This window comes from Capsicum annuum, chromosome 11 (assembly GCF_002878395.1).
Source record: "Capsicum annuum cultivar UCD-10X-F1 chromosome 11, UCD10Xv1.1, whole genome shotgun sequence".
Classification (NCBI taxonomy): Eukaryota; Viridiplantae; Streptophyta; class Magnoliopsida; order Solanales; family Solanaceae; genus Capsicum; species Capsicum annuum.
The window spans coordinates 232,626,982-232,699,070 of NC_061121.1; the positions used below are offsets into that span (position 1 = coordinate 232,626,982).

At 33.0% G+C, this 72,089-nt stretch overlaps 5 protein-coding genes across 12 annotated transcripts; 4 read left to right on the forward strand and 1 right to left on the reverse strand.

Annotated features, from left to right (window-relative positions):
• Nucleotides 1-6,459: 6,459 nt before the first annotated feature.
• LOC107847964 (lactoylglutathione lyase) lies at nucleotides 6,460-16,341 on the reverse strand. 6 transcript variants are annotated; one of them, XR_001667725.2, is made up of 10 exons: nucleotides 16,229-16,337; nucleotides 15,504-15,629; nucleotides 15,326-15,387; nucleotides 14,178-14,238; nucleotides 14,000-14,079; nucleotides 13,837-13,907; nucleotides 11,441-11,530; nucleotides 7,731-7,836; nucleotides 7,588-7,638; nucleotides 6,460-6,652 (listed from the first exon to the last, which is right to left on the reverse strand). XR_001667725.2 is itself a non-coding variant. In XM_047399940.1 (9 exons), exons 2-8 carry the CDS (start codon nucleotides 15,594-15,596, stop codon nucleotides 7,736-7,738), a joined length of 558 nt encoding a protein of 185 aa, XP_047255896.1. In that variant the 5' UTR covers nucleotides 15,597-15,629; nucleotides 16,229-16,341; the 3' UTR covers nucleotides 6,460-6,652; nucleotides 7,731-7,735. The 6 variants fall into 6 exon arrangements, 2 of the variants coding, with proteins under 2 accessions (XP_047255896.1, XP_016548073.1); XR_001667724.2 differs by having other exon boundaries at nucleotides 16,090-16,303; XR_001667726.2 differs by lacking the exon at nucleotides 16,229-16,337 and adding an exon at nucleotides 15,856-15,999.
• Nucleotides 16,342-19,712: 3,371 nt separating this feature from the next.
• Nucleotides 19,713-27,038, forward strand: LOC107847568 (probable CoA ligase CCL7). Its single transcript, XM_016691905.2, has 6 exons — nucleotides 19,713-21,510; nucleotides 22,970-23,159; nucleotides 24,052-24,197; nucleotides 25,000-25,067; nucleotides 25,213-25,315; nucleotides 26,681-27,038. The coding sequence occupies exons 1-6, from the start codon at nucleotides 20,503-20,505 to the stop codon at nucleotides 26,792-26,794; spliced, it is 1,629 nt and encodes a 542-aa protein (XP_016547391.1). The 5' UTR covers nucleotides 19,713-20,502; the 3' UTR covers nucleotides 26,795-27,038.
• An 11,071-nt stretch (nucleotides 27,039-38,109) lies between these two features.
• LOC124888743 (heavy metal-associated isoprenylated plant protein 3-like) lies at nucleotides 38,110-39,068 on the forward strand. Its single transcript, XM_047399941.1, has 2 exons — nucleotides 38,110-38,267; nucleotides 38,560-39,068. Exons 1-2 carry the CDS (start codon nucleotides 38,162-38,164, stop codon nucleotides 38,838-38,840), a joined length of 387 nt encoding a protein of 128 aa, XP_047255897.1. The 5' UTR covers nucleotides 38,110-38,161; the 3' UTR covers nucleotides 38,841-39,068.
• Nucleotides 39,069-42,653: 3,585 nt separating this feature from the next.
• On the forward strand, nucleotides 42,654-45,566 carry LOC107847239 (heavy metal-associated isoprenylated plant protein 1-like). Its single transcript, XM_047400294.1, has 3 exons — nucleotides 42,654-42,869; nucleotides 43,861-43,948; nucleotides 44,961-45,566. Exons 1-3 carry the CDS (start codon nucleotides 42,654-42,656, stop codon nucleotides 45,206-45,208), a joined length of 552 nt encoding a protein of 183 aa, XP_047256250.1. The 3' UTR covers nucleotides 45,209-45,566.
• Nucleotides 45,567-61,499: 15,933 nt separating this feature from the next.
• Nucleotides 61,500-66,211, forward strand: LOC107848392 (heavy metal-associated isoprenylated plant protein 3). Of its 3 annotated transcripts, none has more exons than XM_016693154.2 (5): nucleotides 61,500-61,623; nucleotides 62,366-62,513; nucleotides 63,351-63,616; nucleotides 64,985-65,072; nucleotides 65,404-66,211. In XM_016693154.2, the coding sequence occupies exons 1-5, from the start codon at nucleotides 61,615-61,617 to the stop codon at nucleotides 65,892-65,894; spliced, it is 1,002 nt and encodes a 333-aa protein (XP_016548640.2). In that variant the 5' UTR covers nucleotides 61,500-61,614; the 3' UTR covers nucleotides 65,895-66,211. The 3 variants fall into 3 exon arrangements, with proteins under 3 accessions (XP_016548640.2, XP_047255899.1, XP_047255898.1); XM_047399943.1 differs by having other exon boundaries at nucleotides 61,505-61,623; nucleotides 62,363-62,513; XM_047399942.1 differs by lacking the exon at nucleotides 61,500-61,623 and adding an exon at nucleotides 61,671-61,752 and having other exon boundaries at nucleotides 62,363-62,513.
• Nucleotides 66,212-72,089: the final 5,878 nt, after the last annotated feature.

The window sequence follows — 72,089 nt, forward strand, 5'->3', positions numbered from 1 at the left end:
ATAAAAATAACCAAAGTTATGGTAGAGTGGAAATATATTTAAAATTTTTAACTGTAACTTGCGGGTTTGAATTTTATTAGATAGGGAATCGCCTCTGTTAGAGAAGCGTTTTCCCCCAACTTTTAATGTGTCATACTGATTTGGTCGAACTCTAATACGGATATAGAAGATAGAAAATATATAATTAAAAAAATGCTAATTCATAAAGAATGGTTCATAATTATCAAATTGTAAATAATTTACTTGGTTTTTTTTGTCTTTATTCATGTGACCAATTCAAAAGAGATTAATATTATTTATTTTACCCCTTATTAAAGACCAAGAATAAGTACACAAATGTAAAACCAAAAAAAAAAATTAAAAATTACCATTTCTTATCTAATTATTCTTTACTTATTAATAAAGTATTTAATTACCTACTTGTTAGAGCTAATTTGACCAACAATGTAAAATTATTTGACAATATGCATCTACTTTTTTTCTTTCTTTATATTACTTCCAAGAGTGAAACTTTACGATGGCTTTTTTATAAACGTTTACTTGCATCGCATAATCTTCAACCATTCTCCGTTCGAGAAGCCAATAGGATCGGCTTTACGGATATCATCAAATCATTTGACTCAGTGCATCGAGCTGCTCTTTGAATTTTTATTATTTTATTATATTTGTATTTCTCATTCTTAGTTTTTATCACTGCTTATTGTCTTGTACGCCTCTATTTCTTTAAAACTATTTTGTTATTATTACTGCTTATTTCTCCGTAAACATAATGTCTTCGCTTTTCTTAAGCCGAGGGTCTATCGAAAGTAATATTTTTATATGTCAAAGTAGGAATAAGTTCCGCATACACCTTTATTTATTGGATAAATGTCTTTTTGATGCTAAAAAGTTTGACATTTCCATTAAATATATTACCAATCTTAAATCATTTTGATAAATTAAATTTCTTTCAAAATATATTTATTAAGTGTCTTAGGAAAACCACAAATATGCAAAATGAGATCTCAAGTTCTGGCTTTATTTGGTTTTAATTTTCATTCAGTGTTCGGTATTCAAGTTTGATTAAATTTGTATGCTGCATAGTCCATTTTTTTTCAGGTGACGTTCGTCAACGTGATCTTTTCATTCACAGAGACTCGAATTAGAAATCTCTGACTAAGTTGAAAACTATGACGTCTCATGTTCAACTCTCACCGCAAGCAAATACCCCAAGTGATTTTCTTTAACCGAGCTTTACTAGGTTATCCGATATCTGTGCTGACAGAAGTTAACAAGTACCTATAAAATCAGTCTAAATTGCATGCAAATTGACTCGAACAATTTAGAGAAAATGCATTGTTTTCACCCTAAATTAAACACGAAATTGTTGAGACGACACACCCGAAGTTTAGGAGGATCCTATTACCCCCAGACTAATTAAAACCGTATTTTTGGCAATCTTAGTACCTACGTGTGCCTACGTGGACCTTCAGTGTGTTGATTCACTAATGTGCCATATAGGCACTAAGGTCACCAAAAATACGATTTTAATTAGTACGGGGGTAATAGAACCCTTCTAAAGTTTGAGTGTGTCTCAGCAATTTCGTGTATAGTTCAGTATGGAAACACAACATTTTTCCAACAATTTATACCATTTATAAATATTCCTTTTCTTTAAAGGTGACAATTAATTGATGTACAACATGTGACGTACCATGACCTAATAGATATAAATGTTATAATAATAATTAAACATAGAAAGTTAAGAGGAAAAAAATACAAAGAATAATATGACAAGAATTTGTTTTTGTGGCTCGATGAATATTAATTAGTGTCAATAACAAATAAACAATGAGAAAAAAAGAGTAAAGAATATTGACAGATGAAGGAATCACCTTTTTAAAAATTAAAATAAATAAATAAAATTGAAGTTTGGATAAAACCTTATACATATTTCAACTATTTAATAAAAAACACACGTTGATTCTAGCTTGGATTCTGTCTTACAGACATTTAATCATAATTCAACGCAATGACTAATTATGCGAATTAAATAATTTCTTTCGTATTAGGTTGAATTACCATTACAAAATTATAGTAATCATTATGATAAAATTAATTAATCTCCAGGTATTAGATAACTTTATTCATTAAACTTTAATTGCTAATTAGGAAGAAATCACATTTAACATTTTTTTTTTTGTTTTTGCTCAAGTTAAATCATAATTTTCACATAATCACTAGCAAATATGATTATGCAGATAATAGAGTAAAGCATCTTCAATTTCACGGAGTTCCTATTACCCTCAAACTAAATTTTAATATATTTTTATCATCCTTTTTAGCTGACGCCTGACATGACATCTTTTGCCAATCTTTTTAGTCGACGTGACACTTTGATGTGAATCTCATTTATGTAATAAAGGTGTCACGCCAGCACAAAAGGGATAATAAAGATACACTAAAATTGAGTTCAGGGGTAATAGGATAACTGTGAAGTTGGAGTGTGTCGTAGCAACTTTGATCATAATTTGGGAGGGTATTGGATGTTTATCTCCAGATAATAGCTATCCTTTTTTTAAAGAACACGCGTTCGCGATGGTATGTTTGAGATTTCTTCATCTTTAATAAAATTTGGATTTCGAATAAAAAAAAAAAAAGACGGTCAGTTTACTAAAACTTCCTCTATATATGCAAGATCTCGGGAAGGACCGAATCACAAGGATTTATTATACGCAGTGGCCTTACCTCTCATTTCTGCGAGGGATTGTTTCCCCGACTCGAACCCGTGACCTCCCCGTCACATGAAAAAAACTTCATTCCAAAATCCCTCTTCGAAAAATGGAGAAAAGGATATTAAAAGCGTCGGGCTAAAAATTACGCCCTACAATGTACGTATTCGAATTTTATCACAAGAACTTATTACACGCAAGCGGTCTTACCTCTTATTTCTGCAAGAAACCATTTTTACGACTCAAACCCATGACCTCCCAACAATTTTACTAGTTCTATCAACGTCCCCCTTCGAAAAATGAAGGAAAGGATATTAAAATTAAAACGTCGCCCTAAAAATTACGTACATATCAAATTTTATCATCCTAATACAGATATCGAACGCCGAATGTAACACAATAAATTGTCATTCAAGAGAATGTCTTTTCTAAGTGTAAAAGGTCAATGTTTGTAGAAAAATTTGAACTGACAAAACTGACAGTACTTATATATATTGAATGAAATATATGTATAAAAATTAGTGAATTTTATGAATTTTATAAGTTTCTGATTGAATAGTATTATCTATCAATTTATGTTGTCAAACAATCAGAAATAATGACACATAAAACTTTGGGAAAATTTTTGCCAAACATAGAAGCATAAAATTCTATCATTCATTAAATTTAGCAAATCTATATTCAGAATTGAGATCTCATTTTTTACCATTTAATAAATTTATAATTATGAAAAAATAAAAAAAATATACAGCTTAACTTATTATATTTATATAAAATTTCCACTCTTATAAAGTAATTACAAAACTTTCAACTAATTATGTATCTTCATTGGATGTATCGGGGGCTGATTGATTATGTATCTCGACAGACCCAAAATCGGAAAAAACATATAGGGACCTAATTATGTATCTTTATAAAGAAAAAAAAATGTATCTTCGTTAGATGTAATATGTATCTCGACAGATCCAAAATCAAAAAATATATATATCAAGAACTAATTATGTATTTTTATAAAGAAAAAAACGTATCTTCGCTGGATGGTAATATATATCTCGACAGATCCAAAGTTAAAAAAAAAATATCGAGAACTAATTATGTATCTTTGCAAAGAAAAAAATGTATCTTTGTTGAATGTATCGAGAGCTAATTATGTATCTCGACAGACCCAAAATTGAAATTTTCAGTAATTATGCAAAATGTCAGATTTATGTTGTTTGCCCTATAATTATTGTATCACCAATCACATAGAGGTCTCAGAAATTACTTCTTCTTCTCAAAACACTTGTCATGTTTAATTTTCGCGAATTAATCTGATTAATCATCAAAATTAAATTAAATTAATTCAATAGTTACTAATAAAAATTTATCTATTTGAAAACAATGCAAAGAATTCTATAAATTACAACTCTTCTCATGTCGATATGACTGGTGAAAATATATATCTTAAAATATTAATTAAAATTACTATAATTTGACTCTCGAAAAAGTGAAACATAACGAGTATTATAGAACAGAAGTAAGTATATTTTATTTTACTAAATCCTCTATCTCAATTTATGAGGCGCTATTTGAATTTTAAAAACAAACTTTAAATTTCGATCGTAAACTCAAAACATAGGAACTTTAAGTATTTTAAAATAAAATTTATATAATTAAAAACTATATAAAAGACAAATAATAAAATTTAACTTTTAAAATTTGAAAGACGTCACATAAATTGAGACGATTGAAAGAATAAATATTTTTTTTCTTTTAAAAAAAGCCAAAGTGTCAAATCAAGTTATAAAGACTTGCAAAATTCTGAAAAAGTATCAAAGCACCACAAAACATGAAGGATAAGAACCTTTAGAAGAGAGATATAATATTTTTTTTTATGGCTCCAATTATTACGTTTGTTGGATGCATAAATAAAGTCTATATTAGTTAATAAAATAAAAGAAAGCTATATGTAAAATATACGAAAAAAAGTTAAAAATATCTTTGAACTATTTGAAATGAATAAAAAATACCCTTCATTTTTTGGCTCAAAAATACCATTCTGTTTGTTTTTTCGGTTCAAAAAACCCTTCATTAATTTTTTAGGCTCAAAAATACCATTCTTTCTAACGGAATGCCACCAAACATGCCATGTGAATAAAAAAATATCATTTGACCAGTCCACGTCAACATACACAAATGAAAAATCACTCCATTTAGTCCATCTAACCATCAACCATTTTGTTTTAATTTAAAAGACCCAACTCCACTTATATTTAAAAAAAAACTGACCCAAAAGGAAAAAGATTGAAGAATTTGATTGCATATTTTTCATGTGATGGGTTTAGATATTTCGGATTGATCAAGGCGAAAAATGAGGAAACATTTAGGTCCTTAAATTGTTGATCCAAAATAATCGAATTTTAATCGGGTCGACTCTAAATAATTGGATCCTCAAATAGTTGACCCAATTTTCAAGAGTTCGGATTTCTACTGGATGTCCTATCTGGATTTGTCTAATGAGAAACCTGATTGTAGTGAGAGAAATGGTAATTTAGAGACAATTGGAATTAGGAGAATGAAAGTTCAGTGGCAATACAGGACAACTACAAGTTGATAAGGTCAAGAATTGCTCGAGTGAGTCTCGTAACTTTGAAAATATAAAATGATGAAATATAAGGCGGCGAAAGGGATGACATGAGTAAAAAATTGAAGAATTGAATTTTGCCTCTTGGTTCCAGTTTTTTGAATATGGATCGGATTGGATTTTTAGAATAAAATAGGTTGATTGTTAGGTGGATTAAATGAAGTGATTTTCCACGTGTATGCTGACGTGGACTGATTAAGTGACTTTTTTTTATCTATGTGGTATTCTTGGTGACATTCCGTTAGAGAGAGGAGTATTTTTTAGCCAAAAAATTAACAGAGGGGTATTTTTAAGTCAAAAAATTAACGGAGAGATATTTTTAAGCCAAAAAACAAACAAAAGAGTACTTTTGAGCCAAAAACAAACGAAAGATATTTTTGATCCATATCGAATAGTTCAGGAGTATTTTTGACCCTTTTCCGTAAGATATATAATATAACATGTGAAGAATATTTTTGAATTAGCTTAGTCTGATAACTTCATATTCAAGTTAATGATTCGATAAGGCAAGTATGGAGTTCGGTGCATCAAAGGTGGCTTATGCGCAGAATTCGGGGAAAGACCCGACCACAAAGATCCATTGTACACAGTCTTACCTTGCATTTCTGTTAAAAGTTGTTTCGAAGGCCTGAACCAATGCCCTCCTGATCCCTATTTAAACCGAAGGAGAGCTTTGAAGTAACAAGTTCAAGCCCTGAAAACAGTCTCTAACAGAAATCCAAGGTAAGGACTACTACGTGCAATACACCTTTGTGTGAAACCCTTCTCGGAACCTTGCGCATAGCCGATTGCTTTAGTGCACCGAATTGTCCTTTAAGTATGCGTGCACGCGCTATTTATTCGTAGGACGGATTTTGCATCAAGTGTTAGGCGGTGACTCGACTCGCCAGGGCCACTACATTATCCGCGCATAAACTATGTTCGTCAACCAAGTTTGTTCAGTAGTCGTAAGTAGGAGTGGGCATAAAATACCGAATTCCGTACCGAACCAAAATTTAATTTACCGATTACCGATTACCGAACCGAAGTTTAATGGTATGGTATTTGATATCTACTTTTATTTACCGATTATCGAATTACCGAACCGAATACCGAACGCCACCCCTAGTCGTAACGCTAAGCAGCTACAAATATTTTCATCGATTCATTATTTCAAACACAGTATACATCTGCAGTATTCACATTACACAGAAAATTTTTTTTGCCTATAACATAAGCACCAATTCATGCACTAGCAAATCGAAAACACCGCGAAAATGTTAACTCTCCAACGATACCTCAGTTGATCAAGACTCGCGATAGAAGCTCTCACGCGCTCCTGCAGGAAGAACCAATCGTGTATCCGTGAATCATTAGTCAAAAACATTATACATGGTGGACAAGAACACCTTACATAGTCGATATGCAAGAACAAATCGACTAAAAGATGCATAATGAGAGACACTGGAATTTAACATAATCAAAATCATCGATTAAGCACATCGAGGGTGATTTTAGATCTAACGCAGGGTCTGCAAATGAGCGTAAGCATGAGCAAGAACTTGAGAAATGAAAAAAGTATACCAAAACTTGGACTGTGTCTTTGCGTCGAGCTCCTGATAACCTTAAGCGCTTTAACGCCATTTAGTTGTATATAACATGAACTCCGACAACATTTAAGCACAAGATAATTCACACACACACATTGTATGTCTGTATTGATCAGCGATATGGTTAACCACGTAGAATCACATGTCAGAAAAAGAAGCTAACAAGTTTGGTTACGATTCAGTTGCAACATCGTAGATTTTAGTTTTTACACAGTAATCCTCCTCGTGAACTACTGTATGAGCAGAACGGAATTCTTAATGTTCTCAACTGACCTCAGAAAAGAAGGGGAAAGCATAATCGAAAAAAAAGAGAGGAACTATCTAATGACTAACGCCTCAAAAATTGATTCTCCGCCAAAGACCAAACAAAAAGGTTCAGTCTCCCTTCAGTAAGGGTAGTACGTTACGTCATATCTACATTCAAGGGCCACTCCACATGAACCAATAACACCTATGTTGATCGGACTCTCCATAATTTTGCCGCGCCCATGTTGGATCCTCAAAAATGCACTTTTAGAGGATCCAACACACAACCAACTGCATTTTTAGAGAGTCCGAGCAACATAGAAGAAGACAGTCTCAGAGGTCTCACAAAAAAGTTGCACATGATCAAAAAGAAAGTGAGAGCTTTAACCTAGATTGTGTTACCGAAAAAACAACATACCCAGTGTAATCTCCAGTGGGGAGGGTGGGCGTGACGCAGCCTTACCCCTACCTTGTGTTACCAAAATGAAAAAAAAAAAGGGAAAAATTAAGGCTTCTTATAGTAATAAAATATAGCGATCAAAATAATGAGAAATGATTTACCAGAATTAAGAAGCAGGACCAGCAGCTTCTTTGATATTTTTTGTGTCAAAGATCTCGATCCAATAGCCATCGGGATCTTTAATAAATGCAATACCTTTCATTTTTCCTGCAAATATGTTACCTTATTTAGGAGATGGAACTAAAATATATGCTAAGATCAGCTGATGACATGATTTGAAAACTAAACGAGATCAAAGACTTCCAGTCAAGTATCTGCGAGGAAATCGACAGAATGAAAATCCAATATAGAACAATAGCAGACGACGTAAGGATAAATAAATTTAGAATGTGCTAAACATCGCGGCTGCACGCAAAAGGATTATTCTCGATCCCCTTCTGAACTATTGCTTATTCTCAATCTTTCCTATGTTCATCCAGGCTAAGAGGTCCCAAACGTTGATAATCAAAGTCCGTCGAGCTACTCCGTGTCCTTTTTTATTTTAAGCTCAGTTTTATATGTTCCAGTTATCCACAGTCTCATATCAATTTATCATTTCTTCAAAAAGGTGTAGTAGCCTTTAAGTAAGAACTTCGTTATAAATGACCATAGTACTAGAAGGATCATCTTATATGGCATGAGCCGCATAGGCTTTTACTATTTCAATCTAGTGAGACCACCACCATTTGTCCTATTAACGGCTCTTCTAGGTACTCCATAATGATGATACTTTTATTTAAATTTCAGAAATGGTATCTATTTAGTATCATAAGTATACCATAAAAAGTCAGTTCTCCGCATAAGCATATGTGTTCTTCCTCCCCACATGGACTTGATAATCAGCGTTGTCATTTCAGAATGGAAGTACGTTCTTCACATTCATGCAGAGACGAGTAGAAAATTGTCCTATGGATCCAAAGGTCAAGTTTCTATAAGTTGGGAAGAGCGCCTTAGTGATCACGAGAAACTGCCAAATATTGCATTTACTTTTGAGTATTACGATACATAGACTTTCATGTGATGATGGGATGTAGTAGTATGTATTCTTCAATATATAATCTACTCCTGAGGAAGAGATTATTCTATAAAAATAGAGGTCATAAGTGGATCATCGATTATACATTCATAGATTAGCCAGCAAGTATCACCACCTAATACAACCCCGATAGGCATCCTTAATGATGAAATCTTCCACGAAAATATCAAGTCAAAAGGGTGCTTCAAGAAATTAGAATTCAAGGAAGGAAGCCATTTGAAACAGCTGATTTCCGGGCTGGAGGTAACCTATCGCGACACTGAACCAAGTTGTAAACTTTTGCGTTCGTGTGGGAGACCACTATTGCTGAAAAGTGCCAGGTCGTCATGGATCGTGTTCGCAGTCAAGGACCATGATCACAGACGAGGACTACAGACAATGCAGCGCTATCATATGACACTCACCGTGGTCGTGGTACACAGCTTCTGGTGGACTGGCCATTCTGCAATTCCAACTAAGGCCATTGTAGCCATTTTTGTTATAGGGTAGTAACTACAATAAAAAGTAGTTCTTAGACTCATTGTAGGGAGATCTCGATGAATGATGAATCGATGCTTGCCGAAGGAGTTTGGATGAACCCCCTTGACAAAGGGTATCTCCGACCTTGATTAAAACACGAAATTAAGTGCTCGTTTGGTACCGCGGATAAGGAATACCTAATTTCAAGATTATTATAGGATGAACTTATCTCATATTTAGTTGGAATACAACGAATGGATTAGTTATTCGAAATTATAGTGTTATTTTATTTCATCTTAAGGGTGTGATAACTTATTCCGAAATAGCTTGTTTTCCAACCACACGACCGCTAAATATGAGTTTTCATTATTTATTCATTTTAGTTTAATAGCGTGGGTGCAGCTTTATTTCTTGATTAAGAGAGTGTTTGAATTGCCTTATTTTTAAGTATTTTTGACTTCTAAACACTTTTTAAATTTTTGAAGGTTTCTGACAAAGACAAAAGATATTTTTAAGCACTTTTTGTAGACTTAAAAAGTATATTATAAAAATAAATACTCCCTCCGTTTCGAAATAAGTGAATTGTTGGGGTATTTATTGGTGTTTCAAAATAAGTGAATCATTGAATTTTTTTTCAAATTTAACTCTTATGATTTGACAATCAATTAACTTTTGAAAAGGTATTACAAGGTCAGTTTTTTCTTTTTTGGGGTAAAAATAGAAAGTTGTGTTAAATTTATAACTTTAATGTTTTTTCCTTAATTTGTGTGCCAAAATTCAACAATTCATTTATTATAGCTTAAAAGTAGGATGCCACCTACTTTTTAATTTTGACTTTTAATTTTTAAGTCACTTAAAAAAAAAAAAGTCAATCCAAATACCCACTAAACTCAGTGAGCAAACTTTACGTTTGATTGAAGAGTTCTATCTTTATTTTAGCTTTGTGCTTTATTTTTATTAGTTTACCTTATACTTCTTTAGCAACCTCTCTTAAATTACACCATAGCTAGGTTATTCTCGCATGAGTTCTCGTTCTCTCTTAGATTTTTCTTGTCATCGAGTACAATCTTAATTATTGTCAAGTTATCTTCAATTGTTCTTGATGTTAACTGATTGTGCTCTAACTGTTTGCATTCTGCTTTCTTTCTAACAATCTTTGATTAGTGCTTATTATAGGAATTTCATGGGGTTAACTAATTCATAGTAACATTCTTGTTATTTCCCCTATCTAGACCCTAATATTCTATCCTTCAATTTCTTGTTGATTCGATACCGTGTTTTGCACCCAAGGGTGTGGCCTAGCGATCAATGAAGTGGTTAAGAACCATGAGGTCTCTGGTTCAAATCCCAGCGAAGACAAAAACACTAGGCGATTTCTTCTCATCTGTCCTAGTCTAGGTGGACAGAATTACCTGGTACCAGTTGCTTGTGGTAAGTGGCAGGTATCCCGTGGAATTAGTCGAGGTGCGCGTAAGCCGGCCCGGACACCACGGTTATAAAAAAAAATACCATGCTCTTGGGGTCCATTCTATATTACATTCTGATAAATGCTACACCTTTTGGATATGTTGGTGTTGGCTGAATGTAATTTTATATTTCCGAAAAGTAAGATAAAAATGTGGTTTCTCAATTGCCATGCAGCAACAACAACAACAAAAAGCCCAGTGTATTCCCACATAGTGGGGTCTGGGGAGGGTAAGGTGTACACAGTCCATACCACTACCTCCGGAGAAGTAGAAAGGTTGTTTCCGATCAAACAATGCCATGGTTTCTCAATAGCCATGGCAACTTGAAAATTATAACGATCAAACAACTATTTCAAGAACTGAAGTTAGACTTGTCAAATGGAACCTGTTATAATCAAATACACTTTATATTACATCCAATTAAGTATTTCATAAAAAGACCAAGCACCTAAGCTTGTCTCAGTTATCGAAAATACTTTCATGAGGCATTATCGTTAAGTTTGTCAAATCAAGTAAATGATCATCCTGCAAACATATTCACTAAGTCTATTGCTTGTCCACACCATCGTAAATATAACAGGTTATACACGATGCTTGCTTGACGGGATACTTTGAGTAAAAAGATGGTACAACTTATCAAGTATATGTTACTTTTCCAAGAAACTAACAGAATCAAAGCTCGAATAATCAAAGGTCAGCATAGCATTTCTTCAGTTATGCATAGACAAGTTCAATTCACTTGTTAAGCTTGCATTTTCATTTTAAAAAAAACAATCGTCTCAAAAAGGTCTATAAATTAAGGTTAAATTACCATCAAGAGGTTTCTTTACAAACTCCACTCCCAGACTTTCAAATCTCTCGCAAGCCTTGTAGACGTCATCAACAGTAACACCTATGTGTCCTGAAAGAGGAGGAAACAAGTCAGCCAACACCAAATAGGAATTTTAACATCGACAATGACATGCTCTAGATCCTTGTAGAATTGTCGTCAGATACAAATGAGTAGTGAGCATCAGAAGTTAACGACAATAGGCAGCCAAAAACTTTCCAAGCGCTTAACAATTAAAATTCATATAGCTACATAGCTTGTCACCTATTTGTCAAAAAAAAAATTGGGCTGGAAACTTGTAATTTACAATATCGTCTACATTCATAACCATTTTAGTGAAAATAATCAGTTAATTTAGAAACCAATGTCCATCTTCAGTTAGCGATCCCTTTCATCTATTTGACGAAGGCTTGAATTTTTTCCAACCCAATATATGACATACGTATCCTTCTTCTACCACGAAAAATCTCAATTGACTTGACACAATTTACCCCATTTTTCAAACATTGACGTTTTATTCTAAGCAAATTAAAACTTAACTAGTATAATATCCTTCAGCTTATCGTGTCCAATCTCCAGATTTTCCAGATGAGACTAGCTAAAACAGGACCGAGAAAGTATGCCTTCTCTAAAAATGGATTCCAGAAATCAATAATTGATATGTACTTGCGAAACACAACATTTTCTGTAAGAAGTATTTACTGTGTTTCAAATTGATAACTTGCGGTTGTTGTCCACTGGCCTTAAACAGAAACTTCACCTTTTCTCTTCTTCTTTTTTCCATGGATGTGTTGACGCAAAATATATAAGGCGAGGTGCCTTGGTGTATGCTTTCCGCGGATGATATAGTTCTGATTGATGAGTCGCGAAAAGGGGTTAATGATAAGCTGGAGGTTTGGAGACAAACCTGAAGTCTAAAAGGTTTCAGGTTGAGTAGGACCAAGACGGAATACTTGGAGTGCAAGTTTAGTGACTCGAGGCAAGAGGAGGAGATGGTAGTGAAGTTGGATTTTAGGCGGTTTGCAAGAAGGATAGTTTTAAGTATCTTGGATCTACGATTCAAGGAAATGGAGAGATAAATGAGGATGTCTCTCACCGTATTGGGGCAGGTTGGATGAAATGGAGGCTCGCTTCGAGAATTTTATGCGATAGGAAGGTGCCCCCAAGCTGAAAGGCAAATTCTATAGAGTTGCAGTCCGGCCTGCTATGTTGTATGGAGCGGAGTGTTGGCCGGTTAAGAATTCTCATATCCAAAAGTTGAAGGTGGCGGAAATGAGGATGTTGCGTTGGATGTGTGGATTCACAAGGGCTGACAAGGTTAGGAGTGAAATTATTCGCGAGAAGGTGGGAGTGGTGTCAGTGGAGGATAAAATGCGGGAAGTGAGGTTGAGATGATCTGGTCATGTGATAAGGAGAGGCACGGATGCCCCAGTTCGTAGGTGTGAGAGGTTGGCCTTAGGAGGTTTCAAACGGGGTAGGGGTAGGCCGAAGAAATATTGGAGAGAAGTGATTAAACGTGACATGGAGCAATTACAGCTGACTGAGAACATAACTTTGGATAGGAAGATATGGAGGAAAAGCATTAGGATAGAGGGATAAGGGTGTGGATGAGTCGTAGGCAGTATTAGGTGGACTTTGGTGTCCTTTGTTTGGCAATGTACAAATTTTTTGTGGATGTCATACCTATGTTATTTTATCGTGTTCTATGCTTTTGATGCTTTTGTATACTGCCTTTTATCTTGAACCGGGGGTCTATCGGAAACAACCTCTCAACTTCTTTAGAGGTAGTGGTATGGACTGCGTACACTCTACCCTCCCCAGACCCCACTATGTGGGAATATACCGGGTTTGTTGTTGTTGTTGTTGAAGTGAATCATCATGTTTTACCATAGGCAGGCCAAACTCCAACGGTTACCTGCTTTTGCTATTTACCTACCAACCATTTAAATAACCAGAAATTGACCTATTTCCCCATTCCTCTAGCTTGCAACTTGTTTTTTAAAGCTGAGGGACTATCGGAAACAGTCTCTCTCCACCTGCACAAGGTAGGGGTAAGGTTTGTATACACTCTACTCTACTCTCCCCAGACCCCATTTGTGGGATTACATTGGATATGTTGTTGTAGTTGTTTGTTGTGACATGTCAAAAGGAATCCACTAAGACATCTAATTAAGTCAAATGGAGAAACAAAGTATTGCCACGCTGCATTAAAATGACGAATAGCAAGCATTTCCTAAACTTTACACCTGACATAACAAGATTAACGTTTCACTGCAGAAGAAAATCAATGAGGTATAAAGGGACGGAAAATGAAGACAAACAAAGAAGAGCTCTCTAAAATCGAGCAAACAAAAATTTAAAATATGCAAATTACATACCAAAGCCACGTGGTTCCGAATTTCCATTGTGATAACCTGTAAAATTAGGGTCACTCTCAGTACCCCAGTTGCTGCAAATAAAAATATAGAAACAATGAGCCACCAAATAGCAAGAAGAGAGCAAATAATCGTAGAGGCGCTACAGACAAAATAGAGTTCTTACTGTGTAAGCTCTAATGTAGCTTTCTGACCAAAGGTCCAAGCCGTACGCTCGACTTGTTCACTGGGTGCTGATGATGTATCCTATACCACCCGTAAGCAAATGTAAATTGGAGAACGGAAGTATACCAAAAGGAAATATGATAAACAGCATTCTAGACACAAAGTTATCTGAAACTTACCTCATACCCCATGAAGTATAAGCTGAACTTCATCTCTGGAAAATCCAGTCTCTTGAGCAAGCTGTATCGGACAAGGCATAAATCATACTACTATATATTCAGCTTCACATTTAGCTTACGTCTACACTTTGATACACCTAAGACAAAATACATCTATATTCACGGATTTAAGGATTTGATCAAACTCGTAAAGTTCAAATTTGTATTCGTCAAACACTATACTATTTGGGGATCCAAAAAGAGCATTCCGAACTTAATCAAACACTATACCGTCAAACATTACACTATTTGGGAATCCAAACAAGAACTTTCAGAACTTAATCAAACACTAGACTGATCAGAATCCTAAAGTAACATGACACTGCATTCCATTGAATTGTAATTTACCAAAACAAGCATTAGCAAAACACAATATTAGGGAGAAAAACAAAGTAGATAACATTAGCTTAGTAGAAATAACGGTTGAACCGACATTTGAAGCAACATCTTTACACTCTATTTGGATGGCCGTTACAGTGTATTGTGCCGTTAGTTCAAATAAAATGTTTGTTTTTGTTGTAACTTAAATTTTATTATATCGTATTCGTTAAATTCATCGTTCTGTAACAAAGAAAATTCCTACTTTGTGTAACGACCAATTCGGTGTGACCGCGTCATTACCTTATTTTTTTTCTCATTTTGTTCTCACTTATTATCTAATAATCTTATTTTATCATTTATCCTACCTTTTTACAGTATCTCTACCTCGTATCCTATCTTACTCATAGGTTTAAAAAAGGGCAGCCCGGTGCACTAAAGCTACCGCTATGCGCGGTGTCCGGGGAAGGACCCCACCACAAGGGTGTACTGTACACAGCCTTATCTTGCATTTCTGCAAGAGGCTGTTTCCAAGGCTTGAACCCGTGACCTCCTGGTCACATGGCAGCAACTTTACCAGTTACTTCAAGGCTCCCCTATAGGTTTATCCTTCAAATTGATGATGTGCGACATCATACAACAACATCAAACGTTGTATTCATCGAAACAATACAACGCCATACAACACAACACGAAACAATATAGTACGATACATTATGAAACAATATGCAACAACCATCCAAACAAAGTTTTACAGGCAAACAAATACTCGAGATAGATCGAAGACTTACGACATGCCCATCACTTTTGAGTAGAATTCAAGACTCACTTTGGGGTCCTTAATTCTAAACATCTAAATACAAAAAACAAAACAAAAAAAGGCATTAAAAACACAATAAATAAAAACATTTACTCAATACCTACAATTCCACATATATAAACAAGAAAGATAACCATTTTAATGCTTACAGTTTGTTGCAAAAAGTAACCTTTAGTTGCTTCATCAGGAGTAGCATGAAGGCCTGGGTTGTTAATAGGCAAATCCTTTGAATCTGAAGCCATTGATGATGATATAAACCTACAAAAATTACTAACCTGCAAACATAATTTTGTACATAAATGACTATATGATAAAAAAAAATAAAAAAATTGAATAAGCTGAATCAAGAACTGATATGAGTATGTCATAAAGATTGGAACTTTTTATAAAAATTGAACCAAAAACATCAAAACAATTTTTCTTTTTATACTTTTGGAATAAGGTGAATCAAGAATTGCTAGGGGTATAGGATAAAGATTAGAAATTTTTCAAAAACTTAACCTTAGATTTTTTTTATTATTATTATTATTAATTTTTTTTTGCAATAAGGTGAATCAAGAATTGATATAGGTAGGTGATAAAGATTGATAATTTTAGAAAAGTGAACCCCCCCCCCCCCCCCCCCAAACCCAATTTTCTTTTTTTTTCTGCAATAAGGTGAATCAAGAATTGGAAATTTTTAGAAAAAAAAAATTAATATTATTTTTTTGAGAAGGTGAATCAAGAGTGGGACACCTTGGGTTTGATGGTGAAGAAAGAAGGTGATAAGGAAGGTTTATTAATGGTTGATTGAAGCAAAGATAGTAAAGAAAAGGTTGGTGTAGATAGTGAAGTAGCCATTTTAGGTGGTAAAAATTTACAAAGAAAAGCTCACCTTGGTGGATTTTTTACACTAAGATTTGGTGTATATGGATAATTAATTAAGTAGATGTTTTATTGGGAGAAAGTTTAGCTATTAAGCTTCTTTGAGTTTCCAATTAGGCAAATAGCCTGCTGTTTTCAAGTTTTCAATTAGCAAAATGATCTACTTTTATTTTTTTATTGGTCGAATTGATAATTGATTTGTTTAGTCGATAATCGATCTATTTATACATCTATCGGATTGATAATCGATCTGTCTATATATAAATCGAATCGATAATCAATCTATCGAGTTGATAATCAATCTTTTTATATATTTGTCAGACAAATAATAGATCTGTCGGATCGATAATCAATCTGCCAAGTTGATAATCAATATTTTTATACATGTGTCGGACAAATAATAGATCTATCGGATCGATAATCGATCTGTCGAGTTGATAATCAATATATTTATATGTCTGTCGGACAAATAATAAATTTGTTGGATTAATAATCGATCTGTCTATATAAAAATCGAATCGATAATCGATCTGTCGAGTTGATAATCAATCTGTCTATACATCTTTCGGACAAATAATAGATCTGTCGGATCGATAATCGATCTGTCAAGTTGATAATCAATCTGTTTATATATTTGTCGGACAAATAATAGATCTGTCGGATTAATAATCGATCTGTCTATATATAAATCGAATTGATAATTGATCTGTCGAGTTGATTATCGATTTGTTTATATATCTGTCGGACAAATAATAAATCTGTCGGATTGATAATCGATCTATCTATAAATCTGTCAGACAATCCGATAATAGATCTATCTCAAAAATAGGTCACATCCCTGAATAAAAAAACTTATAATCCATTTAATAAAAAAAAATAAAAATAAACTTAAAAGGTTTATTTAACAAAGAGTCCCTTTAATTTTGGTTGTTTTTGTTTTTCCAATTTTGTCTTTCAATTCCTCTATTTTGGCCATTTTTTGGGCAAACATCAAGGGTTCATTTGGTGAGTAAATTCCCTAAATGGTCACCTATGTTAAAAAAATTATCTACAAATATCATTTTTGTTTCATTTAGATTAAGAATATCACTAACTCTTTCTACTTTCTTTAAAATATACTTAACACCTCAAAAATCTTTTCTCTCCTACTTGAAATTCAATGTCATTAAAATTTCTTTCTTTTTATGATAAATAGATCTATTTAACTTATTAAACTTATTTAACTAAAATTTTATCCTAATTCTTATTTTTAAAAATAATACACATGATATACTAATCATTGAAGATTAATTTAATTACACCAAAAGCTTGAATTATTTTATTTGATATGTACTTTTCAAAGTTTCTTTTACTTACTTTTTTATTTCACTACTTAATAATATTTAAAACTCAAGTACTCATAAAAACTGGTACTCATTTAATTTTTTATTATTTATTTTATATATTAAAAATTCTTAAAATGTAAAAAAAATAAAACGATGGATTTCATATTTTAGACATTAAATTTGTTATTTATATAAGAATAAAAGAATAAATCTACTTTTTTGGATTATACAAAAGAATTTTTGGATTAATATAATCCAAAGATATTATATTTTCTTCAAATATAGAGTAATAGAGAATAAAAGAATATAAATTTTTATTTAAAAGTATTGATGACAAACCTACGGGTTTTTTGCTGCCAAACAAAATTTAATATCTTTTTTAATATGTATTATTACCTAGAAAAAATAATTTGGACGTAGATTACTTGCAATTTTTTATGCAAGATAATTTTTGATCAATATATAGTGAAATTTTTTTTTTTTTTCAGATTTTTTACAAGTAATTTCCTATAAACAAATCATTAAATCCGTAAGATAAGACATAAATTTAGAAAAAAAAATTATTTTTTTTGAATTTAGTTTCTTCACTTTTTCCTGTGACCATTATATTTAGATTTTATTTTATTATACAACTAAACACTAATTTATATCCGTACTTCATTCTAAATCCATCAAAAGCAAAGAAGAATTGATAGAGTAATATTTTAAAAATCCATTTGTAATATTACCGATGAAGGTATCATTTTGTTAATATTTCTTAAAAAATTTAATTTGTTTCAAGACTACATAATTTTTTCTTTCCTTCAAAAAAGGTGATTTTATTTTTTTGTTCTCACATAAATAACAAACTTAATGTCTAAAATATGAAATCCATCGTTTTATTTCTTTTACATTTTAAGATTTTTTAGTATATAAAATAAACAACAAAAATATTACTGTACCAATTCGTATAAGTACTTGTATTTTAAAACTATTATTAAGTGGTGAAATAAATAAGTAAATAAAAAAAACTTTGAAGATTACATATCAAATAAAATAACCTAAGATTTTGGTGTAATTAGATTAATTTTTTAATTATCAATTTATCATGTGTAATTTTTTTATAAAAAAAAATTAGGATAAAATTTTAATTAAATAAGTTTGATAAGTTATACATTTATCAAAAAAAGAAAAAAAAAATTAATGACATGACATTCTAAGTAGGAGAGAGAAAAATTTTGAGACGATAAGTATATTTTAAGAGAAAAAAGAAAAGTTGGATGATATTCTTGTCCTAAATAAAATAAATGTGATATTTGTAGGCAATTACCCAAATATGGGTGACCATTCAGGGAATTTACTCTCATTTGGTTGGTAATAAGTTATTCTGTAAGTTATTTCATTATGTATGTGAAATAACTTATTTTATTATTAGGAATCGTTTGAAAGGAGAAATAAGGATAATTAATCTCGGAATTAATTTAGAAGAGGAGCTTATTCCATGTTTGGTTGGAACAAAATGTATGGGATAACCCATTTCGGGATTAGTTATTCTGAAATTATAGTATTTTTTTTTACCCTTCCTTAAGGGTGGGAGAACTAATTTCGGGATAACTAATTCTAGGATTAGTAATCCCGAGATAACTTGTTTTCTAACCAAATGACACCTTCAGGTATAAATGATGGGACGAATAATCTCAAAATTAAGTAAGTGGACGTTTGGCGATAAAAACTAAACTTTTTAAAGTTAGAGTTGGGTGGATGAATAATAGGAGTCTAATTTAGTATGAAAATTGCAGTGCTTTTCAGAAGTACAGCTCGATGTACTAAAGATATCGTTATGTGCGGTGTTCGAGAAGAGCCCATCACAAAGGTATATCGAACGCAGCCTTATTTTACATTCTACTAGAGGCTGTTTTCAAGGTTTGAACCCGTGAACACATGACAACAACTTTTACGATTGTAACCATCGAATTGTTAATATCAATAATTGAGTTCATAAATTTTTAGATAATAATTTGATTGAATGTGTGGACTAAGTCAAAAAAATGTGGCTTGTTTTATTTATTGTTGGTGGTCCAATCTCATGCAACGTATACGCAAGTCACTTCCATTAGTCTGCCAACTTCTCACGTCTCTGCACTCGACATTCATATATCTGAACTATTTTAATTTCACTTTCTGCATCTTATCTTCTGCTAAGTCACTTCCACATCATTCCAAATATCATTATTTCTAATCTTATCTCAATATTATATTAAATTTCTATTATTCTGTAAAAAAAAAAAAGATTTTTCGAACCCAGAATAATCCGAAACCGCTACAATCTATGCCACAAACTTTTTCGTTAGAACCGTGGATAAACCTTAGAATCTTAGGATAACTCGCAGTCATTAGAACCGTAGGATAAACTGCAATCGCTACAGCTCCTGCCACAACCTTATGTTCTTTTTAGAACTCCAGGATAATCCTTCGAGTCCCAGGATAACTCAGAATCGCTAAAACTCCACCCTTGAAATCATTAGATAACTCACGATCGCTAGAGCCCCAGGATAACCCTTAGTATTAATGACGCTACAACCCACAACCTCTGCACAAAGTAAACACCACTGAGAAGATATTGAGAGAAATCAAACCCAAATTATCAGTGTAAATAATCATCCTCCAAACCAACTGAGCCATCCCGAACGACAAGCTTAGAAAAGGACAAACATTACTAAATTAAGAATCACATGGTTTGGTTATAGAAAAAGACAAAAACACTTGACTTTTTCTCTTCTATCTAAAGTACAGTCCAACCACAACAAATGTCATCCTCTATCTAATCTTCCTATTACACTCATTTCTATAATCATTGTCATCTTCCTCAATCTTTCTCTCATTCAATACCAAAGTACCAAGAAACTACAAACAAACAAAAAAAAAAAGAAAAAAAAAATCAATAAAAGCCGAAAGTATATATATTGATTCTTGATTTGCAATGGAGAAATCTGGTTATGGCAATGATGGGATATACAGATCTCTTAGACCACCTTTCTATTACCCAAAACATCAAAATTTATCAATGATATCTTTTTTATTCAGGAATGTTTCATCTTATCCTGATAAACCAGCACTTATTGATGCTGATAATGGTGAGACTTTGACTTTTTCTCAGTTCAGATCTTCTGTATCAAGAATATGTCATGGACTTGTTAACCAAATGGGGATCAAGAAAGATGATGTCGTCTTGATATTCGCTCCGAATTCGATACAGTTCCCTTTGTGTTTCTTTGGTGTTATTGGTTTAGGTGCAATTGCTACTACTGTGAATCCTATGTATACTGTTAATGAAGTTACAAAGCAAGTGAATGATTGTAAACCAAAGGTTATTATTACTGTACCTGAATTGTTAGATAAGGTTTCTAAGTTTGGTTTGGACATTTTGCTAATAGGTAAGAAGGAAAATTTGAATTTGAGTGCGAATTCACGTGTTGTAATGTATGATGAGCTAGTTGGTAAAGCGGGGTACTTCGATTTGGATGGAACGGTGATAAGGCAGAGTGATACTGCTGCATTGTTGTATTCATCGGGTACAACGGGGGTTAGTAAAGGCGTAGTGTTGACACATAGGAACTTTATATCCGCGGGTTTAATGGTAACTAGTGATCAAGAATTGGCTGGTGAAATGCATAATGTGTTTTTGTGTGTGTTGCCTATGTTTCATGTGTTTGGTCTTGCGGTTATTATGTATTCGCAGTTGCAGAGGGGTAATGCTATTGTGTCTATGAGTAAATTCGATTTGGAAATGGTTTTGAAGAATGTTGACAAGTATAGGGTGACGAATTTGTGGATTGTACCTCCGGTTGTTTTAGCGTTGGCTAAGAATCCGGTGGTGAAGAAGTATAATCTAACGTCTTTGAAACAAATTGGATCCGGTGCTGCACCTTTAGGGAAGGAGTTGATGGAGGAATGCGCTAAGAACCTCCCTCAGACTGTTGTTATGCAGGTAAATTTTTGACGCGTTCTTTTACCTTGAATATATGAATGAAGGATCTTGGCGTAATAGTAAGAGTTACCGCGATATGATCATGAGGTCGCTGGTTCAAGCCTTGGAGAAAACCTCTCGTAGAAATGCATTCTTTTACCTTGAATATACGAATGAAGGATCTTGGCGTAATAGTAAGAGTTACCGCGATGTGATCACGAGGTCACGGGTTCAAGCCTTGGAAACAACCCATCGTAGAAATACAAGGTAGGACTGCGTAGAATTGACCTATGTGGTGTGGCCCTTTATGAGCATCATGCATAGTGAGAGCTTAGTGCACCCTTTTAGTGGAATGAAACAGGTCAAATTGGAGCCTAATGGATATAGAGGATCGCTATAGCCGACCCTGAGTAGTTTGGGATTGACATGTGTTATTATAGTAGTTATCGCCACGTGATCATGAGGTCACAGGTTCAAGCCTCGGAAAAAACCTCTTGTAGAAATGCAAGTTAGGACTGCATAGACTTGATCCTTATAGTGTGGCCCTTTCCGGACCCCATGCATTGTGAGAGCTTAGTGCACCGTTTTAGTGGAATGAAACAGGGCAAATTGGAGCATAATGGATGTAGAGGATCGCTATAGCCGATCCCGAGTAGTTTGGATTGACATGTGTTAGTATAATAGCTCTTGTAGAATTGCAAGTTAGGACTGCGTAGAATTGATTCATTGTAGTGTGGCCCTTTCCGGACCCCATGCATAGTGAGAGCTTAGTGGCCCTTTTTAGTCGAATGAAACAGATCAAATGGAGCATAATGAATATAAAGGATTGCTATAGCCGACCCCCGAGTAGTTTGTGATCGACATGTGTTAATTATAGTAATTTTTGTTTTAACCTTCAGTAATAGTACTAGCTGGGGGTCTATTGGAAACAGTCTCTCTACTTCTTCGGAGGTAGTGGTATGGACTGCGTACATTTTACCCTCCCCAGACCCCACTAGGTGGGAATACACTGGGTACGTTGTTGTTGTTGTTGTAACCTTCAGTAATAGTACTCCTTGACTAGTTATTTGCCTGCAAAACTTCAAAACTACTTTTCTCTTTATCTGTTTGTCAAAACATTTCGGTGGAAGAAATACAATCCCATGATCTCTCGATGATGTTTTGCTTAATATGTTCCGTTTACACCAAAATAGCAGCGCGTGAAATAAATGGATCATCAGACAGGTCATATCTCATATGGGCAATGTGAATAGCTTTACATATATGGTCATGACATCGATAACAAGGTACTTATGGCATGACAGTCTGAGGGAGGTTCTTAGCTTCACTTTCGATGCCACACCCGTGTCGGATTCTCCAAAACTACACTAGTTTTGGCGAATCCGACGCGCACCTATTGATATTTTTGAAAAGTCCGAGCAACATAGGTACCTTGGGAGGAATCCTGTGGGTTCTCATATTACTAGTGTTGTAATTTCAGGGATATGGTATGACAGAAACCTGCGGGATTGTTTCAGTGGAGAATCAATTTGCAGGTCCCAGACACACAGGATCAGCGGGGACTCTAGTTCCGGGAGTTGAAGCTCAAATAGTTAGCGTTGATAAACCGAAGCCTCTTCCTCCTGGAAAGTTAGGGGAAATATGGGTGCGCGGTCCCAACATGATGAAAGGTAATATCTTTGCTAAATTCGTCTCGCTGTAGTTATTATGAATTATGGAATCGTATTCTCTTCTTTTGCTCATCGAAGGAGTAAGGTAATACGCCAGGTACTAGCAATACAATGGAGAAAGAGGCAGATCCAAGGCTTAAACTTTACGAGTTCAACATTTAATGTTCTTAGATATGAACTCATTGAACTTTTAGAATTATGTATTCAGTATTTAATGTTTGTTAAATATTATTCCGTCCATTACAATTTGTTCGTCTGGTTTAACTTGGCACGGTTGTTTAAGAAAGTAAAGAAGACCTTTGAATCTTGTAGTCTTAAACTAAAGATACGTAAAATGTACCAAAGTGCCTTTGAATCTTGTGGTCTTAAACATGTGGAAAGTTAGAAACGAACTAAAAAGGAAAGTAAGACAAAACAAATTGAAACGGAGTTATTAGTGTTTTTATATCTATGCTCTGATCTGTATGAAAACTACACCTCGCACCTCGTTGCATTTAAATCTCTTGTCGTGTGGTCAGTTCTGATAAGAGTGGGACTAGAGTATCATGTGCTTTGCTGCTGGCAATTCTTTCCGATATAGAAAAAAGAAGATATTATGCGATAGTATCGCATTCGGTATCCTTTAAACGATTTTTGTTTACTTAATTGACTTCTCGACTCTTATAAATTTAGTCGAGGCTAGTTTCCAGTGGGCGTGTTTTTTGAGCTAATATGTTTTTTCCGGACAAGGCAATAACTGTCGATCTAAAAATGAATGTGTGTTTTGACTGTCGTGAGATGGACGAGGTTATTCCGTCTTGTTAACTTTCAGTGATATTGGTTTCTCCGGTTTCACAATGACCAGTTCATTGTATTATTATAGCATGTTCTTCACGGAGTCTCGTAATTTCAGGTTATTTCAACAATCCTCAGGCCACAAAGCTCACTATAGATAATCAGGGCTGGGTTCATACAGGAGATCTTGGGTACTTTAATGAGGAAGGAATGCTTTATGTCGTCGACAGGATCAAAGAGCTCATTAAGTACAAAGGTTTTCAGGTACCGTCTTTTTTTTGGTGATGGCAGAGTTTTTAAAAGTATAAGTAGCGTAAACTCAGCTGGTTTTGCTGGACACATATTTGTCCATGCTGTCTGTGCGCTGACGTGGTGCATATGCATTAGTTTCACGGTCAAATTTTGATATGATGAAGGGGAAATAATCGCATCTCCTTGATTACACACATTTAAGTTGCTTGAACTCTCCAAAAATGTTGCCGCACCCGTGTTGGATCCTCCAAAATGCAGTACTTTTGAAGAAAATGACACGCACCCGATGACATTTTTGAAGTGTCTGAGCAACATAGGTCATTCACTTGGGATTTCGCCAACACATGGCACACAGCCTGTTTAAGTGTGCCATGTGTTGGCGAAATGACCACTAGGAGGTCTGTCTATTTACAATCTCCACATATGGAAGGTTCAGTCTGCCTCTGTGGTGGTCGCTTTATGGAATACGCACTTGGCAGTCCCTTAGAGGATTCTCAGTAGAGGACAGTTGTTCAAGGAGCTTGCCGTAGAAGTTCAGCGTAGAGTACATATTCTGGTCCTCCTGAAGGACAAACGTTGCATGCTCTAACATCCCACGTCGGAATCCTAGTGACCTAGTTGAAAATAGCCTATGATATGCACTAGCCATCGTTAACTTTTCAACATCGTCTACTTTCATTTCCATTTGCAGAACAGTTAAGATAGATGAAACTTCATATTATGAGGGAATTATTTAGTGTTCTCTCCGGATGCGTATTGTCTTTTTTTATATCAATTAATCAAGGGTGATTGCTCAAGCTTATTTCGTTATCAGGTCGCACCAGCCGAGCTTGAAGGTCTACTTGTTTCTCATCCTGAAATATTAGATGCTGTTGTTATCCCGTAAGTCTTGCTTCACTAAATTTTGAAGCTATCTTTTCGAATATCATGCTACTGGTGATTTATCCAAAGAAAAATGTCACGTGATACTGTACTGTTACCTGAAACGATGATATATGAAAATACGCGGTTAATATTTTCCTTATAGGTTTCCTGACGCTGAGGCTGGTGAGGTTCCAGTTGCATATGTTGTTCGCTCGCCTAATAGCTCTCTCACTGAAGTAGATGTTCAGAAGTTCATCGCGGATCAGGTATGCTCGCGAAACAATGACAGTTCTTTAGGTATCGAATGCTTGTCATGACTGGTTTAGAAACATTTTGATATGCTATAGAGCGCGAAATTAATGACGTTGATATAACTATGGTCATATCAGCACCATCATTGTCTCGATTATTCAATTCGACACGATTAGTGTCCACATAATGGAGGGTGCAATATCTCAGATAAGATTTGGCTGGTGTTAGAAGTATAAAAAGACAATTTGTAGCTTATCTGTGACTTTTTGGAACCATTTGAACAGTCGCTCTTGAATTGATTATAGGGCGTGGTGCAGTGGCGGAGCCAGGATATTCACGAAGGGGGTTCATAAGTGAACATACGAACTAACTGAAGGAGGTTCAACGTCTAATATATATACATAAAAAATAATCTTAACCATGCATATAGCATAATTTTTCGCCGAAGGGGGTTTGGATGAACCCCCTCGGCAAAGGGTAGATCTGCCCTTGGTGTGGTGTACGGCTTTAAGCAGTGTCGGCATGGACCCTCTTAAGGCCATCTGTGAAGCTGTGTTTTACAGATTTATAATTGTCTCGTCACATGCTAAGTTGCACAGATTCTTCACCTTCGATGCCACACCCGTGTCGGATTCTCCAAAAATACACTACTTTTGGAGAATCCGACACGCACCCATGACATTTTGAAGAGTCCGAGCAACATAGGTCACATGCCAAAACAACTATAATAAATACACCTCAATCAATGAATCCATACTATACACGTCGCTCCTTTTAGACTTGCCTCTGTCCAATATAATGCAGGCCTAAGTAAGAACCATACCGGCATGCTTTGTATTGTGAGGGTTCAAATTGACTAGTTTTACATTAACGGTTAACCTTTCCTCCATATCTAGGCTTGAACCGCGACATTATGACCAACCAACAACAACAACATACCCAGTGTATTCCCACGACATTATGATCAACCATTCATGTTAATTTTATTTAATAGTTTGTTGGAACTCTGGTGGGAAAGTAACCGAGGGTCTATCTTAAAGAACCTCTCTACCTTCACACGAAAGGAGTAAGGCCACGTACACCCTACCCTCTCTAGACCTCACTTGTGAGATTAAATGAGGTACGTTGTTCTAGTTGTTGGAATCCCGATGGGAAGTAACCGATGGTCTATCTTAAACAACCTCTCTACCTTCACACGAAAGGAGTAAGGTTGCGTACACCCTACCCTCTCTAGACCTCACTTGTGAGATTATATGCGGTATGTTGTTGTTGTAGCCCCGGTGGGAAGTTGGATTGGTTTGGGAGGTGGAAATCTTGAATGCATGAATGCAGTTTGTCCATTTCCAGATCTTAATGTTCATTTTTCGATGTCTCTGCAGGTTGCGCCTTTCAAAAGATTGAAGAAGGTGACATTCATAAACAGTGTTCCAAAGTCGGTCTCCGGGAAGATCTTAAGAAGAGAACTGATCGAGAAGGTTCGTTCAAAACTCTAAGATTTGTATCCGGTACCTGTGCTGGTGAGAGCTAGCAAGTACCTACGAACTTAGTCGAGGTGCACACAGACTGGACCGAACGCCACAATCATAAAAAAGAACAATAAGATTTGCATAGTTTGCTTAGTGAATGTTAAATGCACATCCATCTACTGCATTATTATAACAGAATTGTATCAACAATGTGAAATTACAAGTGGCTTGCATAATAAAAGACTGTCCTGAGCCGAGGGTCTATCGGAAACAGCTTCTCCACTTCATCTGAGGTAGTGGTATGGACTGCGTACACCTGAAGTTCTATATGCACCTAAACTTCAGCTATATGAAACTTCAGACACAATGTCGAAGTTATTTGAAAGTGAATACAATTGCAAAAGTTTTCATTAAAGATATAATGCGTTCATAATACTATTGAGGTATTATATATATATATATATATATATACATACACACACACACATAATGCACCGAAAAGTAATGATATTCGGACTCTTCAAAAATGCCACTGGGTATGTTGAATCCATCAAAAGAAGTGTATTTTTAAAGAATTCAACAATTTTTGAAAAGTTCGTATTTTTAAAGAATTCAACAATTTTTGAGAAGTTCGAGCAATTTAATGAGAATATGGTTGAAAAATATTGCATATATTCTATATACACGCACGCACGCACCAAGACCTTTGATCATTTGGCTTTATCCAATAAAACTCATACACGAGCTCCAGCTATCCTAAAACTCATACACGAGCTCCAGCTATCCTAAAAGGGATGGAGTAATCCAAAAGACGGAATAAAAAACTATAAATATTTTTCTTTTATTTTTCTTTTTTTTTTTTCGTAAAAAATAAAACATAGATTTTATTTATCAGTCGTACATCTAAAATAGATATTCACAATAAAATAAAAGAATCAAGTAAAACATTCGATGTTCATTAAATGAAGTACTCCCACTTCTTTTTGCAGTTTTGCAGCTTTATGAAAGTCCCTTTAATATCTTGTATTTCAAGAGTTAATGTGATTAATATTAGAAGTTAAATTGAGTTATAGATTAATTAGATATTTGAAAATTATACAAAAAATATAATAAACTTGAAATTTTTTTTGTATCAATATGGTGAAAATACATCTTAAAGAATTGGTCAAAATTCGAATAATTTGTTCCTTAAGAAGTGTAATGTGACAAGTATTTTATGGTGTAGTATATTCTGACTAGGGTAAGGGGTTCTCAGTCGATTTTTAGCCCAAAACACGCCCTGATTCCAGCACACCCCCAGAACCGTGGGCTATAGCACACCAATTTGGTCCGAAAAACGGTCCGTTTGGGTTGTTTTGCCCGTTTGACCACCCAGACGGCCCCGCCCACCAACCGGCCCACACTCTCCCGCTCCTCAGCCTGCCTGGGAGCCTCCGGTCGGTTTTCGGCCCAAAAACACGTCTGAGCCCCAAGTACACCTTCGGAATTGTGGGCTATAGCACACCGATTTGACCTGAAAACGATCCGTTCGCACCGTTAAGACCCCATTTCATAATTCATATCTATTCGTCTTAGGCATGCTTTGACGATTCAACCTGACATTTTATTTCCCCTTCATCATTTAATTTATCGCATCTAAGAGTTGACGTGATAACAAGCTAATTTTTATAAATAAAAAAGTTTCATCGGATTCTATATATACCTATCGGTCTTGAATAATCCTCACCTTAGACAGTTTAATTTAAATCAACATAGCATGAACTCGCTCGAAATTTATGTATGTATATCTAGCAAGTGTATTAGGTTAAGCTCATACAATAATTGATGAGTAATAACACTCAACAAATAACATATAAAGGTTGTGGCTTCTCGATTATATAACGGTAAAAAAAAAAGATGTCTAGTGAGAAGGTACAATAGGTTGACAACAATAGGCCCGAGGAGACGTAGAGATAGAGGAATAAGAAGAATTGGAAAGAGGTGATTAGACAAGTCACGACACATCTTCAGCGCATCGAGGACATGATCCTAGATAAGATGAGCAAGGAAAGTGAAGATTAGAATAGAGGGATTAGTAGATAGTCAGGTGCTGTCAATTTGGAAGAGCAAGGTTCTAGCTTGGAGCATCTTATCCTTATTTTATTATTATCTTATTTTTCAATTTATCATTATTGTTGTCTCTTTTAATTTGATTGTCTTACTATTTTTATTGTCAGTACTTCATTTTTCTTAGTATTTTCATTAGGTCTTGATCTTTCACTTTTGTATTTTTTTTTAAAAAACTTATTTTTAATTATAACACTGTTCTTGAATCGAGAGTCTATCGAAAATAACAATTCTACCTCACACAAGATAGGTATAAGATCGTATACTCTACTCTATCCTCTCTCTCCATATTCCACTCGTAAGACTATAGTATTTATGGATCGTTTGGTGTGAGGTATAAGAGATAATAGTTCCGGGATAAAATGAAAGACTATTTTATTCCATGTTTGGTGTCATGAGGTATTAGTTAGTATCAAAATTATTTATCCCACCATTTACACCGTAGTGATGGAATAAATTATTTCATATACACAATGGAATAACTAATTCCGAGATAACTAATCTCGAGGTTAATTATCTCAGAATAATTCTTTGCCAACCAAACGACCCCTTAGGGTATGTTACTATTGTTGTAAATGAGAAGAGAAAAAGGAAAATCAACCCAAAAGAGCCAACAGATTATTAATAATAAATTAATCAATTAAATATGCATTTCATAAATAATAATTTATGAAAAAATTCAAACCTTTTACGGTTTAGACATCCTTTAATAAAGCCCTAAAATACTTTTTTGTCTGAATATATCCTGTCAAATTAATACTCTTGTTATACATAGATCTTTAAATAACATTCACAAACTATCTACATAATTAAATTCAAGAAAATATAATTAAGGAATTTCTTACCTTTGCTTAATTTGGCTGCCTCTTGAAACTAAAGAACTCATAATCTAATTAAGTTGCTCGGGCTCTCCAAAAATGTTGTCGCACTCGTGTCGTATCCTCCAAAATATAATACTTTTGAAGGATTCGACACGAACCCCCATGACATCTTCTAAGAGTTCGAGCAACATAGCTCGTAATACATATATATATATATATACATATAAGATTTATTATTCAAAATGCCATTCACCTGCACTTGAGCCTGCACCTCCTTCCTTCCAATTTTTGTCACATAGGATATTGTTTGTAATACTATTTAAAAATGTTAGTCAAAGTAAGTATATTGCTCGGATTTTTAAAAAATGTCATAAGGTATGTATCGCATAATTCAAAAATAGTATTTTTTTTTTTTAGATCTGACATGAGTTGACAAATTTTTTTTCGAGGATCCGAACAACATATCAAAACGAAAAGAAGATGAATATTAGTGAGTAGAAAACTTAATAGATTCGAGTCAAATAGCAAAGATTCGAAGCACTTCCTTTTACACTATTTTGGAAACACAAGTATTTAAACATATGAATTTGGGCACCTGATTTAAAGTGACTAAATAGAATTTCATACTCGATCTCATAGATACATATAGAAATTCTGCAGAAAGTCGTACTTGATGAAAGTCATATGTACGATTAGGAGGGAGCTAGATACATATAGAATTCTGCAGAAAGACGTACGTGATGAAAGTCATATGTATGACTTGAAGGGAGCTAGATACATATAGAATTCCGCAGAAAGATGTACTTGATGAAAGTCATATGTACGACTTGAAAGGAGCTAGATACATATAGAATTACGTAGAAAGACGTACTTGATGAAAGTCATATGTACGACTTAGAGGGAGCTAGATACATATAGAATTCTGTAGAAAAACGTATTTGATGAAAGTCATATATGTACGATTTGGAGCTAGATACATATAGAATTCTGCAGAAAAACGTATTTGATGAAAGTCATATATGTACGATTTGGAGGAAGATACATATAGAATATAATTCGGCAGAAAGCAGTATTTGATGAAAGTCATATGTATGATTTGGAGGAAGATACATATAAAATTCTGCAGAAAGACATATTTGATGAAAGTCAGACCTACAATTTGGAAAGAGATACATATAAAATTCTGTAGAAATCGTATTTGATGAAAGTCATATGTACGATTTCGAGGTAGAAGAGAGATGTAAGGAGGTGCAGGTGCAAATGCAAATAAAGGCAACATTTTGGTTTCTTCATCATCACTTGTTACAAGTCTTCATTAATTCCTATAGTTCTTTTGCTTTTTATTATATAAAGAAGTTAGTGTGATTTTTCATGTCTTTTTCATAGTACTTTTCCAGTTGTCTTTTTAAATAGCAAGTGTACACACTAGAGCTTTTCAAAATATCTGTGGAATAAACATTTTTTTTATATATTGTATTAAAATACAGCCAAATCTTTTTATAATGACGTCGTTTGTTCGGATATTTTTTGATTGTTATAGTTATAATATGTTAAATAAAATATATAATACAGTATCTTGGGTGTATAATCCAAGAAAATGGTGGAGATCGACGAGGAAGACACATAATGAAGGCTCGTGTCTGATGTAGCTACGTGGTAGGAAGGATAGGAATGTATCGCTAAAACTTAAAGGCATCGTATGTTGTGATTAGACTAGCTTTATTGTATGAGATTGAATGTTGGCCAGTTAAGAACGTTGACCTTCAAAAGATAAATGTAGCAGAAATGAGAATGCTTACGTGGACATATGGGTATAACAGGAAATACAAAGATATACATAACAAAGTATGAGTGGCTCCAGGGGTCGATAAGATGCGAGAATACTGGTTGAGATGATTCTGATATGTAAAGAGAAGGAATATGGATGCCCCGACCGGCGAGGAGATATGCGAGGCTGACAGTGGCATGTCTATTAATTAAGAGGAAGCGACAGACCGAGAAAGAATTGAGGAGATAATGGAATTAGACATGACATGATACATCTTCAGCTCGATCACTGCGGATTTGGTTCTAAAGATTAGGATAGACAATCAGTAGACGGTCGAGCGACTTATACCTACCCAGTAGAGCACGGTTCTAGACCGGGAGCACCTATATATTTGCTCCCTTACCGATTTAAATTTGTCCTTCTTCCAATCATATTCGACCTTGATTATCTTTACGGTTAAAAAGGCCTCTCCTTTTAATAAAAATTACGGAGGGGGAAGTATTTTTAAAACTAACGTTAAAAATAATTATGGCCCGATATATTGACGGAGGGCAAAGTCAAGCCATTTTTAATACGTTAAGAGCATTTTTAACCCGAAAACCAACATTAATGATAATTAATATCCATATAATAAGAAGGTTTAAAATTAAATCATTTTTAATAATGTGTATATGTGAGAAAAAGGTATCACGTGATAAAAGCTTGTCCTAAAGTAGGAAATTAGGTCAAAAATATAATGTGTGAAGGACGTTATATGTGGTGGAGAGCAATTACTCCTCCTACTACTATGGTATTTACGTATCCAAAATAAAATAAAAATTTAAATTTTATGCACTATTAATATATAAAATATTTTATATCATCAGATAAATTTAATTTGTTATTATAAATTATTTTATTATATTTTAAATTTTTATGTAAAAAATTCAGTAACCTGTATTAGTAGATTAAGTTTATCTGATAGTTTAAAATATTTTATATATTAATAATACACAAAATTTAAACTCATAAAATAACCACAATAAAGAAAAGCATTTTTTTTTATGATGTTTGAAAAAGGAAAAGTACTATATGTCCTTTTCTCTTTATTTCAAAGGGCAACGGATCTATGTGTAATTTTATGACGTTTTGATATTCGTTAAATTTGATGCAGATTAAAAAATGATGGTGGCAAAATTTTTACTAAAGGAATTCATAAATATGTATATACAAATTAATTAAAGGAGGTTCAACATTTACTATATATGCATGATTAAAAGCAATTTTAATCATGTATATATAGCATAATTTTTTATCGAAAGAAATTCAAATGAATGTCCACCCTAAGGTTAGCTTCGTCCCTGAGATTAAGTGTACTTATATAAGAAACGTATAAAAATAGATGCATAATTTTAAAAAAATACATAATTTTAAAAAACATTCTTGAAATGGAGAAAATAGCCGACCACTTTGATTTATAGGCGAAATCTTAAAATTTTGAACGTTGATATGACTGTTCGAACTTCTCGTACGACTTCGATCTCTAAATTCTGGGTCCGCTCCCAGGGAGGGATTTTCATTTTTTATCTTCATGGTCCAACAAATACCTAAGTTGCCATGTGATACATAGTGTGTCCTCCACGTGGTATTTAGTGATTCAACTAACCACATCTCGACACGTGGAGTTATTTATTGCTTTCCCTCGTGGCTTATTTATCATGTCCTTTTCTTGACTTCAATTCTATGGAGCTAAATTATATAGACTATAATAATAACTATTTATCATGTCCTTTTCTTGACATCAATTATTTATAAGTAATGTCTAAAAAAATATAAAGTATATTACATCTTTTTCCGATTTTTAAAAGGTTGTCGGCTCAAGTACAGGAGAACCACAACTAAAGAAAAAAGGTAAAATAAACAAACAAAAGACTACGGACTCAAGTGTAAGTGGAGGATTTATACAAATAATTGTTTTAGGGTTTCATTTAGAATTTTAGTCTTATTTTTTTAAAAATGCAATTAGATTAACGATAAACTTTATATAATGAGATTTTAATGAATAATCAACATTTCAGGTTTAGTGAAAAAAGATTGTCGGTTCAAGTGTAAGTTGAAGACAACTAAATAAAAAAAGCAAAATAAACAAACAAAAGACTACAGACTCAAGTGCAAGTACAAATAATTGTTTTAGGGTATCATTTAGATTTAAATCTTAGTTTTAAAAAATTGCTATAAGATTAACAATAAATTTTATATAGTAAGATTCTAATGAATTATCAAGATTTCATGTTTAGTGAAAAAAGATTGTCGGTTCAAGTGCAGGCTGAAGACAACTAAAGAAAAAAGATAAAATAAACAAACAAAAGACTACAGGCTCAAGTACAAGCAGAGGATTTGGACAAATAATAGTTAGGGTTTCACTTAGATTTTAATCTTAGTTTAAAAAAATTGTAATAGGATTAACGATAAACTTTATATAGTAAGATTCTAATGGATTATCAAGATTTCAGGTTTACTGAAAAAAAATGTCTTTATCATGTGATTTTTGGTTAAATCGTGACGAATTGCTAGAGTTGTAAAACTTAGCTCGTTACAAGTTCTGATAGATTATCTAATTTTTTTACTGAAATACTAAATTACGAATGTATAATTCAAATTTAGATATGCTTTACTTTTGTATTTTGAATTGCTTTGATATGTTTTGCATGAATGTCGACTCTTAACCTCTGGAAATAAGAATAAGATTAAGTATATTTTATTTTCTTCAGACTATCTATAAGATTACATCGGATATGCTGTTGGTGATGATGATGTTACAAATTTTTATTATTGAATTCATCAAAATTAAACATCAATTCATATCAACTTGTATAAATTATTCAAAGAAAAGAGATAAGAGTCATATTCTTTAGAGAGAAAAAAAGTGTATGTGTGTTGCTAAAAGTCCTAACAATGACATTTAATTTGTAGATTTTTGTCATGTCCTTTGAAGATTGATGCCAAAACCAAGTTGGTTTGTAAATTGGGCCCTCTATATTCACAATCCTCCCCTACCTACCACAAAAAAAGGATATTGTGGTGTAATAAGTTCGTTATTTAAGAAATGGTTGGTCTTTTGCACATAATCTTATCTCACATCTCTGTAAAAGGTTATTTTTACAGCTTGTACTCGTAACTTTCTGACTATGTGACAACAGTTTTATCAGTTATGTTAACGCTCCCCTTCAAGAAACGGACGGATCATAAGGATTTTTTACACACAATCTTATCTCACATCTCTGTAAGAGGTCGTTTTCGCAGCTTGTACTTATAACCTTCTGATCACTTGACAACAACTTTATCAGTTATGTTAACACTCCCCTTCAAAATAATAATAAAATGAAAAACGATGATAATTTGATGTAATAAGCTCGGTATTCAAGAAACGGGCGGATCATAAGGATCTTTTACATACAATTTTATCACGCATCTCTGTAAGAGACTATTTTCGCAGCTCGTACTTGTAACCTTCTGATCACGTGACAACAACTTTATAAGTTATGTTAACGTTCCTCTTTCAAAATAATAATAAAATGAAAAACGATGATTATTTGGTGTGATAAACTCGGTATTCAAGAAACAAAGGAATTATAAGGATTTTTCTACACAAACTTATTTTACATCTCTGTAAGAGACTGTTTTCACAGTTCATACTTGTAACATTCTGATCAGTCAACAACAATTTTATCAGTTATGTTAAGGCTCCCCTTTAAAATAATAATAAAATGAAAAACGATATCAACAATAAAGATTTGAGTTAAGAAATAGATAGTGCATAACATGTATTTGGGTGCTCCTAAAGTGCCCTTTCATCACCAAGGTGGGACAACTTACTTTTGATTATGAACTAGTTTTTAGGAGTAGCTTGATTGGTGGAATAAAGAATTATAATTGAGGGAATAAATTGCGAGGTTATTATATATAGTTTTATGTTTAGAGTGTGTTTGAAAATATTTTCATGAAAAATGTTTTTCAAGAAAATAAGTGGACTTAAATTTTTTTTTATGGTCGATATGTAAGTAAAAGATATATTATTTTAAAAATATTTATATATAATTTAAACGAATACTATGATAGGTGAAAAAAGGGATAGAGGTGTGCAGGGTGAAGAAGATTACCCTATTTTCATTAAGGAAGTCATTTTTTTCATTTTAAAGATATTTGTTTCTAAATAAAATATTCAAAAACTTATATCAAAACGAACATGAAAAAATTATAATATCGAGATAGGGTTATAATGTCTTTGGAGGTGAAAATTATAGAGGCATTTAGAAAGCTATAATTTGATATTGATGTTTGCACTTTTGTTTTTTTTTTTAGAAAAAGAAAGTCATACTTGAATTATGTAAGTAAAATTGCATTTTTATCCTTCAAATAAACTAATCTCAAATGGATTGGTTTCAAATTTCAATTTTCGTTCTTTAGTAATCGAACTTACATTTAAATGAAGAATTTCTTAGAAATTGATGTGTCATGTATTGACATAACTTGTTAACTATTATGATACAAAAATATAAATTTAAGTTTGGCGAAAAAATTATTTGTTATGAGGAACATAAATTGAAGACTAGCACAAATAGGACAAAAGTGCAAATGACTCCATAAGTTAGTCACAGATATGGGCCTAGCCTAGCAACAGAATTTTGGGCTGGTGAATCTATCCTTACAGGCCCAGTCCATACCTATACTGGGCTTTATTTAGTGGGCCTGGATTGAGGAAGGCATTTTTTGTGGGAAAATAACATAAACATACACGTTAACTTACTATATTTACACATAAATCTCCACCCCTACAAAGTAATTACAGAAATATCAACTAATTACATATCTTCGTTGGATGTATCAGAGCTAATTATGTATCTCGACAGACCCAAAATCTGAAAAAATGTATCGGGAGCTAATTATGTATTTTTACTAAGGCAAAAATGTATATTCGTTGGATGTATTATGTATCTCGACATATCCAAAATCGAAAAAAAAAATATTTTGGGAACTAATTATGTATCTTTATGATGGAAAAATGTATCTTCGTTGGATATATCGGGAGCTAATTATGTATCTCGACAGACACAAAATCGAAATTTTTAATGCAAAATATAGAAATATTCTATAATTGAGCATAAAATAATCGAAATTTATGTTGTTTAAAGATTGCAATAATAAAGTTTTGAACTCCATAAACGATTCATAGAATTCAAAATTTTAGAAATTTTTTCACTATATCAACAACAACAACGATAACATATATCCTGTATATTCCACATAATGAAATCTGAAAAAGATAAAGCGTACACAATCTATAAATCCCATATAGAGTTTCATTGTCAAAATTCTTTATGGATATTTTTGTTCAAATTTTATTTTTACATTAAAAAGTGACTACTTCCTGATTATATTTTGAATGATAGATGAACTTTGATTGTTGGCAAAAAAAAAAAACTTGTCATTCCACTTAACTTTTACTTCATTACTAGTGTTATCTACACTAGATGGCTTCCTTTTGGCCTTGTATTTAAATGTTGGTAACTTTTTTTCAAAATTAGGGAGCTGTAAAATTTATTTTGAGTTTTAAACTTTGTATCAATAACAATAATATATTCAATAAAATCTCATAAATCGGGGGTTTAAACTTCGTATCAAGTGATCATTATGTTTTAATTTGAATATTACTATACAGATATTTGGAGAGGGTATTAGGAAGGCGTGAAAATCACGCATTAGGGTCGAAGATTAGTAAGGAGTAGAGTATTGTGTTGCTTCTAGAAGGTTTAGGATTGCGGGTGTTTGTCATAGTATTAGTCGCATCCTTATAGTTCTTGCTTTTGATATCTAACGTCATGTATTGTTTATTGTGTTTCGACTACAACATTATTTTGCAGCTATTATTATTTTCTTGCGTGTAAACTCTGCAATGCTTTTCCTATTAATTGTTATGCTTTCTTTATTGTTCTCTCATCCTCGTACTTGGATTGGCTGCACTTAGATCGAGGGTCGTCTTTTAGAAACAGCATCTCAACTTCTACAAGATAGCGATAAAATTTGCGTACATTCTACCTGCCCTAAACTCCATTTATAGAAACCCTACTAGGTATGTTTTGTTGTTGTTGTTATTGATAATTGAGAAGGGAAAGAGAAACGATATAACAGTAAGAATCGAACTCACACTTATATTGTGCTAAAGAATACCTACACTAATACTTTCTAGACTATACTTTTTTTGTACCAAGCTATCACTTTTGAAGTTGAAATCAGATATCCATTTTCTAAAAAGTAAGGTCTAAATTTCTAAATATAAACAACAAAATTACTATTTGTATAAATTACACAACCTTCATGAGTAGAAAAACAAACCTAATACACATTTTTATCATTGAACTTTCTATAAAAGGGGTTTGTCTAATATAAGGGGGAAACATTTTTTTCTATTAAAAGCACCAAATTAAATCATATACTTCCACTTTTACCAACAATTATTATTACCTCTGAATAAAGATTTTCTTTTATATAGATTTTTTCAACCTAAACACACAAACAAAAAACAAGTAAAATATTCTATGGCTATTTAAACACCAATTTTCCTACAAACTACACTTATATTTCTATGCTTTTTAAAAAAAACTATTTCATTGTGCTGTGATATTTCAAAAAAAAAAAAAAAAAAAAAAAAAGAGTTCCAAAATGAAGAAAGAAGATGAAAATATTAAAGTTGTTTTGCTGATAGATATGAATTGTGTGTGTGATAATTGTTTCAAGAAAATTGCCAAATGCATTCAAAATTTGGAAGGTATAAATCAATACATATAATCTTTGAATTTCTTTATATAATTTTTTCTTAGTTATTTCTTCTAACTGCTTCGTATATTTAGGACACATTAGGATATGAATTCTTTTATTTTTTTTTTAATAAAAGTTTGGTTATATATTAGACTAATTTTTTTATTTTTTTGGAAGATGAGTTTAAAGTTAAACATCAAAATAACCTTGTTCAACTATTACATTTTTTTTATGTTAAAACGTCTACTTATATATATATATATTTTTTTTTTTTGTTTTTTGATTTGTTTCATTTTGAAAAGGTATAAAGTTGTTGAACATAGAAGATACTGGAGTGAAATACGAAGTAACAGTGCGTAGCAAAATGGAACCATCGAAACTCCAAAAGAAAATCGAGAAGAAAATGAAGCAGAAAGTAGAACTTATTTCTCCGAAACCACAAGAAAATAAAGGGAAAGAGGATCCCAAAAAAATAACCTTCGAAACTAATTTGGGATGTCATAAATGTGTGAAGAAAATAGAAAACATTGTGACCAAAACTAAAGGTAAATTTTTCTTCTTTTACCATTTACAGAGAGCCTAAGGACTTATTTGGACATGATTTTTTTTTTTGTTGTTGGGGTGGGGGGGTTGATTTTCCTTTTTCAAGTTTGTTTATTACAAAAACTTAGTTGGTTAATTGTTTTCTCAAAAACCAATTTTCCAAAAAAACAAATCCCTAATAAACGTCAATTTTTTCAAGTGAAGTGCATGTCCAAGCAGAATTTTCGATTATCTTTTTCCAACTTAACTTTAATTATCACTCAATTTATGTCCAAATGCCTACTAATTTTGCCACTTATGTTTAAATTTCCTCCTTTTGATTTAATTATTTCTTTGATGGAATTTTTTATAATATATATTTTTTTTTATTATGATATGTGAAGGGTTTCAAGGAATATTCATAGACAGGCAAAACAACTTGTTGATAGTGAGCGGATCAATTGATGCTGATTATTTGGTGAAAAAATTGGAAAAGAAAATGAAAAAATATTTCAGAATTATCAAGCAAGAGAAATATGAAGATCATGATGTGAACCAAATTTGGTGTCCAAATTATTATTATAATTATGGGCCAGAATTTAATCAATGTGTTCATGAAGAAGATGAGTATTGCAGAATTATGTGAATTAATTGTTGGTATTTAAAAAGGAAAAAAGAAAAGAGGGGAAGAATTACTTATTAGGGATATAATTATCTTTTAATCTGTCTTTGTTTAATTTATAGGATATATATTAAAAGGTCAGGTATATGTATTAGGTATACTCTTTATGGAAACTATTATAGCTATCTAGTTGAAGAGTTTGATTATTTATAACAAGAAATGCATAGTTAATAAAACCAACGGTAAGAATGAATTTTTTCAAAATAAAACTCAAAAAATTCAAGACTATCTTTTACAATTAAATTATATATATGACATGTACACTTAATATAAAAAATTTCAGGCAAGACCGAAGATAGCGTAGATTTTAATTTTTTTATAGCACTCTTGTTGTTAGAAGCATTATCAAAAGCAAAACCTAAAATTTTATTTTCGATACCATGATATCCGACAATTTTAACAATAAAATCAGCAATAAATTATCCAATATGTTTACGATCTTCATCATATAAAAAAGCAAGAATACATTTTTGCATCACGAAATTACTATCCATCCAATGAAAAGTAACGGTTAAATAATCATTTTTATTTACAGCACGACCAAGATCAAAAGTTAGAGACAATCTACATTGATTATTTTTTTAACAATGTTGATAAATAAAAATAATATTGTGAATGAAGTCTAAAAATATCAGACCAACAAGTAGTTCTAGGAATACCGTTAAACATAAGATTATAAATTGCTTGTATATAATGAATAAATGCATCAGAAGAAGGAAAACTAAAAGGCAAACAACCCACAACTACCATTTTAGTTATTTCTTTCCGATCCCTCAATTTATTATACTTCTTCGCTACGTGACCGGTTGCTGGGTCCATCTAGTTTGCGTTGGCCCACCAACATCCCCACCACCTTGTGCAATATTTAACATTCTTTTGTGATCTTCAGCTATATGTCTCATTAACGTACCCGTACCTCCTTACTTTCCTCCACTTCTATGCTTATATATTTGTTGACAAATATTGCATTGCACCTCATTATCTGATATACGTTCAAAAAATAGCCATGCAACACTTGTCTTTTTACGAGGTCTTGGGGCACTGGGAGGGCGAGGAGGGAGATTAACCGATTTAGATCTAACGTTAGCATTTTCTACTGCGGGTGTCTCAACAATATTTTCTTTATCTTCGTATAAATTAACCGCATCTACTTCATTTTCTTCTTCTATACCTTAATTTTTCTGAGCTTCTACATGATCCATATCGTGAGCACCTACACTTATTTCTTCCTCAAAAGGTGTACCAAGCGGTACCGGAGACGAAGACACACGGGTATATCTACTACTTGAACTACCTCTAGTAATTCGCTTTTTACTACCACTACCGCTTCCGGGATAAAAAAATTTAACACCTTTAGTAGCGAGGTTTCTTAATTTATCCATAATATAAATTAAATTAAACTAAAATATTAAAAATACACAAATATAATACAATTAAATATTAAACAATTAATACAATAAAAAAAATTAAACGTAAGAGATGGAACGACAATACCAAATTTTAAAAGTATCCGGAGGTTGCGACTTTGGAAACTTCTACACGTACTTTGTAAATGAAAAATTAAAAAATTAAAGTGAACACTTTAAGAAATTAAATATATTTAATATTTGAGAATTGAGAATTGAGATTTGAGAAAGAATGAGATTTGAGAGAGTAAAAAATTGTGTGAAAAATGATTTGAATTGTAGGATATTTATAGATTTTTTTTTGGAATTAAAAAATATTTTTTAATGTATTTTTTTTTTTAATAAATGGGCCCAAACAGCCGTTGAACAGCCGTGGCCCAATGGCTTTGGCCCAAAATTCTTTTTTTTTTTTAAACATTGAACAAAACATCAGATCACGATAGAGTTTAAGGCTAAAATCATCCCTCAATTATAACGCAAACTTAACATCAGATCACGATAGAGTTTCCGGCTAAAATCATTCCTCAATTATAACTCAAACTGCGCACCTCGCACGCGTATCTCACTTTAATGAGTTCAAACGTTAGACTTAACATCATATTTATTTAAATAATAAAAATAAATACAGTAATTTAATTCAACACATTAAAATTTCCTTTTTACCCCTGATGAAATGATTATCAACAATATATTTTAAATTACCAATCAAACGTCTTATTTTTTTTAATATTGTGTCAAAATTAAACGGTGACACATAAAATGAGACGCGAAGAGTAATTTTTTTTCATTTGCATATAGAATACCTCCCGCCAAAACACACCCGCACCCCCCCCCCCCCCCCCACCCCCCCCTTCTATAAAGCACAACTAGCATTGAACCTACTACACAGTGAAACAAAACTGTTTGTTTTTAACTTTGAAATTGGAGAAATAATAAATAAAGAGTTGGAGAAAAATAAAATACTAGTATTATCAAAGGAAATTATTTTTTTAATAAATCATAACATATATTTATAGGTAAATTTCTAACTATACTCCAATTTAAATTGGGAGAACTAATTTTTAAGTCACATAAGTCTCTAATAATTTAAAATTACTAAAATTATCTATCTAATCCTACTTTATTTCTGAGACATATTTTCAACAACAAAACACTATAAATACAGCTCCAATTAATTCAAATCACATTGTGAAAGCCAAAAAAGAAAAAAGAAAAGCTCACACGAAATGGAAGAAGAAGATGGAAAAGGCGGGAAATATGTTACTGCAGTTCTCCAAATTGACATGCATTGTTCATGTGAAGGTTGCTCTGAAAGAGTTTTCAAATGCATTCACAATTCGCACGGTAATGACAACTTCGAAATCCGAAAATATCTAAATTGATGAATTTTTTATTTGATTTTTTTCAATATTTTGGTGAGAAGAGCTGAATTTGAAAAATTTTCGTATCGATGAATTCTTTTTCTATTTTGATCTGATTTTTTTTGAAATTTTTGGAGAGGAGAGCTGAATTCGACGATGAAGGTTTCGAAATTGATGAAGTTTTGTTTCTATTTTAATTTGATTTTTTTTTTTTGAATTTTTTGGAATGAAGAGCTGAATTCGACGATGAAAATTTCGAATTGATGAATTTTTGTTTCTTCTTCTTTTTTTTTTTTTTTTAATATTTTGGAGATAAGAGCTGAATTCGACGATGAAGATATTGAAATTGATGAGTTTTTGTTGTTTCTATTTTAATATGATTTTTTTTCTCCCGAAATTTTTGGAGAGAAGAGCTGAATTGGACGATGAAGATAGAGGAGAATGGAGCAGTGTATAAGGTGACGATGACTGGAAAATTCGATCCGTTGAAACTCCAGAAAAAAATGGAGAAGGAATTGAAGAAGACAGTGAAATTGATTTCACCTAAGCTGGATATACAGGAAAGTGAGATGATCGAACACAAGTATAAATGCAATGAGGTGATAACTGCAATTTATTCTCTGTTTTCAGGTGCAGTTTTTGTACTACGTGCATTTTAGTCGAACGTGGAACGGATTTTTATGTGTTTCAATGTAGATTGAATTGATTCGGATACTTAAATTTTACGTAGGTTGTTGTGTACTATTCGAATTGTTAATATTTTCGATTGAATCTTCTAAACTGAAATTTCTTCTCTGTTTTCTGGTGCAATTTTTGTACTACGTGCATTTTAGTCAAATGTAGAAAGGATTTTTATCTGTTTATATGTATATTAAATCGATTCTGGATTGTTGAACTTTACGGAGCTTTATTTGAACTATCCGAATTGTTAATATTCTCGATTGATTCTAATAAGCTGAAATAGCTTCTCTGTTTTCTGGTGCAATTTTTGTACTGCGTGCATTTTAGTCGAATGTCCAATGGATTTTTATCTGTTTCTATGTATATTGAATCGGTTCCAGATTGTTGAGCTTTACGTAGCTTGTTTTGTATGATCCAAATTGTTAATATTTTCGATTGATTCTACTAAACTGAAATTTCTTCTCTGTTTTTTGATGCAAATTTTGTACTACGTGCATTTTAGTCGAATGTGGAAAGGATTTTTATCTGTTTCTATGTGAATTGAGCTGATTCGGATGATTGAATTTTCTATCGCTTGTTTTGAACTATCTGAATTGTTAATATTCTCGATTGATTTCTCAATTTCTTCATATTTTCTCGTTTGCTCGAATTTCTGTTACTTAAGTCAAATGCGCAAAGCATTATATCTGTTTCTCTCTGTGAGTTGAATCGATTCGGAGTTAGTTTTGTACTATCGTAACTGTTAATATTATCAATTGATTCTCAGTTTCTTCATATTTTCTCATTTACTCAATTTCCTCATACTCTGTTTTTAGTGCATTTTGCACTTTCTGTGAATTGAATCGATTCAGATATTGCGTATTCCATAGCCTGTTATTTTGTGTATGATCTGATATGTTGATTCTATCAATTGATTCTTAATTTATTCATATTTTCTCTATTTTCGAACAGCTTTCGCTGACTACTGCAGTGTTTAAACTTGCTCTGAACTACGACGAATGTAACGAGAAGATTCACAGAATCATCACTAGAACCGGAGGTAACATTAACGTAAATCATCTTTCCAAATGTGTTTAATCATATATGGTCTATAAGTTGAATATTCAATCAGCGATTTGATGATTCATTACTACGTTGATTTGCTTTACTTGACTCGAGGGGCTTTCAAAAGCAACCTCTCTATCTCCTTCCAAGAGGTCGGGGTAAGGTCTACATACACTCGATTCTCTCCAAAATCTCACTTTATGAGATTTCACGGGGTATGTTATTGTAGATTTGATGATCCATTACAACGTTTATTTGCATCTTTCGAAAACATCCTCTCTATCTCAGGTAGGGGTAAGGTGTGCTTAAACTCTATTCTCCCCAAAATCTCAGTTTTTGGGGGTTCAGGTGATATGTTATTGTAGATTTGATGATCCATTAGTACGTTTATTTGCTTCACTTGAGTCAAGGATCTTTTGAAAACAACCTCTATATCTCCCTCCAAGAGGTAGGGGTAAGGTCTATGTACATACACTCCGGTCTCCCCAATTCTCACTTTATTGGATTTCACGGCATATATAGTTGTTGTTGTCATCGTAAATTTGATGATCCATTATTACGTTGATTTGCTTTACTTGAGCCGGGGTCTTCCGAGAACAACCTCTCTATCTCCCTCCAAGAGGTAGGGGTAAGGTCTGGATATCCACACTCTATTCGCCCCAAACCTCACTTTATGTGATTACACGGGGTATGTTGTTGTTGCAATCATCATAGATTTGATGATCAAATGGCTCTAATACAGAATGCAGGAACATGAAAATGTATTGGGAAAACAATTTAGTAACAGTAACTATTCATTCAATCAAAGATTTGATGATCCATTACTACATTGATTTGCTTCACTAGACTCGAGGGTCTTTCGAAAACCTCTCTATCTCCCTCCAAGAGGTAGGGGTGAGGTCTATATACGTACACTCTATTCTCCCCAAATCTCACTTTATTTGATTACACGGGATATGTTGTTGTGTTGTCGGCGTAGATTTGATGACCAAATGGCTCTAATACAGGGTGCAGGAACATGAAAATGGACTGGGAAAACAATTTGGTGACAGTAACTGGGACAATTGATGTGAAATCCTTGGCAGAATCACTGAGGTATCACCTGAGAAAGAACGTCGAAATTTTGATGGTGAATGACGGAGGTGGAGGCAGCGGCATTGTTTACCCGAGAAGCAGAACGGTGACCGGAGATCATTTGTATCGTGCTACAGAGTTGTTCAGTGATGAAAATCCAAATGCTTGCATTGTTCTGTGAACAATTTTCTGGTAAGTGTTTAGAATCTTTTCTAGAAGTACTAGTACTAGTATAATTGCTGGGATGTCCGTTGATTTTCTTCTGTCTGACTAAAAGGCCTACTTGTTGAGTACTTAGAAGGTTGAGAACTTCTCATTCTAACTGTGAATATTAGATGTGTATGTCTATTTTGCTAATTCTCATTGAGGAGAATATGAAACAATCTCTTTTATCCCGCAAAGTACAAATAAGGTACAAATAATTTGTTGGATTACTCTTCAATTGAAAAATTCTTCGGTTTCTCTTGATCCATACCTGGTATACAGCAGCTGCCAAGCACATCCTATATACGTTGCTGAGGCTCCCCTTCCCTTGGTAGCAACACAGGCCCATTCTGGCATCACTTGCCTTGTAACACCTAACCATAGCAACATTTTGGACCATGTTTCACTGGCATAGGGGCAACAAGTCTGTCCCTAGTGTGAAGCCTTTTCAGAGTTGCCAGTCGTAGTATGAAAATCCACTTAGGTGAGCCAGGATTATTGCATATGAGACTTTTCCATTGAACTTTCTGTTAAGTACCTCTCATAGCAACATATAACTTCTTGATTGAGAAATGCTCCATAGAAGTGAGATCAATTTCCCTAATACAAGCATCCTGCAAATATAGGCTTAGCTTTCACTATGGTAAGATATTGAGAACTGTATAAGTCCTGCTTATTACGTACTCCTATAGAAGGTTCAAAAATTTGATTCTAACTGAATGTTAGATGTGGTCTAGTTTACTTATTGAAATTGAGGAGAATTAGGGAACAATTTTTCTATCCCGCAAAGTAAGAATAAGGCCGCATACATTTTATTCTTCGTAAATTTCACTTGTGAAATCACAGAGTGAGTGGCGGAGATAGAAATTTGTCAGAAGGTGTGCAAAATCAAATATACATTCATACTAACTAATATTTAACTTTTGTATCACACCATGGACAACTATGACTAATCTTTTCACATAAGTTTAAATTTGGTCTTGCTGGTGTTGGGCTTTTGGACTTATGATGTTACTTTTAAAAGCCCATTCTCTAACATTGCCCAAAACAAACAACAATATGAACCACGCCTTGTAAAGGCCCACAACAATTTTCTTTCAGAAAAATAGCATAAACATACATCTTAACTTTCTATATTTATATAAATTTTCATTCTTACAAAGTATGTATCTTCATTGGGTATATCGGGAGCTAATTATGAATATTTACAAAGCAAAAAATGTATCCTCATTGGATATATCGGGAGCTAATTATGTATCTTAATCCAAAATCGATATTTTCAGTAATTATGTAAAATGTCGAAATTTTTTGTAATTAAACTTCACATTGTCGGAATTTATGTTGTTTGTCCGGTTTTTTTTTTTTTTTTGTGTTTGTTTGTGCTTGTAGTTTTTGGCTACGATTTCTTGAAAGCCCAAAAAAGGGCAACTCGATGTGCTAAATGTACCCGCTATGCTATACTTCCTGAAAACCTCCAATCCCGTTAAAATAGAGTTTATAAATAAATTCAACTAGATTACATTAATCCCTTTGTTTTAATACAGCTTTATTCAGTAGATTTATTTTTGATACCCTCGACAAACGAAGAAAAATCTGCCACATTAAAATTTCCTTATTGGAAATCCATTTAGAGGTTGTTTGGATAAAATTAAAATCTGGTCAAACTAGATTTTAATCACTTTTTTAACTTTTTTAGTTTTTTTGTAAAATTAAAAAGAGCTTAAAAAAGGCTAAAAGTGGATTAAAAAAGCAAAAATTGAGAAGCTGAATACCCATAGCTTTTTACTTTTTAAATTAAAATTTTTTAGGTTTGATCAACACATTTACCTTTTTATCCCTTATATTTTCTTCTAATTTCAATAATACCCTAAACTTTGTAGCCCTTATCGATTTTTCTTTCTTTTTCTTTCTGCGGCTTTTTTTCATTTTTTCCCTTCAGTTTTCTGTTCATCTTTCTCCTTTATTTTCAAAGAATCCATCTTTACATAAGAAAACACTCAAAAAATTTATCGTCAAATCGAGTGGTAAGTTCTTCTCTGTCCGTTCATATAGAATCTCTGCATGTTATTTAAATTTAAAAAATTAATCTTTTTAACAGTTTGTTTCATTCCTAAAAATTTTATGTTGTTTACAAGCTTGCAATATTACAATATAATACTATATTTATATTAAAAATATCTTTAAATTTTTATTTTTTAATATTTAAAAATAAAAAAATAACTTATATTTATAAATTGACCTGGCATAATCACTTTATGTTGAAAGTGTATTTAAATAGAATTATTTTTGAAGTATTAGAATTAAAAATCATAAATAATTCACGTTATTATATGTTAACAATTTTAAGGATATTTAAGTCATTTTGACAACAAAAAAGTGATTGACAACACTTGTTTATCAAACACATCAATAATTTTTTTTCAGTTTCAGCACTTCTATCCAAACACTTATCTGCTTAATTTAAAAGCACTTATTTTAAGCTTTTAATCACTTAAGCTAAAAAGTAATTTTTTTAATCCTATCCAAACGGGCTCTTAAGCTTTCCTTATAGTGATTTTTGTGATACTCTATTAAAGATTTAAAGTTAACTAACTTTTATTAAATAAAAAACAATTTAGTGATCTTCATGATATTTGATAAAACTGAGTAATTTTCTATTACCAACAAAAAAGTATAATAACTTAGCACAACAAAGTAAAAATTAATTAACCATTGATGAAATTAATCATTCGACTGCAAATCGTTTTTTGTCCAATTAAATTCAATTAATTCCGCAATCACATTAGATGATCAAGCCGTTTGACCACAAGAATTATTCGGCTTCTTCGAAAATAAATATTTGATTATTCAGCTTCTTCGAAAATCAATATTTGATTATTCAGCAATTGAATTCTAAATTTTTGTTTTGCAACTTCATTTTCATAAATTTCCTACAATCAAAGTGTTTTGTTCTCTACTTAGCAGAAAAATATAATCGAACATAATTTTTATTTTCAATTTCATTTTCATAAATTCTAATAAATCGAAAAAAAAAGAAAATATTTAGAATCTTTGATCAAAAAGCTACTAAAATAAATTTCTAGGATTCCAAATGCTTTTCAAAGAAAATAACAGGAAAGTCCCATTCTTGTCTTTTCACTTTTTAAATTTATTTATTCCCTTTTGTGATTCAATGAAAATAACCAGACAGACTTTCATAAGAGAAGAAAAAAATACATAATATATGGTCATAGGACTTCTAAGAAAATAACACGAAACTCCCTTCCTTGTTTTATTCAATTTTTTCTTATAATAATAAATTTGCTTGGTGCTTCTCCTTGTTTGTTAACGGAGATCTATCGGAAAGAGTTTTTCTATCTTTTACGTAGTAATGAAAAGATCTGCATAGACTTTACTCTTTTAGGACCTCATTTGCGAGGTTTTACTACGTCAGTGGCGGACCTAGAATTTAGGGGTCGTGGGTGCTCAGGAGATTCGAACACACATATTATTGTTCAAAGCTTTTAAGGTTTTGTTTGAAAATTAAAGTATCCAGCTATTTTCTTGATTTATTGTGTGTTTTTCTAAGTCTTATACCAACTTTTATACATTTTTTTTATATAATTATACCTAATCTGTCTCGAATTTAACAAGTGTAGGAGCACCAAAAAGATGGGCATAGGTCCACCCCTACACTACATATCTTGTTGTTTTTGCTTTTCCTTGTTTGTTAAAAAGTTTCATTCGAATTCAATATTCGTATTGAAGCTGAATTAGCTTGAATTCGTGTTATTTAGAGTCTATTCGAAGAAAATCCTTTCTATTGAAGATTTTTTTTATATCCAAAAATCAAAATAAGATCCACATTAAGTAGAAAGAGTCGCACACTCTACACCACAGCCTTTGATGGTTCCTTTATTTCCTTGGGCTACTTGCTTCCTCAACTATTACTTGGTTTTTGTTATTAACTTCTTGTTTGTTTAAATAAAATATATGTGGAGTAACATCATAAATTTAACATATACATGTGTAATTAATTAAATAGTAGTAGGAATACTTGTGATATATTTATGACGCTTTGAAAGTAAATTAATAAAATTTAAATATACTAATATCAAAACTACCAAAATTAGCATTTACCAATTGAGAGATTCAAATTGCTATTAGCTCCCCAAAAAATGTTCACTTTATAGCTAGCATCCTCTTTCCCCTTTAATTTCCTTTTGACATACACACATGACACAAACATGTAGTCAACACTCAACATATATAAAAAAAAAAAGTCAAAGGCATCGATAGACACTCAAACTTATTGCAAAAATTCACTTAGACTCCTAAACTAAGGCTTGTTCCTATCAGACCCCTAAACCCCCCGAATTTTGTTCCAATTGGACATTTTTTGCCTATGTGGCACTGCACATGCAGTGCCATCGTGGGAGGCACGTGAGGAGCATTTTTTTTTTAATAATTTACGAATAAAAAAATGTCAAGTGGCATTGAGGGCCCCAAAATTTTTTTAAAAACAATGTTTTTTTTTTAAACACTAAAGGCCCCAAAAAATATTATAGGGCCCCATTTTTTTTTTTTTAGTAAAACTTAATTTAAAAAAAAAATCTATTTTTTATTTGAATCTTTTAAAAAAAATTAAAATTTCTTTTTAATAATTATTTTTTATTTTTAATTTTTAAATAATTTTATAATTATTTTTTCATAATTTGGATCCTCAATGCCATTTTTTATTTTCATTTTAAAAAATTTTATAATTTATTATAATAATTAATTTTTTATTTTTTAAATAATTTTTTAATAATTTATTTCATTTTTTAAATAATTTATAATTTTTTTAAACAATCAATTTTTTTAAAAAATATTTTTATAATTATTTTTTCATAATTTATATCCTCAATTCCATTTTTTATTTTAATTTTTATAAAAAATTATAATTTTTTTTAATAATTATATTTTTTAAAAATAATTTTTTAATAATTTATTTCATTTTTTGAAAAAAATTATAATTTTTTTCAAATAATCAGTTTTTTATTTTTATTTTTCAACTAATTTTATAATTATTTTTTCATAATTTGGATCCTCAATGCCATTTTTTATTTTTATTTTAAAAAGTTTTATAATTTTTTTTAATAATTATTTTTTTATTTTTTAATAATTTATTTCTTTTTTAAAATTTTTTCATTTTTTAAAATAATTTAATAATTATTTTTTCATAATTTATATCCTCAAAGCCATTTTTTATTTTCATTTTAAAAAAAAATTTACAATTTTTTTAATAATTATTTTTAAAAAAAATGAAATTGTAATAATTTATTTCATTTTTTTAAAATAATCTGTTTTTTATTTTTATTTTTTAAACAATTTTAGAATTATTTTTTAATAATTTCCTCAAGATATTTTTATATACTTTTTTTAAAAAAAATTATAATTATTTTTTAATAATTATATGACCCACAATGTCACGTGTCAGCTTTCAATTAGCTCATTTTGCCACGTCATCGCGTATGTGCAACACACACTTTGAACTTTTTGTTGATAGGAAAAAAATACCCAATTGGAACAAAATTCGCGGGGGGTGGGGGGGTAGGGGTCTGATAGGAACAGGCCTTAATTGAGTGGTCTAAGTGAATTTTCGCAACAAGTTTGAGTGTTTGTCGATGACTTTGGCCTAAAAAAAAAAGACGTCGTCATTCTTTCGAAAGATAAAGAAAGAATAACGAAGCACCCAAAATAAAAAATTTAATAAAGAAAAAAGAAAATTCTTCTACCTAGAACTAGAAGGAGGCGGGACATTGCGAGGTGGATAATTTATCTGAGGCGAAAATCTTTTAAAGAGTAATAGAGGTATACGTGAATAGCAACAGCAACAATTACATATTCAATGTATTTCCATATAGTGGGGTTCGGGGAGGATAGAGTGTACGCAGATCATATCACTACCTCAGGTGAAGTAGAGACGCTGTTTTCGATGGACCCCGGCTTAGAACTGATAACAGTATAACAAACACAAAACGTAAATGCCTATAAACTAATATTATATGCAAAATAAACTAACACTGCTAGCTAATATAGGAAACAATACAGTCACAAGATAATGCTGTAAACTGTCTATTCGAAATCATATACATCACTTACCCTCCCTTACTACTACCGATGCACTCCTATCCCCTAACCCTCTAACCTAATCCGCATCCTTCACACCTTATTATCAATAGGTCTTGTCCTCCGTAAGTTGTAACTGCTCCAAATCATGCGTAATTATCTCTATCCAATATTTTTCGATCTACCTCTATCCCGTCTAAAATCATCCATAACCAGTGTCTCACACCTCCAGGGGCAGACCTACATATATATGTGGGGTGCTCCGACACCCACTAAACTCGACGTAAAATAAGTAAAATTACATAGAAAGTATACGAAAATAGGTGTATAATATATAAAAGCACTCACTAAAATAAAAGTTGGTTGGGTGGATTGGCATTTAGGTTGACTTTAAGGTTCTCTACTAAAGATGCCTTGGGTTCAAATCTCATTGAGGTGAATTTTTTTTTTCGGTTTCTAAATTTTTTAAGCATCCACTGTCCTTAAATACTTGATCCGCCGTTGCACACCTCCTTAGTACGATATCAACTAGCGAAATAAAAAAGAAAGTCTTGACATATTGAATTTTGTAATATATTTCTATTAAGAATAGTGAAACTTCTTTTATCCCCACTTCTGGCGAATGGAGCAAACTCTGTGGCCAGTTTCCTACCACTTAGTGCGCTGACAGAGGAATGAAGAATTAGTCTCACGGCGGCTGCCGGCTGTGAGGATACCTTGAAAATCATAAAAGAAACTTCTTCTATCCTACTCTAGAAAATGTAACAATATTGATTTAATTTATTTAAATTATAAAGGTGGACTTTTAATGAATGACTTTTGGTGGACCATTTATTCTTTACAGCTAACATGTATACAAAGGTACAAAAAGTGATAAAAACCCTAAAAAGGCCCAAAAGAAAAGACCTCCCCACTAATCTAACCCGGCCCACAAATAATTACAAACCCGAAGTTTCCTTCTATTTACCCAAGCCCATTCATCCTAATACATCGATAACCCCTTCGATTTGATAGTAAGAGGGTCGTTTGGTAGGGTGTATAAGATTAATACAAAATATTATGTATATAGTAATACTTGTATTAATAATGCTTGCGTAAGTTATTCTTTCTTTTTTCTTATGTAGTGTTTGATTTGGTGTATTAAAAACAACACGAATTGCATAATTTAAAAATATATATATATTTTTACAAAAATATTCTCCATAAATACGATAAAAATGATGTGGAAAAGATTTCGAGGAACAATTATGGCTTTTACCACACTAATGCATGTATTAAACTCCACTACATTTCCAATACCACGGATATCTATGCATTAGTAATACACTCCTTAATACTCCTCTCCGTTCTAAATTATCCGTCCCAAATTACCAGTTCCAAATTGAGGTGGCACATTGATTAAGAAAAATAATAAAGAGTTAATACATAAAAATGACCCTAAACTTGACACTATTTTATAACTTTGACCTTAAACTTTGACAGTGCACAAATATGACCTTTAACTATTCAAAACTGCACAAATATGACCTCCAATCCGACGTGGCAAAACGCGTGTTTAACACGCAAAATTGGGCGCGTCCAGCTTGAAATGGGAGCGTTCCAACAGTAAAAAAAACTGATAAAATGACTATTATGCCCTTACTAATTTCTTTTTATATATTTAAATGACTTTTCACTATTTTTTTTTGCATTATTTTCGGCTCAAAGATGAAAATGACATCTAATTTCCTTCGTCATTGCGGAAAAAGACCAATATTAAAGATTTATTAATTAGGTGGGTCAGCATCATACGAAAAAATCGTGCAGTATGTATGTATATTATAAAGCTGAACGCGAATTTAAGTTATATAATATATCTAAATATAATTTATTTAAATATCAAACTATACTAATAATAAAAAATTATAATTTTAATAAAACGTCATTAAATTAACGTTATTAAGGACAGTTGTAGTAGTAGATTAAATTAACGTTATTAAAATGTTATTAAATTAACACAGAGGCGGACCTACGTGGTTGCCATGGGGTTCACCTTAACCCCCTCGGTAAAAAAATTATGTTGTAGATATAAGGTAGAAAATCTATATTTATGTACGTATATAAATGTTGAACCACATGAAACAAGGCACTTATATAGCCCAGTGGTGTTATTTGCTCTTCTTGGGCGCTTCCTTCAGTCTACTGCGTGGGTTTGATCCCTGCTAGTGGCTATTTTTTTTTTTTAATAAAAAAAACTAGATGCTGCTGCTATAGAAATAAAAAAAAATATAATAATAATAATAATCGGGTTCGATACTTGCTAGTGGCTATCCTTTTTTTTTTTAATAAAAAAAAAGTTAGGTGTTGCTGCTATAGAAATAAATAAATAAATAAATAAATAATAATAATAATAATCGGGTTCGATACCTGTTAGTGATTATTTTTTTTTTAATAAAAAAAAATTAGGTGCTGCTGCTATACAAATAAATTAAAATAATAATAATAATAATAATAATAATAATAATAATAATAATTTAAAAAAAAAATGTTGTTTTAACACAAAAAGTAAAACTTTGACAGTGCACAAATATGACCTTTAACTATTCAAAACTGCAAAAATATGACCTCCCTCCAAGTTAGCCTTTTTAACGACGTGACACCATGTGATTGGATTACCTTTCCACGTAGGCGCGAGTGAAACTCACGCATGGGGATTGCAGAATTGGAGGTCATATTTGTTCAGGTTTTGAATAGTTAAAGGTAATATTTGTGCACTATCAAAGTTTAAGGTCAAAGTTATAAAATGGTGTCAAGTTTAGGGTTATTTTTATGTATTAACTCAATAATAACTAACATGGCTAGTTTACCATAGTACCCCTATTAAATGATTTTTATATTTTAATTTAAAGAAAAGTAATTAATGCAAAGGGTAAAACATGAAAAAAAAAATTGTCTCTTCTTGATTAATGAAAAAAACAAGTAAAATGAGACATTAATTTAAAAAATTTGGGACATGTAATTTGAAACGGAGGGAGTACCAAATAGAGTGTAGTAGAACTAATGCAAGCATTAGTAATACATAGGATGCAAAGGTATATCAAACAAGGTATTAGTAATACACAAAGCTAATGCAAGCATTAATTTTTTTAACACGCTCTACCAAACGATCCCTAAATTTCATTTAGACGTTTGAGTTATAGTTCGTTTCATTTGAGTAGAAAAGTGCATCATCATGTGATCTTGTCGAATATCATCAGTTCAGATTTTGAAAAAACTTTATGCATGTTTTCATCAGTGGCGAAGTCAGTTTTTTCATCGAGAGGTTCAGAAGTAAACATGCGAACAAGTCGAATAGGGTTCAGCATCTACTATATATACGTAAAAAAAAAATTTAATCATGTAAAATAATATAATTTTTCGTCGAAGGAAATTCAGACGACCCCCTGGATGAAAGGTGGCTCCGCCCTTGATTCTCAATATGTTCGTTATGTAAATAAGTTAATCATATGACATATGTCATCTTCATTAATTATACATGTTATTCTCAATTGGAACAAACCTAAGATTTTGCGACTTATTGAGGTTGATGGAAGGAGGTGACATGCTTTTATTGGTTAACCTAGGTACGCTACGGGGCTTTTAAGAACACGCAAAAAAAACGGATCAAAAATTGAACTAAAAATGATATTCTTATAATGCTAAACTTATCTGAGATTTCGTAACTTATTGAGATAAATGCATATAATTAAAGTAAATGGTATATTTTATGTGTTAAATTTATCAATATAACAAACACTTAAAACACATACGAAAATTTTTCAATTTTTTTTTGTCAAAATTGTCTAATAAATACACTTTACATGCCCGATAAATAAATCATGGTTTAAATGTCTAAATTACATCTTCTCATAAATTTTGTTAGCCCATATGTTATTGGGCCTTTAGTTTATGGACCTTTAGGTTATTGGCTATGTATATATAGCCTACTCTTGTTTTAGTTAGTTTTATGCTTTTCAGATTATATTGTAAACCTTAGCCTTTCTTCCCTTCAATAAAGTTCTATTAACATGGTATCAGAGCTAGTTCGATCCATGTCCTTTGATTTGTTGGTTGAAGATTTTGTAGCAGGCACCTACTGCGCGGATCGAACTAGCTCAGTAGGTATCAGTTTTGAGGTGCTGTTGTATTCGTTTGCTATTTTCGTTGGGTTTTTTTGGTTGGATTGATTCGTTGCTGTCTTCGTTTGCTGTCTGGTATTGTTCGTCTTTCGTTCTTTTGCTTGCTGCCATTGTTGTTCGTTCGGAATTGTTCAACCTAGGGTTTTGCATCTTTTTGTTTTTTGAATTGTTTGTGTGTTGCTGTGTTTACAATGACTGGAAAGGATGATTCTCTCCAGTCCATTAGTACTCAATTAGATGGTAAGAACTATGCATATTGGAGTTATGTCATGAAGAATTTTCTTCGTGGGAAGAATATGTGGGGTTATATCACTGGAGTAAAACCAAGACCTATCGATGATAAAACTGAAAATTTTGATTTGTTGGTGGACTTATGGGAAACTAATAACTCCAAGATTATCACTTGGATCAACAATTCTGTAACTCAGTCAATTGGTATGCAATTGGCTAAGTATAACACAGCAAAGGAGGTCTGGGATCATTTGGAAAGACTGTACACTCAGTCTAATTTTGCTAAGCAGTACCAGTTGGAGTATGATATCCGTGCTCTTCAACAGCATGATCTCAGTATTCAAGATTTTTATGTTGCCATGTCGGATTTGTGGGATCAATTGGCACTTACTGAATCTGCAGAGTTAAAAGGTTTTGGGCCGTACATTGCTAGACGGGAAGAGCAACGCTTGGTTCAGTTTTTGATGGCACTACGTTCTGACTTTGAGGGCCTACGTGGAACAATCCTTCATCGATCTCCCCTCCCTACTGTTGATTCTGTGGTTCATGAACTGATTACAGAGGAGACTCGTATCAAGTCTCAAGTGGATAAAGGGTCTAAAGTAACTACTACTCCTGTCGTGTTTGCTGCTTCAACTGATCAGTCTAGGCCACCACGTACTCAGACTCGACAATCTCCTAAAGTTGCATTTGATGAGTGTGCATTCTGCAAACAGAAAAATCATTGGAAGGCTCAGTGTCCGTTGTTACTTAACAAGGTCAAACAGCCTCAATCTGGGCAGCAACAGAAATATGGGCAGCAAAAGTATCCGTCACGCCCATCTGGTGCTCCTCCGTGGTCATCTCGTCCTCCACAGTTCGCTGCTGCTGCACCATCTGTAGATGTTGAGTCTGTTAGCACTATGCCACCTTCTACGTTGGATCCCCAGGTTTTCGAACAGTTCAGACAGTTCTTCGTTTCTAATCCTACGGCCATGTCAGCATCTATGTCTCATTTGGGTTCAGTTTCTTCTAGTACCTCAGGTATTCCTTCCTCCTTGTGGATATTGGATTCTGGTGCGTCTCATCACATGTCCCCTCATTTGTCATCGTTTGGTTCTTTGTCACCCATTTCACCAATCTCTGTTATGTCCGCGAGTGCTGTACCTATGTCAGTCGAGGGTGTTGGTTCTGTTACTACCCCTCACATTGTCCTCTCTGATGTTTATTACATTCCCAAACTTGCTTTAAATCTTGTTTCGGTCAGTCAGTTGTGTAAGGCTGGTAATTGGGTGTTTTTTTCTGATTCTGTTTGTGTTATACAGGACCAACACACTCAGAGGGTGATTGGGACCGGCCGTAGGTTGGGGGAACTCTATGTCTTGGAGAATCTCAAAGTGTCTGTAGTTGCTGCCTCTAGCATAGATTTATCTTCTTTTCGTTTGAGTCCTTTGTCTTCTCAGTTTTATCTTTGGCATTCCAGATTAGGACATGTGTCAGTTTCACGTTTACGTTTTTTGGTCTCTAGTGGTGCTTTGGGTCATGTGAACACTAGTGATATTTCAGATTGTAGTGGTTGTAAACTGGCAAAATTTTCTGCCTTACCGTTTAATAAAAGTGTGTCTTATTCTGTTGCTCCTTTTGATATTATTCATTCTGATGTATGGGGACCAGCGCCAGTATCCACTAAGGGTGGATCGACCTATTATGTTTCGTTTATAGATGACTATACTCGTTATACCTGGGTGTATCTTATGAAACGCAGATCTGATTTCTTTGGCATTTACAACAACTTTAGAGCCCTTGTTAAAACACAACATTCGGCTGTGATAAAGTGTTTCAGGTGTGACTTAGGGGGTGAATATACCTCTAATGACTTCACTCAGTTACTTGCCTCTGATGGTACCATACACCAGTCATCTTGTACCGACACTCCTGAGCAGAACGGTCTGGCAGAAAGAAAACATCGTCATATTGTTGAGACAGCACGCTCTTTACTTTTGTCTGCAGAGGTTCCTAGTATTTTTTGGGGAGAAGCAGTTCTAACTGCTGTATATGTGATTAATCGTATTCCTACTGCATTGACTTCAGGGATGTCTCCGTTTGAGAAACTATATGGTCACCCGCCGAATTATTCTGCATTACGAGTTTTTGGATGTACTTGCTTTGTTCTTCGTCCTCATGTTGAACGAAATAAGTTAGGGTCAAAATCAGCTATATGTGTGTTTTTGGGGTATGGTATTGGACAAAAAGGATATCGTTGCTATGATCCTGTAAGTCAGAAATTATATGTTTCACGACATGTCACTTTTTTGGAACATATTCCTTTTTATTCCATTCCAGCTAAAACCCATGATGTGACAAAGTCAGATATTCGGCTTATTGATCCCTTTGGGATTGACATAGAGGTTCCAGTTCCGGATTCATCCATGCCATCTGGTGTGCCACCTGATAGTGCTTCAGCCTCGCCTGTGCCTGAGTCTGCTCCTTCGACTGTTGAGACTGGAGACCCACCACCTCTGAGGAGGTCTACTCGACCTTGTAAGTCCACCAAACTGCCAGATTTTTACTATTCTACATATTCAGCCTCATTTGCTTCCTTTATTGCAAACATACATCATTTGTCTGAACCTGAGTCGTATAGAGAGGCTGTGTCTGATCCTCTTTGGCAGAATGCTATGGCTGAGGAACTTGCTGCTCTTCATCATACACATACATGGGATTTGGTTACTCTCCCACCTGGTAAGCATGCGATTGGTTGTCGATGGGTGTATAAGATAAAAACAAAATCTGATGGGTCTGTTGAGCGATACAAGGCAAGACTTGTGGCAAAAGGGTATTCACAACAATATGGTATGGATTATGAGGAGACTTTTTCCCCCGTAGCAAAGATGACGACTGTTCGCACTATGATTGCTGTTGCATCCGTTCGACAGTGGAAGATATTTCAGATGGATGTCAAGAATGCTTTTTTGAATGGTGATCTCCACGCGGAAGTTTATATGACTCCTCCCCCAGGTATTGACCACCAGCCAGGTGAAGTTTGTCGGCTTCGAAAAGCTTTATATGGTCTCAAACAAGCCCCTCGTGCTTGGTTTGAGAAATTCTCCACTGTTATTACTTCCCTTGGATTTGTCCCGAGTAACCATGATTCAGCATTGTTTGTTAGATGTACAAGTGCAGGGCGAATTCTATTGTCCTTATATGTAGATGATATGATTATTACTGGTGATGATCATAGTGGTATTAAGTTATTGAAGCATGATTTGGCTCATCGATTTGCAATGAAGGACTTGGGCTTGCTGCGTTATTTTCTGGGTATTGAGGTGGCTCAGTCTAAGAAAGGGTATCTTCTTTCTCAGACTAAGTATATATCTGACTTGTTTACACGGGCGCGTCTTTCTGACAACAGGACTGTAGATACTCCCCTTGAAATCAATGCACGTTACTCTCCTAGTGATGGTGTTCCATTATCAGATCCGAGTCTTTATCGGACTATTGTGGGTAGTTTGGTTTACCTTACGGTTACTCGTCCAGATATAGCACATGCAGTTCATGTTGTTAGCCAGTTTGTTACTGCTCCTACTTCTGTGCACTGGGGAGCTGTACTTCGTATTCTAAGGTATCTTCGTGGCACTCAGTTTTAGAATCTCTTGTTTCCCTCGACGTCATCTCTCGAGTTGCGAGCCTATAGTGATGCTGATTGGGATGGAGATCGCAATGATCGTAAATCCACCACTGGTTTTTGTGTGTTTCTTGGAGACTCTTTAATCTCGTGGAAGAGCAAGAAACAAGATGTTGTCTCTAGATCTTCCACGGAGGCTGAGTATCGTGCTATGGCTGTGACTACATGTGAGATTATTTGGTTACGTTGGCTTCTTGCAGATATGGGGGTTCACATTTCTATGCCTACTCCCCTGCATTGTGATAACAAAAGTGCGGTACAAATTGCAAAGAATTCTGTCTTTCATGAGCGTACGAAGCACATTGAGATTGATTGTCACTTCACCCGTCATCATTTACAGCTCGGGACCATATCGCTTCCTTTTGTTCCATCGTCTTTGCAGATTGCTGACCTTTTTACGAAGGCTCAGTCGGCATCTCGATTTCGTTTTTTGTGTGACAAACTCTCAATGCTTATTGCTGTTGCATTGTGAGTTTGAGGGGGGATGTTAGCCCATATGTTATTGGGCCTTTAGTTTATGGACCTTTAGGTTATTGGCTATGTATATATAGCCTACTCTTGTTTTAGTTAGTTTTATGCTTTTCAGATTATATTGTAAACCTTAGCCTTTCTTCCCTTCAATAAAGTTCTATTAACAAATTTAAGAGGCAATTAGTGTATTCTATCTCTACCTAATCAATTTATTTCCATTCATAATGAAGATATCACAAATTAAATTACATTAAAGTAATAATTAATTTAATAATTAGACAAAAAGGATAATCAATTAATATGATATCAAAGTTAAATAACTATTTGTTAACAGAGCTATCAATACGGGTTGGCCCAGTCCATCCGCACTAGCCCACACGGGCTTTGAGTTTGACGGGCCAGGTTGAGCTGACCCATCAAAATGATGGGACAAAAAACACCAAACCCACAGCATTACTTTGTGGGTTGCGGGCCTCATGGGTCAGCCTACTTTCTAAAAAGTAATATTTTATAATTTAATTTTAGAATGTTAATAAACATAAATATTACCAGATAATATTGCATAGTGTTAATACTTGTTAATCAAGTCTCCAACAGCCCCCCAAAATACTCTTAATTGCGAAATTAAATAACTTTTTTGCATGATATCCTTTGAACCAAATAAAAATACTAATAAGCAATCTAAATAGTTGCATGTATTTGACTTACGGGCCGGCCCATGGGCTAGCCTAACCCACATTGCTCAAGCCTTACGAGCCACAGGCTTATCCGGGCCGGACTAAAAAGCCTTGTTCCTAAATGGGCTTCAAAAATTAAAGCTCAACTCCATCAAATTAGAGGCCGGGTTGGGCCGGCCCAATAGGCTTGACCCATATTGACGGCTTTATTTGTTAGAGGTTCGATTCTGAATCTTTGCTATGAAAAGAGTTTTGGTAGAAAATGCTAGAGCGTTAGGAAATTCAGATTAATTAAATTCCAATTTTAACAGTGAACACCAGAAGAAAAAAATCTAGAGCAAAAATTTCTATACTACCCTTAGGGGTTGTTTGGTGTGAGCTATAAAATATAATAATATCGAAATAAAATTTAGGATTATTTTATTCTGCATTTGATTGGAAGTATAATTTCGTTCTGAAATTATTTATTCCATTATTTATACCATAGTGATGGAATAAATTATCTCATATATATTGTAGAATAACTAATTTCAAAATAGTTAATCTCAAAATTATTTATTTTGAAATAAATCTTTCCGAACTAAACGAAACCTTAGGATTTTCCTCCACCATATATAAAGTAAGGGGCGGAGCTACACTTAATTTAGGGGGTTTATTCGAACCTCCTTCGACTGAAAATTATATTATATATACATGATCATAATTATTTTTTATGTATATATAGTAAATACTGAACCCCTTGGATTAGTTCGTATATTCACGCTTGGTGAAAAATCTCCGCTACTCCATAAAGTGGTATGATGATGATGCCATAACATGCATGTATGCTTAACACATCATCATCTCACACACATTTCCATTTGACAGCTCACTGTACCACACGGTCCACTCTCCACTTCTCTCGCACATACACATAACACAACTACCCTTCTTCACCCCCCACCCCCACCCCACCCCCACTCCACCCCACCACCCCAACCCACCCCTCCCACCCCAACTGCTATATAAATTCTCACTACCCATTCCATTTTCCCACTCTGTACAAATTCCATTTTCTAAATTCCAGAAACTTCGTACAAATATTACCACACAAATGGGTGAGGTATGAACAAAAAATAACTAGTGATTCTATATACATTTTCTTGTGTACAGAATCATTTCTCGATTTGTGCGTGTCATCTTTGAAATACAACACTATATGTTATTGTTGTGTGTCATCCTTTCTCAATTTGTGCGTGTGATTTTTCAAACACAACACCACTACTTGTTGCAATTTGTTTACCACTACTTTTATTTACTGAACCATTTCTCGATTTGTGTATGAAACACAACACCACTACTTGTTGTTTTTGTTGTGTCATCCTTGGTCATTGTTCGATTTTGTTAACAATTTTCTGTTTATTGAATTAATTTTCGATTTGTGCTTGTCATCCTTGAACCACAACATTAGTTGTTGCTATTGTTTTTGCTGTTGTGTGTCTCGAATTGTTTACCACTATTGTACGTGTCATCTTTGAAACACAACGCCACTACTTCTTGTTGCTGTTGTTGTGTGTTATTCTTAAATAGGGGACATTGTTTGATTTGTTTACTACTGTATTTTCTTCCTACTGAACCATTTTTTCAATTTGTGGGTGTATCTTTGAAACATAACACCACTACTTGTTGTTGTTGTTGTTATTGTGTTATCCTTGAACAGGGGCCATTGCAAATTACTGAATTATTTCTCGATTTGTTTGTGCGTGTCATCCTTCTGCAGTGGCCAATGCTCAATTATTTTACTAGTGTATGGTTACTGAACGATTTCTTCATAATTTTTTTTTTTTTTGGTTGATTTGTAGAAGAAGAATAAGAAGAATGAAGGAGGAGAAAAGAAGAAGGAAGGAGGAGGAGAGAATAAGAAGGATGGAAACTTAACCATTGTTATGAAATCAGATTTTCATTGTGAAGGATGTGTTACTAAAGTTGTCAAAGCCATTCGAAGTGTTGGAGGTATATATATATACTAGTATATAATAATAATGGCTAATATATTCATTTGGATTTATCAATAACAAAATAAATAAAAAAAATTGTTTTTCAATGTTTTGATTTAATTGAACAAAAAATTGATATATTGTTGGTCTTCTTTCTGGTGATTATTTGAAAAAAAAAAAAAAAGATTAACCATGAATATTGTGTGATTATTTGAAGAAAAAAATAGTTTTGTTTTGAAAATTGGAGTTTTTTTTTCTTTTCTTTTTTTCGAGTAATTTAGGAGTAAAATCAACTTATTGTTGTTGTTCTCTTTGTTAGTGCTTTGTCTCTTTATATTTACTTATTTTTTGTGAATTTTGCTTTATAAATTGAATGAAAATTGAAGCGGTCTAAAAAGGAAAGTAGTTCATTGTTTTTTAAACGGAGGGGAGTATGTTGTTGTTGTTGTTGTGCTCTTTGGTAATGTTGTGTTTCAATTTCTGCATTTTTGTTTCAATTGAATTAAAAAAAATTGTAGTTGTTTGGCCATGAAAACTTATCGGAGTTTGTTTTTTGAATTTTTGTGAGTAATTTGGAGCGAAAAAACAATTAAGGAAAACATATTTATGTCAAAATTTCAGAAATGGTGAGTTTTTTGGTCAAATATATTTTCCGGAATTTGAACAAAAATTATTGTCAATGTTATTGCATTTTGCTTTAATTGAACCAAAAGAATTGACAGTTGTGAATATTAATTGCTTGTTCTGTTCTTCAGTGTACTGTGTATTCTCTGATCATTCAAAATGTGAAATTCCAATAAACTTCCTTTTCAATTTCTTCGTATTGATATTATTGATTGTATATTATATATAGGTGTGGAGAAAGTTACGTGCGATATAGATTCGAAGAAACTAACTGTGATTGGTAAAGTTGATCCGGTGATGTTACGAGAGAAAGTTGAACAGAAAACACACAAGAATGTTGAACTTGTTTCTCCGATACCTAAAAAGGACGGTAAGGGAAAGGGAGGCGGCGACAATGGCGCCTCCGGAGGAGAAGAGAAGAAGAAGAAGGAGGAGGAAAAGGATTCGAAGGAGAACAAAGGAGGAGAAGATAAAAAAAAGACCAAAGAGAAAGAGGTACTTTAATTAAAATAAAATTTACTGATAAATTTAGTAAGCGTTTGACCATGAAAATTTAAGTTGCTCATACTCTTCAAAATGTTTATGATTGCGTGTTAGATCATCCTCAAAAATAGTAGGAGTATATTTTTTTAAGGATTTGACACGTGTGCGATAATGTTTTTGGAGCAACTTAGATGAAAATTACGACTACTTTAATTAAGCAAGCGTTTAGTCATGAAAACTTAAGTTGCATGTACTCTTAAAAAATATCTACGGGTGCGTGTCGGATTATTCAAAAATAGTATATATTTGGAGGATCTGATATTGGTACTCCAACATTTTTGGAGTGTTCGAGCAACTTAGATGAAAATTATGACTACTTTAATTAAGTTTTGTCTTCAAAGTGAAATATGATATTTTCCCGGTGTTTTTTAAATTCCTAAAAGATTTGGGAATTCAACTTGAAGTTGAGTTTTGAAATTTTATGGGTAAACATATTTTTCAAAATTCGAAAATAACCCCCTCCATTTATGGCATAGTTTGAATTTTGAGAGTCGATTTAATTTTGACTCTAAAGTCTATAGCATTAGACTCTTCAAATTTTTTTGAAACAAACTTTATAAATGTATAAACTATATGAAAATGCTATAAGTAAAAAATTAATGTCACAGATTTATTTGAATCTCGAAATTCAAAAGGTTTCATGTAAATGAGAGAGGATGTAGTAATTAATATTCTTATGGCCAAACGCGTCTTATTGTTTTCGTCCTTTTTTTTCCGTCGTTTTTATTCTGTTTCATACTTCCATTATTATTCTGATAATACCTTTTTGTCTTATTTTTGCATTTGATATTTTGTTTTTTTCAAATTTCCAAGCATATGTTAAAATAAAAAAAACAATAGAATTTTCTTCTGATTCATTTGTCTCCGGAATATACGGTACAAATCATGTGCACCAGATGTCACATGAGTATTTTAGCAGTTTCTTAACTGTTCATAAATATTTAAATAATCTGTAAAAATTTCAATTTTGAAATAATTACGTGATTTTCACGTTAATCAGTTATGGTTATGATTAGTCAAAACTGACATCTGACAAATTACTGAATATATTCTGAGTTTTATCATTCATTTTTATGTAATTTAATCCTATCCTATTAATGAATATTACTACTATTAATAGGAAAGTACGAGTTTATCGCTAGGTATTTGACCAAAACGGTTTTCGATGAGATAGGAGATGAAAACTATTTTCTCCGCATTACGTTTGTGAATAAGTGATTGTCCGAGAATGAACAAGGAATATACGTCTTTGATAATTCGTTAGATGTTTTTTTATGAATGTCTACTAAATATCGTAATGTTTTGCGATTTGTTTAACAGCCTCCGATCACCACCGCAGTGTTGAAGTTGCATCTCCATTGTCAAGGATGTATTCAGAAAATCTACAAAATCGTCACCAAATTCAAAGGTAAAGATTCAAATCATCTAAAATTCCGACTCATGTTTTCTTTCGTTTCAATTTGTTTGTCTAGTTCTGACGTGCACGTGCACGGAGTCTAAGAAATGGAAAAAAGTTGAATCGATATGAAGTTGAAATGAAGCGTTTTTGTTAAACAAATAAGTTGAAACTGAGGGAAGCTAAGTTGCGCTTACTCTTCACTTCTGATGTCGCACCCGTGTCGGATCCTCTAAAAATACACTAGTTTTGATGAATCCGACACGCACACGTTGACATTATTGAAGAGTCCGAGCAACATAGGAGGGAAGTACAATTGATGCTTGATGGTGTGATTGTGCAGGGTACAAGGAGATGAAAGTAGACAAGCAAAAGGATTTGGTGACTGTGACCGGGTCGATGGACATGAAGGCGTTGGCTGAGACGTTGAAGAAGCATTTGAAGAAGGAAGTCGAGATTGTCCCGCCTAAGAAGGAAGGCGGAGAGAAGAAAGAGAAAGGCGGTGGTGATAACGGTGGTGGTGGTGGTGAAAACGGAAAAGGTGGTGGCAAAGGTAAAGGTAAAGGCGGTGAAGGCAATGGCGAAGGGAAAGGTAAGGTGAAGGATGAGACAGTAGACGGAGGCGCTGGCGTTGGTGGTGGTGGTGGTGGTAACGTAGCTAATGGAATGCAATTGATGCAGCAACAAGTACAATTCGGGTATCCATACCCGTATATGTACGGACCAGTTGGACCGGTTTATCCAGCCGACCAGTTCCACAACCCGTACCCGGTTACGGTTCATGCCCCTCAGCTCTTTAGTGATGAAAATCCAAATGCTTGCAGTGTTATGTGACATGATCATGAGAATGGAAAATGATCAATCCAACTCTTTTTGCTAGTAAGGTTTATGATGATAATAACTTTAAAGAAAATCAAAGCTGAAACTTGTAGATAAAGAGAAAGGGCCTAGTAGTTTTAATTATTAATTATTACTATTATAATCATAATATGTATGTAATTAGGTTCTAAAACTAGTAGTAGTTTTTAATGTGGCCTTTCCCACTACTAGTTGTGGCTTAGTTTTGAACTTTTTGGTTTTTGCATGTTAATTTAGTTAATGACTATGTAAGGTTTAGTTGAAGCCATTTTATTGTTGGTGCATTATATCTATCTATACTGTGTCCTCTCCAAACTCGACTATTTGTCTACACTGCTTATATTGTATTTTTTTCAAAACTCGACTACTTGTCTACATTGCTTATAGTTTATCCTCTCTAAACTCGACTACTTGTCTGTATTGCTTATACTATATTTTCTACAAACTCGACTACTTGTCTACACTGTTTATATTGTATTCTCGCCAAACTTGACTACTTGTTTACACTGCTTATATGTATTCTCTCCAAACTCGACTACTTGTCTACACTGTTTATACTGTGTCCTTTCCAAACTCGATTACTTGTCTACACTGCTCATACTGTATCTTCTCCAAACTCGACTACTTGTCTATACTGCTTAAACTGTAATCTCTTCAAACTCGACTACTTGTCTACACTGCTTATACTGTACCCTTTCCAAATTTGACTATTTGTCTACACTGCTTAAATTGTATCCTTTCTAAACTCGACTACTTGTCTGCATTGCTTATATTGTATTCTCTTCAAACTCATTTACTTGTTTATACTGCTTCTATTGTATTTTTTTAAATTCGACTTTGTGAAATTTCACCGGGTATATTGTTAAAGTTGGTCCACTCTTTTTATGTGGGGTACTAAAGTAATGTCTTTGGTAAAAAAGGGAAATTTGTCAAAGCTAGTACTCACTACTCCATATACTTTTATCACTTTGTGAATAATGATGCAATTGGAAAAAGTAAGGTACTCATTGTTTATTCAAGAATATTCTTTTTATGATATATCATGGAATGAGTAAAAATGTGTAGGGTTAATGAGATCTTAAAATGTGATTCAATTATTCCCACACACAAGTGGGATGACAAAAGTTAAAGTGGGTTTATTTATTTAATTAGACAGATTATTTTTGATAGATTTTCGATTCAAGTGAAATATATCAAACAATGAAGAAGAGACTAATCATAAACAAAAAGCAATACCATTGCTCAAGCAAATAAAAATAATAGGTAATACTAGAATTGAAAGAATAAGATAATAGGAAATATATTTTTATAATTTTCCCTCCTCTTTTTATATGTTTCATTTTTTTATAGTCAAACAATACAAATTTTATCAATATTTTGAGATATATTTTAATCCAATTGGAAAAAAGAAAAATTATAATTTGTAGTACTTTATTTAGTTTTTAATTATTTAAATTTTATGGTATAAATTATTTCCTAACTTCTTTTCCTTAATAGGTGTATATTGAGGCAAAATTTTATTATTTTGGACTAGAAAGTGTAACATAAATGCCCATTTAAAGGATTTTTTAATTGACCAAATTAAGTAAATAATTAAGAAAATTAAGCATGGGATTTTGCCCCAATGTATACGGCGCCAAAAAAGTACAATAATAAATAATGGAGTATATGAGTAGAAATTTCTCAGAGCAAAATTGACACTCTGTAAGGTGCAGTCTATAGGGGCTATATGCCACCCACTTTTCTTATAACCATTAATTTTGGGTTCGGGTCGGTTTTCGTACATCTCAATTAAATTTATGAGATACGTATCGCCTTCTATCGGGGATAGATATCGTGCATCTCGATTAAATTCATGAGATACGTATTACCTTCTGTCAGAAACAGATATCGTGCATCTCGATTGAATTCATGAGATAAGTATCACCTCTTGTCGACAACAGATATCGGGCATCTCGATTAGATTCATGAGATATATATTACCTCTTGTCGGCAGCAGATATCGTGCATCTCGATTAAATTCATGAGATACGTATCATCTTCTGTCGGCAACAAATATCGTGCATCTCGATTAAATTAATGGGATACGTATCACCTCTTGTCGGCAACAAATATTGTGCATCTCGATTAAATTCATGAGATGCGTATCACCTTCTGTCGGCAACAGATATCGTGCATCTCGCTTAAATTCATGAGATACGTATCACCTCTTGACGGCAATAGATATACAGATATCGTGCATCTCGATTGAATTCATGAGATACGTATCACCTCTTGACGGCAACAGATATCGTGCATCATGATTTAATTCACAGCAGATACGCATCATCTTCCGCCTGCAGCAGATATCATATAACTTTATCCATTAATGTTTGGAGAGATGAGAAGAATCACCTAGCATTTTTTGTCTCCATCGAATTTGAATTTGAGATCTTAAGTTTCAACTCACATGATTGACCAATACTCCAGATTCTTCAGTGCACTTTATTTAGATATTTGATCTACGATAGTCGATATGTTTGATTGAGCATCTAAAAAATACATCACGTAAATAAATTAATCATTTAAAATATCACCTTCTATAATTATGTTTATTGTATCAACTTTTTCAATAAGCCAGAAAACCTCAAATTTATTTCAACTGATTATGAGGTGTATAATTAAGTCATGTGTTTATATAGTTAACCAAAACATGCAATAATTAAGAATGTAAATGTATGCAGGCTAGTGGTCAATGAAATGATTGAATATCTGAGGTCTTAGGTCCAAATCCAGCATAAATAAAAACATAAAAACACCTTGTTATGTGATTTCATCCCATTTATTTTAGTTCGAACGAATAAAGTTACCTTTCGTCTATTGCTGATGGGAGATAACAGGTATCACGTGAAATTAACCGAGCTGGTTCAGGTGTATTGTTTAATTGACCAAATTGAGTAGTAGTAAAGTAATTAGGAAAATGAAGTATGGGGTAGTATTTTCCTCAATGCGTATGGCACAACAATAAAGAATAAGTAGCCAAGTACACAAAGACATGGGCATGGTCCCAAGCTGAAAATGTCCATAAGGGAATTTTTTTTTTTTTAATTTTTCACTAGGTGTTCAATATCCGCATTGGAGTCTCGAATAATTTGAATCACGCGTTGTAGGACCTATTATGTTAGTAGCGCTTCCAACAGAATTTTCTCCATACCCAAAACTCAAACCAAGACCTCTGATTAAAGGTGGAGCAGTCCCATCACTGCACCGAAACCCATATTGGTGTCCATAATGGAAAGTTTTGAAGGTAATTGACACTCTGTATGTTGCAGTACATATAGCCTATAGGGACTATATGGCATTGCCACACCCATTTTCTTGTACTTGTTGCTTTTTGCTTGTGCCTATTATGTAGGTATTTGGACATGAATGTAGTGCTATTTTTTTTTTTTTGGGCTAAATACATAGACAACCATGTGATCGAGGTTATGGGTTTAAGTTTTAAAAAATAATCTCTCAATATAAATGTAAGGTAAGACTGTATACAATACACTTCTGTAGTAGTGCCTTTTCATGTGTCCTAGGTTATAGGTTCAAACTTTGGAAACAACATCTGACAAAAATGTAAGGTAAGACTGCGTACAATACATTCTTATGGAGGGACCCTTTCTCGGATCCTGAACATAGAGAAAACTTTAGTGCATCGGGTTGTTTTTTTTTAAAAAAAATAAAAATATAGACAACCTTTTATATATTATTTATTAGTGAATTTATGTGGATAATGACATGCAATGTGTTTCAAATTGAGCATATGAATATAATAATATAATAACATAATAATAATATATTCAATGTAATATTATATGTGAAATTTAAAAAATTGGGTGTACGTAGATGTTACCCTACATTTAGGTAAATTGAGTAATTGAAACATGACAAAAATATTTGTATTAGGTATTTTGTCTTGTTCTTGAATTCTTGTTGATATATGTTGTTTAATTTCTGGTAGATCACTTGTAATATTATTTTGTGGTAATAGCGTATTGCTACTTTTTGTTGTTGTGTTATTCGTTATTGGCTTTTGTACGACTTTCGCATCTTTTTTCAGAATTGTATTTTGTCTTGAGTCGTAGATCTATCGAAAATAGCCTTTCTCCTCAATCCTCACATCTAAAGTAGTAGTATGAATTGTGTACATTTTATCCTTCTAGACTGCACTGCGTGTGAATACACTGTGTATATCATGTTGTTATTGTATTTTCAACTCAAAATATCGGGAAGAAAAATTGTGTGTAATGCATATTACGCAAATAAATCACTTTCTTTAATTATAAACATCAACCTCAACTACAACACGTATAAGAGGTTTTACGACTTATCAGGACTAATGTCTATACATAAGTGAAATGACATAATTTAAGCGGCTAACTGTCTATGCAATTGAAGTTTGAGAAAGTTTTTCTAAAATTTGAATTAAAAATATCTAACATGAATATTTTATCATATATTCAATCAAAATAAAATATAATTCGAGTGTCTAAATAAAAATAGATGAACCCAACCTAACCCTAAAGCCAAGGGTACCTCTTATTTTTTAAATGAAACAACTCATTGACGTACAACAGACTTCACTCAAAGGACTTGTTTTTAATGAATTCAATTGAACCAATATGGGTTGTGGTGTGTGGATGGGGCTGTTTCATCCTTAATCAGAAGTCGAGAGTTCGATCTTTAGTATGGAAAAAACTCTGTTGGAAGCGTTGCCACCTTAATGGGTCCTGCAACGCATGATCCAAATTAGTCGAGGCTTCAGTGCGGACACCAAACACCGAATGAGAAACAAAAAAAGATGAATTCAGTTGAAAACAATACTTTTGCATTTACTCTTTTCTCTTCAATCAATTACTATTATATAATTGCCAGTGTAGTACTATCTTTTTCATAAATAAATAAGAGTACTACTCCCTCCGTCAAATAATACTTGTTTATTACTTTCTTCGTCTAATTTTACTCGTCCCAAATTGGAATGACACAGCTATTAAAAAAATAATAAATAATATGGTTAGTTTACCATAATATTCCTATTAAATGATGTTTATATTTTAATTTTTTTTAAAAGTAATTAATGCAAAGGGTAAAATATGGAAAAAAAATTGTCTTGTCTTGATAAATAAAAAAGGACAAGTAAAATGGGACACCAGATTAGGAAATTTGGGACGGAAGGAGTATTAATTTGATATATATATATATATATTAAAAATAATAAGAGTAATTTTATAATTTTATTATATCACCTTTTGATTATAATAAATTTAATATTTTAAAAAATGTATTGAGTGGTGAATAGTAATTTAATAGTAGGAGTAAAATGGATAAAAATGAATAAATTATTTATTAATTTTTCAGACTAAATAAGTATCACTGAATATGTATTTTTAGTATCATGATTCGTGAATAATAATTATTGGAGAAAGGAAAAAGAAGTAGTACTAATCACTTATGTACATTGATTTGAATTCATACTACATGAGTGTGCACAAGTATACACTTAAATGTGTATAAAGTTGGAAAAGTACACACATAATATGTTCTATGTGGCGTCCTACGGGGCCAACATTATCCTACATGTCATCTCACGTGTATTATGCCACATAGAACGTATTTGTCTATTTGTTCCACTTTATTCGAGTTTAAATGCCAAAGTTGAAGATCGTAGATGTGATCTAAAGCCAAGTTAAAAAGCATATATATTATGTATTATGTCTTTTCTTTATATATCAAATTTGCACTTATAGCAATTTATTTTATTTTACTTTATTTTTGAATCGATTATAATAGGTATATACATGCCAAAAATGCAAATTTTCGATGGAATTAGTCGGAGATTGATAAAAAGTTGGCTTGTCTGATACGTTCTCGACGAGTTTTTCATAAAAAATCTCATATTTCTGATGATGTTTGAACATTATTGTAGACATCTAAAGTTTGTGGACTCTTCAATAAGACTCCAAATTCTGTTAGAGTTCTAGAAGGCTACTTTACCCTAAATCTCGCCTATTTAAAGGGTAACATGTTCCCTTAAACAGACATCTTGAATATCCCATAAGCTGTGGGTATTCGTAAAAAGATCGGAATCTCCAATATCCGACAAAATCATGGGATATTCATAAAGAGATCATTCTATGTTCGAGA

Excerpts from the sequence above, each read along its gene's own strand:
- LOC107847964 (XM_016692587.2), bottom strand. The coding sequence starts at position 16,194 with ATGGCTACTTCACTATCTACACCAACCTTTTCTTTACTATCTTTGCTT. Across the intron at positions 14,239-15,325 it reads TCAAAAGTGATGGGCATGTC|CTTGCTCAAGAGACTGGATT; the intron begins GTAAGTCTTCGA and ends TGTCCGATACAG. Across the intron at positions 11,531-13,836 it reads TTCGGAACCACGTGGCTTTG|GACACATAGGTGTTACTGTT; the intron begins GTATGTAATTTG and ends CTCCTCTTTCAG.
- LOC107847568 (XM_016691905.2), top strand. The coding sequence starts at position 20,503 with ATGGAGAAATCTGGTTATGGCAATGATGGGATATACAGATCTCTTAGA. Across the intron at positions 23,160-24,051 it reads CGGTCCCAACATGATGAAAG|GTTATTTCAACAATCCTCAG; the intron begins GTAATATCTTTG and ends TCGTAATTTCAG. Across the intron at positions 25,068-25,212 it reads TTAGATGCTGTTGTTATCCC|GTTTCCTGACGCTGAGGCTG; the intron begins GTAAGTCTTGCT and ends TTTTCCTTATAG.
- LOC124888743 (XM_047399941.1), top strand. The coding sequence starts at position 38,162 with ATGAAGAAAGAAGATGAAAATATTAAAGTTGTTTTGCTGATAGATATG. Across the intron at positions 38,268-38,559 it reads ATGCATTCAAAATTTGGAAG|GTATAAAGTTGTTGAACATA; the intron begins GTATAAATCAAT and ends CATTTTGAAAAG.
- LOC107847239 (XM_047400294.1), top strand. The coding sequence starts at position 42,654 with ATGAAGATAGAGGAGAATGGAGCAGTGTATAAGGTGACGATGACTGGA. Across the intron at positions 42,870-43,860 it reads TGTTTTCAGGTGCAGTTTTT|CTTTCGCTGACTACTGCAGT; the intron begins GTACTACGTGCA and ends ATTTTCGAACAG. Across the intron at positions 43,949-44,960 it reads AATCATCACTAGAACCGGAG|GGTGCAGGAACATGAAAATG; the intron begins GTAACATTAACG and ends GCTCTAATACAG.
- LOC107848392 (XM_047399942.1), top strand. The coding sequence starts at position 61,720 with ATGTTATTGTTGTGTGTCATCCTTTCTCAATTT. Across the intron at positions 61,753-62,362 it reads GTGTCATCCTTTCTCAATTT|AAGAAGAATAAGAAGAATGA; the intron begins GTGCGTGTGATT and ends GTTGATTTGTAG. Across the intron at positions 62,514-63,350 it reads AGCCATTCGAAGTGTTGGAG|GTGTGGAGAAAGTTACGTGC; the intron begins GTATATATATAT and ends TATTATATATAG.